The 69,134-nt window shown below is 44.4% G+C and overlaps 4 protein-coding genes across 8 annotated transcripts; 3 read left to right on the forward strand and 1 right to left on the reverse strand.

Moving 5' to 3' along the window:
- Window positions 1-6,516: 6,516 nt before the first annotated feature.
- On the reverse strand, window positions 6,517-33,636 carry LOC118394131 (matrix metalloproteinase-15-like). The gene is made up of 11 exons (XM_052462042.1): window positions 32,491-33,636; window positions 25,336-25,484; window positions 24,604-24,726; window positions 24,203-24,510; window positions 21,110-21,271; window positions 20,592-20,697; window positions 20,409-20,556; window positions 15,530-15,668; window positions 13,055-13,205; window positions 12,720-12,838; window positions 6,517-12,388 (listed from the first exon to the last, which is right to left on the reverse strand). Exons 1-11 carry the CDS (start codon window positions 32,614-32,616, stop codon window positions 11,910-11,912), a joined length of 2,010 nt encoding a protein of 669 aa, XP_052318002.1. The 5' UTR covers window positions 32,617-33,636; the 3' UTR covers window positions 6,517-11,909.
- On the forward strand, window positions 32,881-42,007 carry LOC118393720 (adhesion G-protein coupled receptor G5-like). Of its 4 annotated transcripts, none has more exons than XM_052462039.1 (17): window positions 32,881-33,020; window positions 33,914-34,015; window positions 34,109-34,244; window positions 34,353-36,194; window positions 36,294-36,326; window positions 36,674-36,768; window positions 36,980-37,082; window positions 37,211-37,352; window positions 37,878-38,003; window positions 38,125-38,244; window positions 38,346-38,391; window positions 38,517-38,611; window positions 38,784-38,899; window positions 39,082-39,350; window positions 39,521-39,623; window positions 39,930-40,210; window positions 41,864-42,007. In XM_052462039.1, the coding sequence occupies exons 6-17, from the start codon at window positions 36,675-36,677 to the stop codon at window positions 41,959-41,961; spliced, it is 1,593 nt and encodes a 530-aa protein (XP_052317999.1). In that variant the 5' UTR covers window positions 32,881-33,020; window positions 33,914-34,015; window positions 34,109-34,244; window positions 34,353-36,194; window positions 36,294-36,326; window position 36,674; the 3' UTR covers window positions 41,962-42,007. The 4 variants fall into 4 exon arrangements, with proteins under 4 accessions (XP_052317999.1, XP_052318001.1, XP_035642635.1 ...); XM_052462041.1 differs by having other exon boundaries at window positions 36,715-36,768; XM_035786742.2 differs by lacking the exons at window positions 34,353-36,194; window positions 36,294-36,326.
- A 472-nt stretch (window positions 42,008-42,479) lies between these two features.
- On the forward strand, window positions 42,480-53,494 carry LOC127905959 (adhesion G-protein coupled receptor G2-like). The gene is made up of 14 exons (XM_052462038.1): window positions 42,480-42,611; window positions 43,054-43,122; window positions 45,354-45,587; window positions 45,760-45,934; window positions 46,022-46,172; window positions 46,831-46,953; window positions 47,118-47,237; window positions 49,756-49,795; window positions 49,977-50,092; window positions 50,189-50,307; window positions 50,522-50,790; window positions 50,911-51,016; window positions 51,266-51,555; window positions 51,776-53,494. Exons 1-14 carry the CDS (start codon window positions 42,515-42,517, stop codon window positions 51,961-51,963), a joined length of 2,097 nt encoding a protein of 698 aa, XP_052317998.1. The 5' UTR covers window positions 42,480-42,514; the 3' UTR covers window positions 51,964-53,494.
- Window positions 53,495-53,641: 147 nt separating this feature from the next.
- On the forward strand, window positions 53,642-59,984 carry LOC118393721 (adhesion G-protein coupled receptor G1-like). Of its 2 annotated transcripts, none has more exons than XM_035786745.1 (12): window positions 53,642-53,776; window positions 54,244-54,307; window positions 54,686-54,776; window positions 54,971-55,105; window positions 55,353-55,481; window positions 55,620-55,674; window positions 55,828-55,919; window positions 57,884-58,002; window positions 58,245-58,525; window positions 58,630-58,729; window positions 58,839-59,119; window positions 59,240-59,984. In XM_035786745.1, exons 1-12 carry the CDS (start codon window positions 53,716-53,718, stop codon window positions 59,347-59,349), a joined length of 1,518 nt encoding a protein of 505 aa, XP_035642638.1. In that variant the 5' UTR covers window positions 53,642-53,715; the 3' UTR covers window positions 59,350-59,984. The 2 variants fall into 2 exon arrangements, with proteins under 2 accessions (XP_035642638.1, XP_035642639.1); XM_035786746.1 differs by having other exon boundaries at window positions 53,646-53,776; window positions 54,206-54,307.
- The last annotated feature ends 9,150 nt before the right edge of the window (window positions 59,985-69,134 follow it).

Raw genomic sequence — 69,134 nt, forward strand, 5'->3', positions numbered from 1 at the left:
TGCTTGAACTACAGATTACCCTTTGAACTAAGAGACAGTCTCCTGACGGGATCTCCCGAGCGTTTCCCTGAACTTGTCATAGAAAGCCTTAGTGAGGAATCCATGGCATGTCTCCTGGACTATAAGAGCGGAGAGACAGAGGGGTGCCTGGGAGTGCCCATTCCAAAGGCATGATCCATATCCCTGTTCCAGTGAAAGGGAAGGTCCACCAACACACAGATATAAGGGATGTGGATGGGGGGGTCTCTGTGTGGTCCAGTCCATGGGGCCAGAGCGCCTAACACCTTTAGGTTGTCAGAGGTCAGTACCAGGGATTCTGTCCTATCTGACACTGAACAGGGCACCAGTCATCCTGCCAAAGTAGAGCTCCCGTATCCACAGGTCTGCTCTCACTGTCATGGTGACAGATAGGTTAGATTATTAGGACAGATAGAGACTCAGTGTAGCCTCAGAAAGCCCCCCAACAGGGCACATCCAGTACACACAGCCAAAACAGGTTCGCGTGTCCCTGATATTTAAAAGAAACATGCCTGGCCCAAACTAACCTGTACTTAGCAGGGAATGCAGTGCACGGTGTGTTGTATCCTTGAGTGGGTTTCTATCTCCACCTAGCTCAAAGGGTGCATGACGAGAGTGGATTAAGCAGAGTGGATAGAATAAATAGGTCTATAAATCTGCCCTGGCTGTCTCCTGTGGCGGCGAGGGGGAGGGACGGGGGGAGGTAGCTATCTGTTTGCATTCCAGAGTGGCACACAACAACACAATCAACACATACCAAGCCAGCCCGCAAGGCAGGGGAATCAGACGGGAGAGTGACAGGCAGAGAGGTGCTGAAGATGGCACCGTGCTCTCCCAGGGGAATGTCATTTAACTGTCCTCAAGCACGCATTCTCTCTCTCTCTCTCTCTCTCTCTCTCTCTCTCTCTCTCTCTATCTTCTGCCCTGTTTGTCTTTCATTTCAGTTCTAGCCACACCATGTGTGACACATTATTGTGCAGATTCACTCAGTGTTGCTCTCACTTCCACCACCATTATTCCCCCCTGAGGTTCTCAGTACCGCCGTGCTGAAGTAGACCCAGCAGTTCTATGATCTCCATCAGTCTTCCACTCTTCTCTCCTCCTTTCCAACGCCAGCCTATCGGGGAGATATGGTGCAACTCTGTCATTTGTCTGGCTTATCTGACCTTCCAAAGTCCTTTCGTCCGACCTCTCTCTCTCTCCCTCCCTCTAATCCCCTCCATCTCTCTGCTGATATGGTGCTTTTTGAGGAGTGCTGCTGTGAAAGATACCCGGACTCCTCCTTTCTTGTGGGGAGCAGACTTGGATACTTGTCTATACACACCGAATCCATCCTTCTAATTCCCTTCGATGCCAGTCAATCGAGCTTATGGCCAGTCAATAGTAATTATACACTGCCGCGGTTTATCCACGTTCTGTCCGCAGATGGGATCCCCGCCCACTCAGACAGAGTAACCATCCTACCTTCCAGATACCTTCCAGGACCAGACTCTCTCACCTTGCAACGGCTCCTTTATTCTGGAACGGCCACGTGGGGGGGAGGGGGGGGGGTGCAGTCTGTTTGCTCAAAGTCTAACATACACTCCATATGCATGTGTAGTTTACTCTTCCTCCTTCTCTCCATCTGTGGTACTCCTCCTCCACGATACATTTGACAGTGTCCCATCTGGATCTGATCTGAGGGGACTGGATTCTTCTGAGGGTGTGTGGTGGCCCTCAGCTGCAGACCTTTACTACCTGACGGCTGACTTCAATGGCGCCATTTTAAAAGAGCCAGCTGGGTGAAGGCAGGGGCATGCGTGCCCAATGCTGTCCCGTGGGTCACAGAAGTATCCGGTATCAGATGTGGGGTTCTAAAGGAACAGATGAGATGCAATGTAGAGGGAGGGAGGGAGGGAAGGAGCGTGACAGAAGGGTAAACGGCCTGGAGAGATAGGGAGGAACACTGAGGAGATGAAGAGAGAAGTAGATGCTGACATGAAATGAGAGCGTGGCAGGCATTGAAAAGCCTCTGACAGCACTGAAACCACAATTGCCTTCATTGCTTGGAGCGTGCAGCCATTGTAAACAAAGCCCGGGACGTGAGTCTCTGTTTGGCATGTGCATCTCTCTCTCTCTCTCTCTCTCTCTCTCTCTCTCTCTCTCTCTCTCTCTCTCTCTCTCTCTCTCTCTCTCTCTCTCTCTCTCTCTCTCTCTCTCTCTCTCTCTCTCTCTCTCTCTCTCTCTCTCTCTCTCTCTCTCTCTCTCTCTCTCTCTCTCTCTCTCTCTCTCTGTGTACTTTATACGAGGCCCTCTGCACCTTACCTCATCTGGGTTGGGAAATAATGACACCATCTACAGAGCACCACCTTCTCAGGGTTCCCCCTTCCTGGGAGACCCACAAACGTAGCCTTTCTCTGGGCAGTGTGCGCTTCCCCGCTCAGGGTCCCCGGGGCTGGTGCCCAAGCAGCTGCAGCAGGATCACCAGACATCTCGGACAGGGAACGTCTGACTAATCTCCTCTCCAGGCACCGAACCGACAGTGTGCTGCTACTGCTGAGTCTGTGGAGTGACTCTCTGTAAACACACAGGTCTAGTGCTAACCCTCTCACACACACACACGGAGAGAAGCGAGCACACACCTGTCAAAGTTATCTGCTTAGGATGTAGTCTGTTGTTTTCTGCTTCACCTTGGAGAGAGAGAGAGAGAGAGAGAGAGAGAGAGAGAGAGAGAGAGAGAGAGAGAGAGAGAGAGAGAGAGAGCGAGATAAACAAAGACAGTTGCAGCAGTAAAGGCATTTGTCATGGACATGGTGACTGGCATGTGAGCAAGTGTGGAATCTGTTGCCATGGTCCCATATACTAAGGCATTAAACAACATCAGTTGCCAAGATGGACTACAAAACAAATTGATTACAGAGAGCGAGATAAACAAAGACAGTTGCAGCAGTAAAGGCATTTGTCATGGACATTGTGATAGCCGTGTGTTTGCCACCTTATGACGTGAGCAGTAAGATTCCCTCATGGTGCTCTCCTCTTTAACTCAATCACACCATGTCATTGTATAGCCTTTCCTCCTTAGTACCGTAACAGGTTTGGCATCAGTCAGACCACGGTCTGGGTCTGCTCACTCAATGAGTCAGGGGCCCAATACACACATGTTCTATATACAGGCTTACACGCGTTTGCACAATAACTAAACACACACACCCACCCACATAACTACACAAGCATGCACATAACCCCCCCCCCCCCACACACACACACACACACACACACACACACACACACACACACAGTGTTACAGGTTGCGCTATCAGAGGGTGTGTGTTTAATAAACGCTTGGTCTGTTGCCCTTCGTGTTCCAGACTGATCCCTGAGGCAGGGTTGTGAGGCTTGTGTATAATGTGACATGGGGTTCTGAGGGGGGAAGACTTACCTCCTCTCTCCTAAACATAGACCTCAGATTCAACAGGGATGTATAGGGTTTTACTACACAGAGGAGAAGGAGTCTACATCATAAAACCCACACATCCACCACGTATATTTCCTCAACTGGAGCCCTTTGTACTTTAAACGGTGTAAACACTAAATTACTCTGACAGATGACAACGTTCGTGCAGCCTTCCAGTTCATCTGGGACTTTGTAAAAAATGTGGTATGTCGTGGTAATATTAGGGAAACACAATCTGTGTAATATGAAACATGCTACAGTCGCTAACTGTGAACTTCCAATACAGTTGTGAGGTCCGTGTCTCTCTTGAGTCCAAGGGCAGAACTTTCTCTCAGGAAAAAAAGTGACCCGGATGGATCGTGTGACTGTAACGGAGCCACTTCCTCTGACCCTGGACTGTATACGAACACACAAGCGTGGGGGACAATAAGTCTCCGATGAGGGAAACGCTACAGATGTACTGAGGATCACTGGTGGCCACCATGACTACAATCAACATTCATCAGCCTCCCTTGAACCCTTTGAGTCATGTTTCTCTCCTATGTGTGCAGACCTTCGTGCATGCCTGCATGTTGAGCCAGGGGGACTTGAGTAAGCGTGGTGCTGAGCGTGGTGCTGAGCGTGGTGCTGAGCGTGGTGCTGAGCGTGGTGCTGAGTGTGGTGCTGAGTGTGGTGCGGGCCATGCCAGCAGAAACAGAGCTGGTGCCCCACTGAGACGCAGACGCTGTTTACAAGGTAACAATCACCTCACTGCCCTGAAGCAGGTGGAGTCTAATCATGAGCAAGCATGGGCCAGATGTCACAGCTTGCAAAGTCACGATGCCTAAAAAGCCAAGAGGGACACACATTTCAGCACATTAAACAAAGTGAATTTCCCTCGATTTACCCATATTCATCAAGCAATATAGACATAAGCAAATAGGACTACAGAGAAAGTGCATTGAGCTGTCGTTTAGGCCACAAACGGATCGAAACACATCTAATGTTCCCATTCCATATGTGCAGTCTGTTTGCTCAAAGTCTAACATACACTCCATATGCATGTGTAGTTTATGAGTAATGGGTGGGTCCTGCTATGAATTCAGGCATTTCTCCCTTTACTTTGTTTTTGCCAAGTGCCCAAACATATTATGCTATACCAGATGTTCTGCATATGACACCAATACGTCACTTTTTAACACTAAGAGGGTCGGTCCCAGTCCAGTCACACTCCAAATTCTGACTCGGAGAAATTAGATAGTAAGTCATTATTATGGGATAGTAAGTCTGGATCATGGGATATTGAATAGCCCTGCAGGTCGACACTATTTAAAGGGGTAATCTGGGATTCAAACAATAAAAAAAGTGTCCTCAACGCCACTTAGTTTGGTAAACAGCTGAAGAGTGGGGCAGAAGAAATGTTACCGCTCTCAAATTCATAGACGCAGGAAGTGGATGCAAGGACTGACCATCCATGACATCAAAATGGCAGTTATATGTGTTGAAGCTATACAATGTTTGTCTAAAATTACATTGTTTAAAAACAATGGAGTAAAAAAGCATATATTTTGGGTTCTGATGGATTAAGGCCGTTGCTCATGGGACATGTCTAAGTTGTATTCTTAAAGAATCAATGGCTATATATGAATAATTTAAAAGTAAAAAAAAATGTATGTACCAATCTCAGAATGCCCTTTTAATGAATTGAATTGAATTAATCAATGAATTAAATCGGATGTCAACCAGATGTCATCAAACGGGCACCAACTCACATCAACAAAACTCTCCAATCCATTCATATGGAACAATATCACCACAAACTCTCTCTATCTCTCACACACACACACACACACACACACACACACACACACATGCGCGCGCACACACACACACACACATACACACGCGCGCGCACACACACACACACACACACACACACACACACACACACACACACACACACAATGTGTGATTTATGTGACAACGACTTAATATCTAATAATTATGACTTAGTATCTCATTGTTAGGACTTACTATCTCATAATTATGACTTACTGTCTCGTAACTCGTAGTCAGATTTGATTTTCTCGGCGGCAGGATACGGGCTTCCATACGGTTAGATTAATGACAGACATGAAGAAATATAAAGTGTGGTTAAGGGGACAGGGTAAGGATATACCATTTGCAATTCTTTTCAGAATATTAGGTATGAACTTACTGCTTGTATATATCGTGGGTACAATAGCACAGTAACAGGTGGCATGTAGGCCTAACAGGTGTGTATGTGAGGTTAATAACAGGGTGTGTTTCAAGCTGTGGTTAGGTATTGCTGGTAATAATTAGTCCACTGCTCAGGGGAGCAGCCAGTATAAGTAAAGCTAATTTAACAACGCCAAGGCCAGGTCTCAATTCTAGGTAAAGGTCGGGAAATGATTAGAGCTCAGCAGGTTCAAAGCCCTGACAAGGCTTACGAGGAATGCATTAGCGGAGCTACAAAGAGGTCTGTTGCATTAGGCCACAATATGTAGCCATTTTGCGACGGTACCACTAATGCATTCCTTATAGACCTATGGTTTGTTATCTTGCACTGTCACATGTAATTAAAACTGCCTACTTCAGTCATTTACTCGCTATAAATAGTTAAATATAGATATCAAAGTGAATAGGATTGTGAATCTACAGTATATTTTCTGTGTCATGATTTGGATATAGCTTACTACTTGTACAGAAGGACACTGGCTCTGACCAAACGACTGTACTTGCTTCCTCTCATCGCTGTAGTATTTGGGCTGTTGCTGCCAAATCTCCCTCCCATTTTCCCATGGTCCATGTTTCCTGGGCCCTGGTCACGGACCGCGATCTTAGCTCAGGGACCGTTTGAAGAAGGGGTGGGACCATTGTCAGAATACAGTTTGTTTGTTTACTGAAGTCTTCATTTTGGGAATTTTACATTATGGCGGAGACAATAAATCATGATCCCACAGCTTCTGTATTGGTGGAATTGCCAAGCATCAAAACCCAACATCACATCATGAATAGGCCATTGGGTTAGTTCATAAAAAGCACGATCCCTTTGGACTACTCGACCTCTTTGTTTTCAGAGCGTTTTATTGTGTACATGTCCAGCATGGATCGTTAACACACTCAACAGGAGGTGAACACACACCGCAAATGTATAAAATCTTCACGTTCTACAGCAAAACAAAATAAAAACACACACGGAATGTTATTCAAAGTACAAAAAAAAGAAATCCTACGAAGTTGAAAGGAGAATTCGGAGAAAAAACGGCACATAATTAAGACAAACTGAATGAATATTCAAAATAATCATGATAATCACACAGACAAATTAACTTTTTTTATTTTCATCCCATCAATGTTAATAGGCGTGGTTAAAAAAAAAAACTACTCGCTGAAGCATTACCCGGGTAGTAACTTTCACACAACATTGCTGTAAAGTTTTTAAAACATTTGTGAGATGTAACGCTGTGTTGTCAGAGCCGAGTAGGCTTTTAGTTGCCTGGTTTTCCAAGGACCTGGGAGGAGCAGTCTACCGTAAGTCAGTTGAGAGTTAATAGCGTGTAGTGGTTTCAGTTGTTCAAGCTCAGCTGAGTGAGTAAGGTGAGATGCACTCTGGGATAGGGATGCACACCCACTGAGTGTGTGTCTGGAGTCGAGACGTTGACGACTCTGGATCTTGACAGACATCAAACAGAGGATTGAGACATCGAACGCAGGGATCAAAATGAACCCCTTTCTCTTGACATCGTGTCATCTTTCTAACAGATCTCTCTTTTTCTCCACAAAGAGCAGTCTGGCATCCTGTGTGGTTGTTGATTGCAATGAATAACAAAACCATGTTGGTCAAGCTAGTGGTTAACCGCGAGACACGATATGAAGCAACTGTACAGGATGCCTGTGAAATGCACTGGCCACAAACAACAACTAACGGAATATATAGAACCAACATAGTCTGCTGGGTTCCTCTCTGTCTTGGATATAAAACATCAGACCGCCTTGGCTGCTCTGCTCCCTCCCTGGCCATGACAGAGCTGCGGGGAGGGACAGAGTGGGATTGTGGGAGGAAGGAAGCATCCGGATCCTGGCCTAGGGCTCAGCCTGCCTTCCTGCTGGGCCGGAGCAATGACAGCATGGAGGACAATGCTGCACTTTGTGAGAGAGACCATTGTTACAGTCCCCCTGGGGCCAAGGCAGGGCCTAGACGGGTTGCAGAGTAGACCAGACGAGTGCAGAAGAGTAGAGTGGTGTTGAACAGAGAGAGAGAGAGAGAGAGAGCAAGTAGTGATACTGTAAGGGTGTTGATACCTCAATCGATCCCTGACATAATATTTCATAACGGTATTTTTCATTGCTGTATTTTTCATAACTGTATTTTTCTTAACTGTATTTTTCATTGCTGTATTTTTCGTTGCTGTAATGTTCCAAACAATTCTCATGAAAAACAAAAGAAAAAAGGAAAAAAAACAAAGCAGTCTTGGACTCAATCCCAGAGTTCTCTTATAAAGGCTCTAGTTGCCTTCAAGCAAGCAGTTCCTTTGTGAAATTTCCCACATTTCCGTTGCATCTGCTTGAGCTAGTTCTAAGGCAGGCATCGGTTGGGGACTACAGTGTCTTATTGGGGAGACGTCTCAGACACGCCGAGAAACAGCTGGAAACTAAATCCACACTAAGAGACAGACATACTAGGAACACAAACAGCCACAAAGGTCTGGGACTCGCAGTGATAGTCTACTCCATACAGGCACAAAGACACTAGCTATCCCAGATAAAGAGAGAGCAAGTAAGGCATGGACTGGGTCTCAGACAATGAGTGAGCATTTTTTGAGTTTGTCCAGATACCTTCTAGGCCTGCTGATGGTGATTTTACCATTGATCAGGATGGGTGGGTGGATGGGGACGGGTGGGGTAGTCAGGGGGGAGAAGGGAGAGGGAAGGCTTTTACCTCTGATTAACTCCCCTCTCAACCTCGCAGCACAATGAGATGGCAATGGGCAGAGGCGGTCTCCTAGCAACCCCATCGAGCGGGATCCATCACTGACACACGCAGGACCTCTCATGACAGTGATTCCTCTCCACTGTCAATAATATTTATAATAGTCCTTTAACTGGCCTTCCCCCCATTTCAGTGGTATTATTGAAGCATCTCACGCATCCTCAGTGCACCTACCCCACCCCCGTCGATGCCTCAGACAGACATGTTCATCACAACTACTGTTTGACGGATGGTAAACAGTGAAAGCTGTCAGGTATCCGAGTGTAAAATGACTTATCTCTACCTTACAGCAAATCCTTTCTCAGTATCTTTTGGGCTGCTAGTAAATCTACCAGACGTATGCATACTGTACATGCGCCTTTGTGGTCGAAGACAAGAGCATAGGGAATACATAACAATGTGAGAAATAAAGAAGTTACATACACTGCGTGCTACTATTTCCTTTTGGTATCAGAGAATAGACTCCACAGTTCCTTCTCTGGAGCTAGTGAATGTGGGTCATGGGATACAGTGCCAATAATAATCCTTACAGGAAGAGCCCCGCAGCGAGCTCCTCTCCCTCACTCCCCCTACTGCCCTTACTCAGCTGTAGGAATGGACCTCTGGTCTCTCACTCAGCCTGCCTTGCAGCCTCCCCAACCCCCTCCAACAATCACCAACATCTGGGCAAAACAATCCAGGAACAAACTGTAAGCCTTCCCAAACACTTAACAGATAAGGTTTCTGTCTTTGAACTCCCTATGTAGATCTTTAGCCTCTCATGCCCTCTCTCGTTCCCCTTCTCCCTCTCTGCTAAAGTCTGTCTCTCCGTTTGGACCTCTCAGAAAATGAAAAGAAGCCTGCTTTGGTACAGAGAAGGCCTAAGATTCTAGGCTGGAGGTTAACAATATTTTAAAACACCTGCTATTTTAATTGAGAGGATGTGCTGACATTTTCTGAGTATGTTCAGAGGAAAACTTCTCTAGACCAAGCTCAGAGCGAGCGAGAGAGAGAGAGAGCGAGAGAGATAGAGAGAGAGAAAGCCCTCCAATCTATTTAAATCTAGGGGAGTAGGGTATTACAGAGAGAGGGCTCATTGTGTGGTGCATTACTTGAATTATATTTATTAAAACATTTCAGGAGGCTGATGTATCGCTGGATCCAAGTATTTCTCAGATGAAAAGTGTCAGTCAATCTCTTACCTACTGGGCACAGATGTTATTTCAAACTCTAGTTTGATTTAATTTTGGTTGAGTTGTCAACTAACTTCAATTCAACATGAAATCAACAAAACATTTCAGCATGTCATTCCCAGCTAGCACATAATGTTCTGAGAATCACATTTCTTTGAGCTTGGTGAGAGCGTGGTTGTCCTCTGGTTCTTTTTCATAAAACCTTCCCACAATGTTCTGGGAATGGTGCAGGGTACCCAGCTAGCTCATAAAGTTCTGAGAACCTTATATTTCTTAGGTTGGAATGTCAGTACTGTTTCTTATAGGTTTCATCATGGTTCTATTGAAAGTAATGTTCTCCAATTGTTCAGTGAACGTTAAGAAACAAAGTTCTTCTGTGGGGATTTCGGTACTTCAGAATAACTTTTTCTACAGGTTTTCTCATGGTTCTATTTAAAGCTATGTTTTCAGAACGTCCAGAAAACGTTAAGAAACAACGTTATCTTCCGTGGGAATTTCAGTCTTTCAGCATAAAGTTTTCTGCAGGTTTCCTCATGGTTCTATTTAAAGTAATCTTCTCAGAAACATGAATAAAAGATTCCATAAAATACCACAATAAAACATCAGTAACGTTCAAAGAACGTTCTAAGAATGTTATTTAAAAACATACATTCCGTTCTCAGCATCAATGGACTAATAAGTCCATGGAGAGAGAGCAGAATATCATAAGTTCCTAAGAAGGTGAATTTCCATGTGTCCTATCTGTGCTTGGAGTTCAAAACAGTTAATCTAAGATAGCAGTAGTATTAAAAGTCTTATTCCCAGAACTTTATTTAATTACCTTCAAATAACCTACAATTTCTACCTCAGAACATTAATAAAACCTCACAGGAAAACTTTCAGGGAACCATAGTAAAACGTTCTCACAACCTCCCTGCAACCTACAAATGAACGTTCCCAGAACAGGCAAAATGTTCACTTCCATTCTCAGAACGTTTAAAATACATGTTTGGCTTCTTTCCCAGAACCAATGGATAACCAAAAACGTCTGTTTCCACAACCTCCAAGGAACCAAATGTGCTAGCTGGGTTGGATTTAGGTTAAAAGTTTGGTGGAAAAATGTGATTCCCTTACGTTGTTGACTTTTTGCAAATCCAATCAGTTTTCCACCTTGATTCAACATCCTCACATTGAAATGATGTGAAAACAACATTGATTCAATATGTTTTTGCCCAGTGGATATTCGTTCAATACCCCCTGTCTCTCTCCTACCTCAGCACCTCAACTGTTCCTCCAAGTCCCACACAGAGTCATTTCACAGTGAATTGCCTTTGTCTTAAAAAAATAATAATAATTGGAAAGAAGCACCTTTCTTTTCCAACCTTTCCCTAATCATAACAACTCAAACTCTCATTGCCGCCGTTAAATAGGACCGAAACAAGGTTAGAAATGAAAAAGGCACCACGGGACCATGTTTGGTTGAATAAGCCAAACGTTAGTGAAAGTTGTCTATAAAGTATGGACAAGATTTCCAATATCATCCATGGTGCCCTTGAATTAAAAACAGATGAGAAAACCAAAAGTTCAGTTAGTGGCTGTTCAACATGGAAGGTATCGTGACAAAAGGCATTGGGTGAGTTGCAGTTCAAAAAGTGACACTATTTACACGGATCTCTCCCCTGTTGATACCTGACGTGCAGTAGGCCTGCTTCAGCTGTAGGAGTCCTGAGGGAGGGAGGAGGTGGGAGGGAGGAGTGGGAGAGGGATAGGTGGGGGGGCTCTCTGCTTTTCACAGAATCAAACCTCCTTCACTCCCTTCATTCTGTGCTGCAGTCTCTCTCTCTATCGCTCTGTTAAGTCTCTGTTTTCCTTTCGAAGGCTAATCCAAGAACCAGATGGAAGTTATCTCAGAGAAACCCACTGTAACGGGCAGAGAGAGAGAGAGAGAGAGAATAATGCAGACACTTCCTGGTTTAGAAAAAAAGACTCACACACACACAATATGAACCAAACAAAAACAAAAAAACTATGTGCAAACGTTCTGATATAAATAGACTACAGTCAACTCATTGGGTAGAGCACCATGGGAGGGGAACGAGTTAGGTGTATGTGTTTATGTTTGCTGTGTGTGTGTGCGCGTGTGTGTGCGCGCGCGTGTGTGTGTGTGTGTGTGTGTGTGTGTGTGTGTGTGTGTGCGCGTGCGTCGTGTGTGTATGTATTTGCACGTATGTCTCTACTACCATGTTTTGGATGAGAAGATAGAGGAATGAGGGTAGGGTTCAGGTTGTGGGGGGGTTATTAAGTGGGTCAGAGGTCACACCCAGTCCTGCATGGAGCGTTTGCAGTGGACCAGAAGTTTGGGAGTTCCTTTCCTCTTCAGTGTGTTGATGATGGCGTAGATCAGTCCCAGGATGCACAGCACCAGGACCAGGGGTACTGTCACCATGATGATGTTCATAGTGCGCGTCTCGCTCTCGTCGATCTTCAGCACCACGTCCACCTCGTTGGTCTCCTCTTCTCTCTCGTCCTTATAGTCTACATCGTTGGTACGGTCCTGATCTTTGTCCCGCTCCTTCTCCTTCTCCTTGTCCCGGCCTGCGTCAGGGTTGAAGGGCGGGCGATCCACTTCGGGGACCTTGCGGCCTGCGTCGGTGTCCCTGTCTCTGTCTGGGTCCAGGTCCACACTGCAGCCCATGAAGTCCCTCAGGATGGATTTAGGGTAGCCCGGCTCACTCTTCATCCTGTGGTTGTCAAACTTCCAGTATTTGGATCCCTTGTAGAAATATGTATAAGCTGGGAGGGGAAGACAGGGGCAGAATGTTGAGTACTAAATACACTATTATGATAATCAAATACTTATCCACGGCATTGATTGAGGCAGTAAACACAGTACGGTTCTGGGGAAAAGAAAGACAGCAAAAAAACACCTTATTTTTCTTCATCCTTTCAAATTAATGTCACTTTTTCCACCTACTCAGCTCATCAACCCTACACTAAGCTCTCTTTCTCTCCATCCCTCTCCCCCCCCCTCTCGCTCTCTCTCTGATTGACCAGACCCACCCTTCTCCTTTGTTTAGAGTGTTCAATACTGGCATTCTCTTGGCCCCCCTCTCGCCTCTCTCACCTCCATCATCGCTGAGGAAAGCCCCCTTGGGAGAGGACGGGACCGCAGAGCCCCACACACTGATTGGCTTGGGGTAGTCCTTGTCTACCGCACGGGACTGTTCGTTAAAGCGCCAGTACCTAGAGACGAGAAGGGAGAGAATAACAGTATGTTAAACCCCTACACAGCATGTATGTTAAATCAGGCATGATGTGATCGTAATCGTCCAAAAACATATTCCGTAGCCCAAAAAAATAGAAGACAATTTAGAGTAGTGAACGCAATGTTTGAAACTCCTTCGGTCAACATGGAAAAGGGCAACAATTCACAGACAACTAGGAGAGTCCCTTCCTTACCAGTCTCCTTTGAAGTAGTATGTGAAACCTGCTGGTTCCCACCAGATGGCTGTCTCTATCTTGTCATAGGGGATGTCCCTGCCGTAGTCTGTCAGCTCCTGGGGGTAACCAGGCTCCAGGTTTGCCTCCCTGAACAACCAGTACTTATTCTCTACAGGTGGAGGAGAGGAAGGGGGAGGAGAGGAGAAGTACAGTGGTGTAGGAGGGGTGGGGGGGAGAGGAAGGGGGAGGAGAGGAGAAGTACAGTGGTGTAGGAGGGGTGGGGGAGAGAGGAAGGGGGAGGAGAGGAGAAGTACAGTGGTGTAGGAGGGGTGAGGGGGGAGAGGAAGGGGAGGAGAGGAGAAGTACAGTGGTGTAGGAGGGGTGGGGGAGAGAGGAAGGGGGAGGAGAGGAGAAGTACAGTGGTGTAGGAGGGGTGAGGGGGAGAGGAAGGGGGAGGAGAGGAGAAGTACAGTGGTGTAGGAGGGGTGAGGGGGAGAGGAAGGGGGAGGAGAGGAGAAGTACAGTGGTGTAGGAGGGGTGGGGGGGAGAGGAAGGGGGAGGAGAGGAGAAGTACAGTGGTGTAGGAGGGGTGGGGGGGAGAGGAAGGGGGAGGAGAGGAGAAGTACAGTGGTGTAGGAGGGGTGGGGGGAGAGGAAGGGGAGGAGAGGAGAAGTACAGTGGTGTAGGAGGGGTGGGGGGGAGAGGAAGGGGGAGGAGAGGAGAAGTACAGTGGTGTAGGAGGGGTGGGGGGGAGAGGAAGGGGGAGGAGAGGAGAAGTACAGTGGTGTAGGAGGGGTGGGGGAACAGATACGTCAGGAAAGGGGAGACAGATATTTTGTGGGACATAATAATTCAGGAGGGAGGGATGGATGGAGAGAAAGAGGGAGGGAGGGAGAAAGGCATTCATGGTTAACGGTCCTTTGTGGAGCATAGGGACTTTCCCTTTCCAACAACTACCACTCACGAACCTGGAGATCGCTATGGAAACTGTTAACCCGCCATTACATTACAGTCGTGTTTATTTGCTGGCTAGCATGCACCAATAGTGGACATAATAGAGAGTGAAATTGTGTTTATGCACAGCTTTGGTTCGAGTGGAAATGGCGAGGACGTGGCGAGTCGTTTTCTTTCATTGTTTTACAGTATGTTAGACACAGAGGCACCATCCGTATGCCCTGCTTTCTATTCTCCTGGCCCAGTTCTACATTGAAAACAAAACCTTTGCAGTCAGCATCTGGAGACAAACGGCTGATGCAACTCTCTCCCTCACATTTGCCAGATGTTGCAGGCCAACTTTTGGTCCCTTCGTTTCTTTGCTATGGCTGTCATCCACATTTCAGAAGGCCTTGCCAATGACATCATTTGCCCTGAAGACTTTCTCAGGGAGAGCCAGCTGTCTTAAAAAGCTACAGCTCAAATGTCTCCCCAAAAAGCATTTTCGCTATCTTCATCTGTCTTTCACTGTTTCTGGTTACAAAATTCATGGAACAAAGTGATGCCAGCGGGATCTATAATAACCTCTACAGACAAATCATATTGAGTAGGTTCTCCTAAGGATATTATTACATATGTGGTTTAACAATTGAGGAGGAGGTGGGGGGGAAATCAATAGAAAACCACAATGAAGTCTGGGCGAAAAATCGTACAGCAGCAAAAGCACTTTTTATGTCAACCTATAATGAGGGAAAATGATCTAAATGAAAGTTAAAACCTAAAGTGTTTGGGGGCATGGGACGGTTTCTATGGCAACGGCGCAGGGAGGAACGAGGTAGCTGTGACCGACTGAGGAGTCTGGGGAGGATTACAGCTTGAGCCAATGGGCATTCACTGCCACCAAGGAGATCTCATGTCTAGCCAAATCCGAATTGCATTGCAGAGCAAAACTCTAGGGATCTCCAGTCCTCCTCCCATTTCAACTTGACGATGTCATTATCTTTTCCATTTAGACAGAAACATCATCTCTCCGATCAATCCAAAGACTGTTTGTCCGTAATATACTATTCGAGGTTACAATACATTTGGGGATCCATGCTAAAGTGAATGTGGAGATCAAGGAACACTTACTATCTGCAGAAATAAGTGTTCATGTGGAATTAGCAATGTTTACTCACTGCTCAACTGTAATTAAATTGTAATGTGGAAAACACTAACAGCTTTAGGTTTAATCTCCAAGGCACACTAGCGTAAAAAGAAAATGCACACACTGCACACACCGAGGACTGAAACAATGTGAATCTATTTTAGTACCAGCATCAATGCTTCGTTATAGTGTAACCAAAGCATTCAGTTGTTTTGTCATTGCTGCTACTTCAACACATTAACAACCACTATTCCAGGCCTCTGAGTTGGACTATTTCTCCTCTGTTTAACCCTAATTAAAAAATGTAAAAAATGACTGACTGTGTGTGTGTGCGTGCGTGTTCGTATGTATGTCTCCGCGCCTGCTTGTAGTCTTACGTGTGCGTGCACGTGCGATTAGGAGAGTACAAATACCTTTAAAGAAGACAAATTTCCCATCGTGTCTCTCGTAGGCTGCATCGATGTCCCCAGGCAGTCCCCTCCAGAAGTGACCAATGGGCATTGGGTAGTTGTCCAGGACCCTGTTCCTCCGCACCCTCCAGAACCAGCGACCCTGTCAGAAAAGAGCGGGGAGAGCCGTTAGAGGGCACATCCACTGGAGCTCTACTGCTCAGCCTGACCTCTAACCTCTGACCCTGCCTGCCTGTGACATGGCTCTCTGGAGCTGCAGACCTAGCTGGGAGCTGCTGCCTGCACACCAGAAATGGACGCAACACTGCGTATCAGCAGTTTAGTACCATCACGCAGTCAGTAAACTGCAGAAACATATGGGAGAGAGGAACAGAGAGTGCCAAACATGATGGGCCATGTGCCTGATAGAGAGGAGAGGTTCAGGAACTATCAGAGCCTGTTCTGCACATTGCCTGGAGGAGGAAGTCTTCACAGCCACGTTCAACAGTTTGGATTAATCAATAGGAGAAATACTTCAATAACACATTCACTACATACGCTACATACACATCTGCGCACACATGCTCTCTCTCTCTCTCTCTCTCTCTCTCTCTCTCTCTCTCTCTCTCTCTCAGTGCGTCCTCAGTCACATGGTGCGGTGGGCGTCCGAGCTTGACCTTCACATTCCCTCCATCTCGTTGGCTCAGGCCCAGAGCTTGAGATTACTTCAGATCTGTCTAATATAGAAACCAGACCCAGGAACGCAGCCAAGGGCCTCTAAATTAAAACCGTCTGTTCTAACACCCAGCCCCCACCCCTCCCTCCTCCTCTACATCCACTAACCCCACCCCTCTCCACGCCACACACGCCCCCCTTCCCTTTCACCACCATGGCGTACTCTGCAGTGTCTAAAAGAGAGGGCAGGGTCCCGTCTATAGAAAGAGAAAGAGAGGGCACATTGAGTCCCATTTAAAAAGGTGGGGGAAACAGCTGCTAGCCCGCACTCTCTCTGTCACCTGACTTTAACACAGGCTCTGTTCCAGCAGCGTTTGGGGTTCGGGAGAAGCCTGCTGCCGGGTGGTCGGGCTCCCAAGCGCATCCGAAAGCCTGCACTACATGACAAGCCTGCCAGAACGGACAATGAAATAACTAAAGGCAATGCTAGAAGGCTATTAATACCCACGACCACAGCACTGAGCATATCACGTGTGCCAATTACTGTTGGAACTGGCTTAGGCTTGCTGCATGTTGCACGAGGAGCATTTTACGAGTTGGACTGAAATAAAGTAGTTCAACTGGTTGAACTGCTCTGTTTGCTTTAAGTCATCACAAAACACGTCTGAAACGGTACAAGAGGGGAAATCGCGCTCTCAGTGTGGGACTCGGAGTGCTTTCCAAAAACGACCTCACAGATCTGCAAACTCATTCATTAGCGGTAATTTAATAGCATTGGGCTGTCAGCATTAATGGTAGAAGCTAAGAGTTGCATCCTCCTGGCAGCAGCTCTTGTCTTTGTCCTTCAAGCGGGGAAGCGCAGCCTTTTAGTGAACAGAGCATCGTTCAAAGCAGACCTGCCCTGCATCTAATCTACTCCAACACAGAGAGAGGCAGGAAGAGAAGAGAGATGACAGAAGTGTAATTACGATTCTGAAGAAGAAGAAAAAAACACCCGCACTAGTCAGTGTGGAGCCTCAGGCGCACAAGAGAAAAGAGAACTGACCAGATGCGACTTTCTGTGAACACTACTCAATGTCAGAGACATTCTGGGCTCGATGGTACCTTTCCTAAAAAAAATAGGCAGAGGGCATCCGCAAAGAGACGGCTTTGTGAAGCTGCAGTCTGTCGTAAAGCTGATGTATACTACTTCAGATGAAGCGTGATGACGAAAGAGCGCAGCACAGTCAAAGATGACTATTTTCCCCCCTGCTCTCATATCTACATAACCCTCCAACTCTATGGTGTCTGTCATATACACCTCCTCTGCCCTCTCCCACAGAGACAGTTGGCCAGAGAGACAGATAACTGAAGTCAAGGCAAATGGCAGTTCTTGGAAAAAAAGAGACAACCAACTTATGGAGATACACTCGAACGAAAGAGGACTGCAGTAGAGGGAACATGGCTCTTTTCAGTGCTAGACTTGGACTCAAACAGGTGCTTGCCCTGTTTATATTTATACAGTGCCTTGCGAAAGTATTCGGCCCCCTTGAACTTTGCGACCTTTTGCCACATTTCAGGCTTCAAACAAAGATATAAAACTGTATTTTTTTGTGAAGAATCAACAACAAGTGGGACACAATCATGAAGTGGAACGACATTTATTGGATGTTTCAAACTTTTTTAACAAATCGAAAACTGAAAAATTGGGCGTACAAAATTATTCAGCCCCCTTAAGTTAATACTTTGTAGCGCCACCTTTTGCTGCGATTACAGCTGTAAGTCGCTTGGGGTATGTCTCTATCAGTTTTGCACATCGAGAGACTGACATTTTTTCCCATTCCTCCTTGCAAAACAGCTCGAGCTCAGTGAGGTTGGATGGAGAGCATTTGTGAACAGCAGTTTTCAGTTCTTTCCACAGATTCTCGATTGGATTCAGGTCTGACTTTGACTTGGCCATTCTAACACCTGGATATGTTTATTTTTGAACCATTCCATTGTAGATTTTGCTTTATGTTTTGGATCCTTGTCTTGTTGGAAGACAAATCTCCATCCCAGTCTCAGGTCTTTTGCAGACTCCATCAGGTTTTCTTCCAGAATGGTCCTGTATTTGGCTCCATCCATCTTCCCATCAATTTTAACCATATTCCCTGTCCCTGCGGAAGAAAAGCAGGCCCAAACCATGATGCTGCCACCACCATGTTTGACAGTGGGGATGGTATGTTCAGGGTGATGAGCTGTGTTGCTTTTATGCCAAACATAACGTTTTGTATTGTTGCCAAAAAGTTCAATTTTGGTTTCATCTGACCAGAGCACCTTCTTCCACATGTTTGGTGTGTCTCCCAGGTGGCTTGTGGCAAACTTGTGGCAAACTTTAAACAACACTTTTTATGGATATCTTTAAGAAATGGCTTTCTTCTTGCCACTCTTCCATAAAGGCCAGATTTGTGCAATATATGACTGATTGTTGTCCTATGGACAGAGTCTCCCACCTCAGCTGTAGATCTCTGCAGTTCATCCAGAGTGATCATGGGCCTCTTGGCTGCATCTCTGATCAGTCTTCTCCTTGTATGAGCTGAAAGTTTAGAGGGACGGCCAGGTCTTGCAGATTTGCAGTGGTCTGATACTCCTTCCATTTCAATATTATCGCTTGCACAGTGCTCCTTGGGATGTTTAAAGCTTGGGAAATCTTTTTGTATCCAAATCCGGCTTTAAACTTCTTCACAACAGTATCTCGGACCTGCCTGGTGTGTTCCTTCTTCTTCATGATGCTCTCTGCACTTTTAACGGGCCTCTGAGACTATCACAGTGCAGGTGCATTTATACGGAGACTTGATTACACACAGGTGGATTGTATTTATCATCATTAGTCATTTAGGTCAACATTGGATCATTCAGAGATTCTCACTGAACTTCTGGAGAGAGTTTGCTGCACTGAAAGTAAAGGGGCTGAATATTTTTGCACGCCAATTTTTCAGTTTTTGATTTGTTAAAAAAGTTTGAAATATCCAATAAATGTCGTTCCACTTCATGATTGTGTCCCACTTGTTGTTGATTCTTCACAAAAAATACAGTTTTATATCTTTATGTTTGAAGCCTGAAATGTGGCAAAAGGTCGCAAAGTTCAAGTGGGCCGAATACTTTCGCAAGGCACTGTATGTAGGTGCTAGATACCTTTGAGCTAATATTCTAAATGAAGAGCAGGAGCTTAAGCAGTAAAACATTTTAGCTGCCGGTACTCAGCTCCGGCGAGCTCCCGCCCAAGTCAAGCACAGGCTCTTTTCATACAAAAGACAAGAGTCGACCACATCAACTGAAGCATAAACAGTGAAATCCTCTCCAGCTGTCGGCAAATGGCCTAACAAATGGTTCAAACGAGAGCCATCGACGCAGCCCTGGACTGGTTGGTCCTGCAGTTGTTAAGGCACACCTGAGACCTAGAGAGGGCTGCTCCTCTCCTCTTTACGGGGCTACATGTCATAAAATAGAACGGATCTGAGGTTTTACAGCCTGCTTAGGGCCCAATTGAACCCAGGCCCTGAACCAACTGCCCATAAGGCTCTCCAGATGATCCTAACCTGGGGAGAGCAGATTTACTACTGAGAGACACAGACAGACAGCATCATGTTATCACGCCCACTGGCTGCAATAAGACCAGCCTTTGATCAAATGACCTGCGAGATCAAATCACATTTTATCGGTCACACAGTTAGCAGATGCTATTGCGTCTGCAGCGAAATTTTTGTGTTCCTCGCTCCAACAGTGCAGTAATATCCAACAGTACACAACAATACACACAAATCTAAAAAGTTAAATTATGGAATTAAGAAATACAGAAATATTAGGACGAGCAATGTCGGGAGTCTGGAGTGTAAATATAAATGCATATGTATTTATGTGATGGGTTGTATAGACCATAGACAGTATATGGACAGAATATGTAGTATATCTGGAGAATAGTATATGTTTAGCAATAGTTAAATAGGATAGGCCTTGACTAGAATATAGTATATACATAAGAAGGGGGTAAAACAGTACGTAATCATTATTAAAGTGACCTGTATTCCATGACTATGTACATAGGGCAGCAGCCTCTAAGGTGCACGGTAGAGTAACCGGGTGGTAGCCAGCCAGTGACAGTACTGTAAGTAGGTTATGCAGCCACCCAAGAGCAATCTGTTCTTTGCAGCCACGCTGAGACTGAATCAACTCATCTCATATGTGTAGGAAGGCAGTCTGAGGTCCTCACCTTGAACACAAACATCTCTCCCCTGAGCATGGTGACCGTGTCGAAGTTTCCTTCACAGATGTTTGGGCCGTAGTGGTCTGGGCGGTCAGTCGTGCGGGGCTTGTCTGGCCTCCGGGGTGGGGCATTGGGGGGAGAGTTAGGGGGAGATCTAGGGGGAGGGTTGGGAGGAGAGTTGGGGGTGACTTGGGGGGAGAGTTGGGTGGAGAGTTGGGGGGTTTGGGGTCTGGCTGAGCTGGCTGGCGAGGAGTGACAGTGGGAAGAGCCTGGGTGGGTGTACCGTCTGGCTGACCTAAAGAAGATAAAGTGATAAACGCATGAAATAAAAGCAGTTAGAAGCTACTCTCCACTCCAAAGTCCTAAAAGGAAATCAAGGGCTCAGAGATTTGTCCTCCAACTGATCTCATAATTGGTAGCTGTGTCCTGGTTTTGCCCAAGCTAGATAAGTGGATATGTGAGTCAGCAGGCTGATTTTCCACTTAGAGCTGTGGGGAGGAGGCATGTAAGAGTGGAAACACAGACCTCAGACTATTCCAACTTCAATCAGGGTTCTAAACACAGGGGTGCCCAGGGCTGGAACTCCCCACTCTTATGCAGTTATACTGCAGTGCCAAAAATCAGACTAAAACACTGAAAACCAAAGCTCTTACAGCCAACATTATCAGGTCCAATACCAGTAGTGTTGTCGCAGAGGGCCAACTCACCATAGATCTGTTGTATTCCCCTGAGGTCATCCTCGGGCAGTTGAAAGTCGTCCGTTTCCATCCACTGGTAGAAAGGAGCCATGATGGCCATTGGGTTGTTGGAGTGTTCCAGGCCCAGGGCATGGCCCAGCTCATGTACCGCAACAAGGAACAAATCATTACCTGGAGAGAAGAGGAGAGAGAGAGATATATAGAGAGAGACAGAGAGAGCGAGAGAGAGAGAGAGGAGGATAGTCATTATCATACTCAAGGCACTTAAGAAGTATACACTTCGTCACGACTAAACCTGAAATCGACAGCGAGTGAGTACAGTGAGAAGAGCAATGACCTGAGCTGTGGCCACAAGCAGGAAGTGTTAACAGAGTTACTGGGATCACCCAGGAGGGAATGGCAGACAACGAGCGATACGGACCACTCAGGTAGCATCTCACGCAACGTGTCTTTTTTCATCCTCTCTCTCCACACGCTAACTAACCGTGTGTTGATTCAGAACACTTCATTAATTCATGCTACAGACATGTAAAGCAAAAAGGCACTGAAACCACGACAATCTAGTAGTGTAGCCTTAGGAACCGTAATGAAAGACAGAAATGTACTGTACATCGCTTCCAAAAGAATGGTTCTAAAATGGTTGGAGTGAAATGAAGGACAGCTATATTTGGCAAGTTTAGCAAATAGAGTTGACTTGGAGAGCTCTGGGCTTGGGTTGGGGGTCGAGCTGTGGTTGAACCTGGGACTAGGGTTGGACCTGGGGCTAGGGTTGAACCTGGGAATAGGGTTGAACCTGGGGCTAGGGTTGAACCTGGGACTAGGGTTAGACCTGGGGCAAGGGTTGGACCTGGGGCTAGGGTTGGACCTGGGGCAAGGGTTGGAGCTGAGGCTAGGGTTGAGGCTGGAGCTGTGGTTGGAGCTGGGACTAGGGTTGGACCTGGGGCTAGGGTTGGGGCTGGAGCTGTGGTTGGACCTGGGGCTAGGGTTGGACCTGGGGCTGGAGCTGTGGTTGGAGCTGGGGCTAGGGTTGGGCCTGGGCCTGGAGCTGTGGTTGGACCTGGGCCTGGAGCTTGGGTTGGAACTGGGGCTAGGGTTGGAGCTGGGGGGTAGGGTTGGACCTGGGGCTAGGGTTGGACCTGGGGCTGGGGTTGGACCTAGGGCTGGAGCTTGGGGTAGACCTGGGGTTGGAACTGGGGCTAGGGTTGGGGCTGGGGGTAGACCTAGGGTTGGACCTGGGGCTAGGGTTGGGGTTGGAGCTGGGGATTTGGGTTTTAGTTGGGGGTTGGGTTGGAGGTAGAGGTGGGGGTTGGGGGGGAAGTCAAGGGGTCTTCCCATTTTGACCCTGGTTATTGTTCCCCAGAGCTGGCCAAGTGAGGAACACAGTTACGTCATTCTAACTGAGACTACATGGCGGTGGGACAGTAGTCTGCATGTTCAGATAGTAAGCACCTCCCATTGGGGTTATGAAGTCAAAGCAGAAAAATGTGCTTGTTCCGGGTTTTTAATGGTGTTAATGGTGCTCTCAGTAGATAAAGCGGTCGGTCTAATGTCTTCTGGTAAGCAACATGACACGCAGTCCTCCTCGTACCCTGATCAAAGCCTGCCGTTGTTCCAGGCAGACTGACAGTGACGCATTGTCACGGCAACAGAGAACACATCTGTGACACAGTGACCGCCACTTCAACCGCCCTCCACAAAGAACATCCTGTGGACACCCTCAAAAAAAGTAGATGGAAATGGCCTTGAATTGACCCATCCTATAGGTTCGCCTTTTAAGTTTGTTCCAAGTAAATGGCATGGTACTTTCCCAGCAAATGACACATTATTCCGTTCCAGTATTAATTGACATTTAACCTGATCTGTGGGCCATCCTGTCTGAAATGAAGGCTGAGGGTGGTTTGTGAGATGTCTGTAGGGATCACTCTATTATACTGACAGACAGCATTATGTCATATGGTTTCTGTCATCTGAGGAAGTTGAGATGTTCAGGATTCTTCCTTTTGCCAGCTCCATGCTCTTATCCCCTCCCCTCCCAACTTCTCCTCCAACCACAACCTATGACTTAGCAAGCTATCAGCACATCCAAGTTACTCTAAAAATATCCCACAGGACACACAGAGAGAGAGAGAGAGAGAGAGAGAGAGAGAGAGAGAGAGAGAGAGGGAGGGTCTATGTAAGGTAACCCTGACAACCATGTGGCTTACAGACTTCAAACGTCTCGGGAGAAGAGCCAACTTATCTCTATTCCTCCTCACTAAAATGAACACAGCAGCACATATCCCCATCTAAGAGCCTAATGAATAGACTTGCAGCTTTGTTGGATATCAGTGTGTAATAACCACAACACTTGTCAAGCGCGTTTAAGCTTTGCCAACAATGTCGTTAATGTGCCACGAAAACTTAGTTGACCTTTACTTTTAGAACCTCCGTGGTTTAAAAGACCGTTAAAAGTCCTGTGTCAAGAGAGTTTTAAAGACCCAGGTTGCACGAGGATACAACAATGTTAAAGACAGGGTCAACTCAAAAACCGGTCTCCCACTGTGGAATTACCTCAACACCCTCGCTGTGGCAGTTAGACTTCTCTCCGATCTGTCCAGTAACACCTCCTACTCTCTTGACCTCACAAAGCAGAGCCAGCCACCTGCCTCTGCTCTGACCTGGCTCAGGAAATGACAACGTTCACCTCCACAAAGCAGGGGAAAACCCTCAGTCCCTCACCAAGACCACTCTGGGCAACAGCAGTTCGGTTAATGATTGAAAGGATGAAAAGAGGGGGGAATTTAGAACAAAATCATTCTACCATTCCTTAAAACACGGCGTTGAGAGCCGGTGGAAGTTGCAAGAGCAGTATGATGTCATCCATCTAACTTTGAAGTTTAATGGAGGAGTGAAACTCGACAGATTCTCAACAAAACGAGTGACGATCTGGTTTGTCGTGGCAACTATGGCTGAACAAGTGGAAGGCGGGGGGACAAACCAGCTGAAGTAGGTGAGGAGAGAGGAAAGCAGGGACATTGCATTTTTCTCATAGGTATATACAAGAAGTAGCGGTTCTGGTGTCGCGCTAAAGAGGCCGGTGTCCCATCCACATCCATCACCTACCTTGTAAGTTCCCATTGCCGATGGTCCATGGCTCATCAGAGTCAAAGTGAGTATCACCACCCATACCAGGACCAGGGAAGTAGGCGTGGGCCAGGAACCCGCCCTCGCCATCGAAGGGTGAGCTGTCTCCGTGGAAACCCGAGGCAAAGAAGATCATGATGTCAGGCTCCTTCCTGCGGCCATATTTGATCTCCTGGTAGGGGATCTCATCGAAGGTCAGCGGGGTCACCTTCTGCCACACCTTGAAGGCCCTACGGATGGCCTCATATGAGTTGTACTCCCCGATCTTTGGTGTGTAGTTCTGTATACTGCAAGGGAAGAGGAGGAATCCAAATGAAAACTCATTTGGAATATGGTTATGGATGAAGATTGACCAAGGTGAAGTAAATCCTGTTATTTACCTGTAGGTGAGGTGGCTCTTGTTCCATTTGTGGCCAGTGAGTGCATAACGTTTGCGCCGAACGTTGGTCTTGATCTGACCCCCAAACTTGTCTGGGACTCCACAGCGCGGCCTCCGCATGGCTCTAGGAGAGGACGTCAGGGTTACACTATCCACTCCTCTACACAGTGTCACACTGGGGTTTTATGAGACACACTGCCCGTGACACCAGCCCAGGTGCCATAGCATAGAAAGTGTTAATGCGTTTTATGTGCAGTAACAGATCTGTGGGTTCAAGACGGTGCGGCGGGTCGCCTAGCGATTAGAGCGTTGGGCCAGCAACCGAAAGTGTTGCTAGATCGAATCCCCGAGCTGACAAGGTAAAAATCTGTCCTTCTGCCCCTGAACAAGGCAGTTAACACACTGTTCCTAGGCTGTCAATGTTAAAAAAAATAATTTGTTCTTAACTGACTTGCCTAGTTAAATAAAGGTTAAAAATAAAAAATAAAGATTGCTCCCTGTTGGGGATTTGATATCTACACCCCAGACCGCCTCACACTCCAATTCAACTTATCAGTTATCGTTCAAATCCTTCCGTCTCCCTCACACTGTACAAATCCACTACAAACTAGGGAATGAATCCATTGACATGATTGGACCCATAGGCATGAGAGAGAGAGAGGTCTGGTTCAGGAGAATGGCATTAGGATGGCAGAGATGACAAGAGCACAACAGGGAAGGAAGTGTGACATACGTCACCGTGCCGTGGTCCATGGCCCCGGTGACCGCCAGGCCGTAGAAACGCTGCATGTCGCTGACGGCGTTGGAAAGGATGTGAGCTGACCGCATGGTGGACATCTGTCTGCTGGCCTGAGGTAGGTAGCCATACATCCGCAGCCATGACTGAGAGAGAGAGAGAGAGAGAGAGAGAGAGAGAGAGAGAGAGAGAGAGAGAGAGAGAGAGAGAGAGAGAGAGAGAGAGAGAGAGAGAGAGAGAGAGAGAGAGAGAGAGAGAGAGAGAGAGAGAGAGAGAGAGAGAGAGAGAGAGAGAGAGAGAGAGAGAGAGAGAGAGAGAGAGAGAGAGAGAGAGAGAGAGAGAGAGAAACTTAACACCATACAGAGTGTACACTTCGAAGGCTGCAATTCTGAACTTTTGGCCAATCACATCAAATCTTTTCCAGAGCTGATCTGATTAAGTCAAAAGGCCAATTGGTGAAAAAAAAGATCAGAATTGGGCTGCCTGTGTAAACGCAGCTTAATAGGCATACAGAAGAGCGTAACTAATTTGCTCCTTATAGGACACGTCACTGCACTCTATACTCTTCTGTGAACTGGTCATCTCTGTTTACCCGTGGCAAGACGGTTGATGCATATTTATAAAACCCTCTTAGGCCTCACTCCCCTCTATCTGAGATATCTAGTGCTGCCCTCATTCTTCACATACAACACCCGTTCTGCCAGTCACGTTCTGTTAAAGGTCTTCAAAGCACACATCCCTGGGTCGCTACTCTTTTTCAGCTCGCTGCAACAAACACTCAAACGGGACAGTTTTATCTCAGTCTCTTCATTCAAACACTCGATCATGGACACTCTTACTGACAGCTGTGGCTGCTTTGTGTGATGTATTGTTGTCTCTACCTTCTTGTCCTTTGTGCTGTTGACTGTGCCCAATAATGTTGGTACCATGTTTTTGTGCTGCTGCCTTGTTGTGTTGCTACTATGTTGTTGTCATGTTGTGTTGCTACCATGCTGTGTTGCTGCCTTGTTATGTTGTTGTCTTAGGTCTCTCTTTATGCAGTGTTGTGTGTCTTTTGTTGTGATGTGTGTCTTGTCCTATATTTATATTGTATTTTTTTTTTTAAATGTTTTTTGCCTTTTGCCTTTTGGTAGGCCGTCATTGTAAATAAGTATTTGTTCATAACTGACTTGCCTAGTTAAGTAAAGGTTAAGGTTACATTTCAAAAAAGTTCAAAATACATTTTAAAAAACTGTCGTGTGGGGGAGGAAGAGGAGAAACCTGATTGATCGTTCCACCTGCTAAAGGGATATTTAATACCACCACAGGCTGTGCCAGAGTGTCACGGCCGATAGATCTACAGATGGAGACACTCAACAGGGTGGCCAAGGAACTCTATCAGCTAAACCATCGTGAGAGAGAGAGATCAGGAACTAACCAGCCGCACCAAAATGGCCACCCCTCATCCCTCAGCTGATGGGTAATGCCTGGGAGGCCGAGGATAAGGAGAGGTAGGGGTTGGCTTTTCTCTGAAGCCCATGCTACTGTATAGGAGGCTACTGATCTCTAATTATGTCATTAGCGCTAATTACGTAAGACGTCCCCTACACATATACTGTAAAAAACACAACTAACCCTATACTGTGGTTGCTGAATCATCGCCCTGCCTGCTGTAACCAAGGTGGAGGCGATAACAGGGCTAGTGACTGAGAGCAGGGTTAACACAGCGGGTTAACGTTATGTATCTCCGAGTTCGATGACACACAGCTGCGGCTGAGACACCATTTTGTTGACAGCCGTTTGTGTCCGAGAGATGATAAATCACAGCGTATGAACCAGTGAGGCAAAAGCGATATTTTCACTGAAGAATAAAAAAGACACGGAAAACACGTGGCTTACATTTCCTCATCTCCCGGAGAGCCATTTAACATCCAGTGAGATGTTTGACATCTCTGCCTTGAATCATTCTCAACCACTTCCAACTGTCAGAACATCTTTAGAAGCCTCGTGGAGGGAGACGTGAATGGCCACACTTTTGTTGATGCCACTCCTCTGATATTTGTAAGTCTGACCCGTGTGACTGAGTGTGCGAAGCGGCCACATGATTAACACGAGAATAGTAACAACCTCTGGCCCTGTAACACAAGCAACCATGGACATCTTGAGAAACTCTTAAAGACACACCTCCTCCCAGAGCAGTAAATTTGTGAATTACCAGGGGGGTTGGGTGATTAAAAGTGGACCTATCCTTACCATACTGAGCAGAGAGAGGGGGAGGAGTGCTATAATGGCCACTTCACTTCTAACTAAGGACCAGGCCTGGGTAGCTGTTCCTAGTTGCATGGAGCTCCCTCTGGTTTCTGGCTGGCATGATCTCCCCCTTCCAACCCCCCTGCTCACAGAAGACACAGGCCTTTGTGGTCCCCTCCCTCTGCTGTTATGCAGGGCTGAATAGCCGGCCCTGTTTCTGGGCACAGGCTGAATGTAAACCCCTCTTTCTCCAGGGCACCAACTGGGGCCCCCCAGATCCCATGCTGCTGCTGCTGCTTCTGGAAACATGGCTGACGAGAGAGCCTTACAGAGAGCTGAAACACTGCTCTGTCTCTGCTCTTTCTCCGCCGGCACTCTCTCCAGCCGCTCTTACTCTCTTCCCCTTCCCTCTCTCTCTCTCTGATATCAACTTCCTCTCTCTTTCCTGTCACATTCTCAACCCCCTGCTGGCTGGCTACCTGTTTTCTCTTCCCTCATTCTACATTTTTCTCTCTCTCTTTCATACAAATTCAGGCAGATACTTATCCTATATTTTCATTGGCTATGGGTGGAAGCGGAGAATGGCTGGTTTATAGCTGGTTTAGGTGGGACCCACCTTATCTTCCAGATAAGGGCCCGATCACACAATCTGATTACGGGGTTCTGGGGGGTGTAGGAGATGAAGGGGAGTGTTAATTTAAGATGGAAAATATATGATCCCAGCCTGTAAAATACACAACAACCAGGTTTCTTTTCTCTCTGGCATAGTTCGGGATGGTATATATTGAAGGGCGTTGGAACAAGAGAAATAGGCTGCACCACGTTCTAGATATATGAAAGCACCCTTTTAAAAAGTAAAGTGCTTTAGTCTGTACCCTAGCCTCTAAGAATCCTCTGTACTGAATACAAAGCAAGGCTATGGTTCCAGGGGGGAGTGAAGCATAGGACGTATTTTAGTCCAATCAGCCACCCTGTCAGCAGCTCCTTCAATAAGACCTTGAGCCTACCTGCCAAAACGAAGGCCTCCTGGATCCAGCAATTCACAAAGAATTGCAAAATGAGCCTCACTCGGTGTGTGTGTGTGTGTGCGTGCGTGTGTCCGCGTCCCGCACAATGTCAGCCAAGACACTAACAAATGGAGAATGCTTTTATTCCCTGGACTTGGTAGCCTGCCATCTTTTGGTCCTAACCTCCAGCAGAGAGAGAATAAAAACGAAGGCGAGAGAGACAGGGGGAGGAAATAAAATACACACAGGCACTGTCCTACCCTGTAAAGGGAGTGTCTTGTGAGAGAGAGAGATAGAGAGATGGATGCAGACAGAGAGAGCGCTAGAGACAGAGTGAAAGAGAGAGAGAAGAAAGAGCGAGAAACAGGGATCCAGAGAGATAAAAAACAAAATAGAAAAAGAGAGAGCGATCCGGAGGGAAGACAGTCACCATTTGAGGTTAATGGCATTTCCCGTTCTCATCACTACCTCTCGCCATGGAGATGAAACCTCGCTGTGCCCAAGGCGACGGGCAACCTCAGGGGAACACAAAGGAACTGGTTGGAATACATGCAGTAGGCATGCTGCAGATTCCATGGATAAGCAGAAATAGAGGGAGGCCGGCTCTGCCAACGTTAAGGGTTAAACTGGGGATAAAGATAAGGCTTCAGGAAGCAAACAGTCGGCCTCCTGTGTCCTGCAGACTTAATAAACCCCGGCACCTCCCCCTTCTCTTCTCCATGCTGGTCTCTCTTTCTCCCCCCGTTTCACTCTGAAACAGTCCTCTCCAGACAAGAGCTCTCATTGTTGCTCCTCAGCTGCCTGGGAGTCCTGCAGGCCTAAATGTCTCTCCACTGTTTGTGTCCCATTTGGAGATAAAAAGCTATCACACTTACCCATCACATGCGGCACAGCTGAGCAAGCCGCCTAGTTCACTCGTTCTTTCTCTCTCTCTCTCTCTCTCTCTCATTTCTTGCTCCCTATCACTCCCACTCCATCTCTGTTCATCAGACCGTGTAGGAGTCCAGTCTCTTGTGATAGGTCAAGCTGTAGGCTCAGGGAGGGAGCTGATGACCATATCGTCAGTGAGAAAGTTCAGTAAAAAAAAACGCAAAAGGGAGAATCCATTCAAGACAGATCTCAGGTGAGCTTATATGCACATTGTTCATGCATGCTGATTAATCCCGTTACATTGAACTGAATGGAGAGAGAATATCAGATATAGGCTAAGTGTAACAGTTTAGTGAAGACACACACAAAGCGTGAAATTCTCAAGTGAACACCAACCCACACCTTGAGGACAGACGTTGGCAGATAGGCGTTAACGAACAGGCAGTCTCCACCCCGCCCCGTATTTCTTTTAAACAATCCCTCAGTCAACAGGTCTCCCTGACTACACTTAAAGACCCCATTACCACCTAAACACTACAATGCTAATACTCTGCCAGGATGTGGCATGTCGGGACAAGAAAGTCCCCCCCGGTCTTTTTGTCTGTTAAACAATGGCTGCAGGGTCAGCAGTAACTACCTGTGTTGTGAGCCTCATTCTTCATCGTAATCCTTCAGTCGAGCCAGTCACAAATCTGCCTCACTCAGAGTGCACTCAACCAAAACACAAACATAAACACGACTCCGGTCAGAATGCCTGGGCACGCATCGGCCGACCCATCACTGATGTGATCCGTATTGACTAATTGAATGATGACAATATTGATTTTCCCCAGCACAGTGTTTCAATCTAAGAGTCTATACTACATTCATTAGGGGGATGATTTCTTATGACACAATAATTATAATTATACTCCTTTATGGGTTTGTCTTACATTTACATTGTCTCTCCTAAATATGCCATATTATAGTATTCTAATTGTATTATTAAGTTATAATATTGGTAATATACCTTGGGAGTCCCATAGGACAAACACCATCATCATGGTCACTAGGGCTTTGAGAGTCTAGTGCCACATAAAATCACATTAATATATATATATATTTGGCAGTGGTAAATCCAGGGTGAAAGTTGGGACAATAGAAAGTAGACCTCATCTGGCCGTCTGAAAAAAAGAAAAATGGTCTTTCCCATCCATGACGATGCAGGAGAACAACTCCTGATCTCTCACGGCACCGGAACCTTCCAGCAAGCACAAAGGTGCTACGGTATAGATGTTACATCTGCCACAGGCCCCACAGGTGGGAGAAATGTGTAGACACATGTGTTGGCAAAGGAACCAGGCAGATTGTGGTGGTTCAGACTGCCTCACATGGCTACGTGTTAATACTATGATTTCAAAGTGGCTTAGCAATTTCGATAGTCACAACACAACAACCGACCTCAACTGCAGTGGCCCGTGAGAGAGAAAGAAACAACGTGTGCATAACTGACCCCTTCATTAAGCCTCGACCTGACGGGAGAGGCCAAGCACTAAAGTCAACACAGCATGGTTAAGTGGGTGCAGCTGGGACAAAGTCCACAAAAATACAGACCGATACAATAACAAAGGAGAAAGGGCATTACACACATTCAATACTGCTCTGCTGGATTGAAACTGGCCCTCCACATTCAGTTGGTGTGTTGTAAAGAAAAACTAGAGGTGTATATTCTTCTCTACACATTTGTTGGGACATTTGATTCCCTCGAGCACACGTTTACTGCTAAGCTCGCGAGCCCCAAACATTAGCCTACATCTCAGCTCCCTCTCACCTATCCCCCCCCAAACATTAGCCTACATCTCACCTATCTCGCCCCAAACATTAGCCTACATCTCAGCTCCCTCTCACCTCCCAAACATTAGCCTACATCTCAGCTCCCTCTCACCTATCTCCCCCCAAACATTAGCCTACATCTCACCTATCTCGCCCCAAACATTAGCCTACATCTCAGCTCCCTCTCACCTATCTGGAGCAGGTCGGGAATCAACACTGCCTGCTGCTGAAGACAGAAAGCATGATGGTCTGGAAATGAACTGCGAAAGCATTTGCCTATTCCCCCCCCCCACATTTAATCATTCAGTGGATACATACTGCATGTCCAAAGCAGGGGGCAACTAGTGAGATGAGCATGACTCGGTCAGTGACGCAGATACCTTTATAGGTACCTGTAGGAAGGGTAAAGTGGAGGACCAATACTATGGATATGCACTTACAGAATGTGGTTATAACAGTGGGATGACTTAACCTGACCCAGATCTCCTCTAGGAACAGCAGCTTTCCACATATGGTGCTGCCTGCAAGAGTGTGTCAGTGTGTCAGTGAATTGAGTAAGATGTGTGTAGTTTGGCTAGCAGCATGGCCTTTTCGGGTAGAGGTTCCAGCGGCACACAGGGGATGGTCCTGTTAATATTGGAAGAGCTAGTTATGAGCAGGATATGCAGCTTGGTGTGCTGGATCGGGTTCCTCAGACCGAACGGGCTGGGTCATTAAGTTCAAAGTGTGTGTGTAAAAGTGACCCATTTGAACTCATGAATACCTCATGAATAAGCAACATGTATAATAATGAGCTGACGTTTTGTTTCAAGACTGGAACAGACTTGACCTAACAAATATTTGGGTTTTCTTGCAGGGTATACAAAATGATTAGGGAGACCTGTCCCCAGCACACATACTTGTTATTTTGGCCAATTGTTATTTCGAGTGCAAGGTTGTCAATGGTATATGTTGTCAATGGTATATGTTGTCAATGGTATATGTTGTCAATGGTATATGTTGTCAATAGTATATGTTGTCAATGTTATATCTCTATTGAAATACAGGCCGTCAAAATAGCAATGTCAGCAAAAGTTAACTGGAGTTTTGGTGAGAGTTTAAAAAAAATTATTTGTATGTGTTTTGCAGCATATTATGATCCATTAAAACTAGTGTTTGTATTAACACTACAGCATTGTTGTCACACAGGGATCTTTCTGAACATTGACAGTTTCAGTGAAGATGATCCAATTACCTCTGCATTAAAAGCGTCATCCTCTCCTCCGTGTGTCCCGAGACAGGTGACCCAAAGCACGAGGAGAGAGGGAACTAAAGTCCGTCTCCAGAGTAAGCAAATCCAGTTTACCCATGAGGATGCCATAGCCTACTCTTGGCTTGCCGAAACCCCGGACAAGGAAATGGATACCTTGTCCAAGTGTCCACTGTGCCACTGAGTACAAAGACGTGCTTCAAGTTGTTAAGAATAGTTTATGTTGGTCACCTTCCAAGGAGTTCCTCAGAAATACGATAAATGTTAAGAGGAACTATTTTTACATGTGCTACGGCGAGGACATCAACACAGACAATGGCATTCATCAACTCCGTCGGTATCGCTTCCAGAAAACAAGGTTCACTCGAGTAGCCAGAGGTGTTGCAGCTGTTCGAAAGGTTGTCCTTTTGACTGCCAAACTACAAGTCTGCTCCACAGTTCTGATTGAAATAGACCACAGTCCCAGGAGGGGGATCGGAGAAGTCTTGCACTTCTTGCCAGGATTTCTAAAACGCGTAGGTTGCCTATTATTGCTTGCGGGCGTGTCCCAATTTTACTCACAATTCCGTATCAGGATTAGCCGCTGAAAAGTAATTTCCTAACAACCAGCTTTATGGTAAGTGGCATGTTGGTGTCACTGCACCAGAAGCCAGCTCACAAAGCACGCATAGTGACTTTAATCGTAATGTGTCAGTCATTTACTGGACTGCTTTGTGTAACAGGCTTAAAATTGACAGAATAAACGTGCAATAAACGCGCAAATGAGCCCAGAGAAACGGAAAACGGTTGAAGGTTAAATAACGGGTCCAAGTTTGTTGACAATTATTTACAGAACCCGACAAAATAAGTTGAAGTCGGCTGCAGCTGTCCAACACTCGCGCAAATCTATCGCGGGTGTCCCCGAAGCCTGTTTTGAATCGCGGAGCCTCTTGTGATTATTTAATATGATGGTTCTCTTCCCGTTAAAATCCAGAATTTTCTTCCAGTTTTCATGGACTCTGTCTACTCTGTTCTGTTCCTCTCCCGGGTCGATTTAAGTGCGTTTTATGGAGCGGGGCAACTCGAAGCTGGACTGGCTGCTTCATCAGTGACTCTGTACCTTGTGCGTCGCGGTCAAAGTCGTTTCTCCAGCTATCAAATCAGTAAGGAGAGCGGATGTAGCCCCCCCCCACCCCATTAGCGGATGTAGCCCCCCACCCCCTTGGATGCTATCGAGCTCGTATAGGCTACGAATTAGTATTTTGATGGCATTTACGTTTTCAGTGGTTTCACAAAACAGTCTATTTATATTGTTATTGGCTGAATTCATTCTGCTTCATAGTTGGAAGAAATAACAAATAGTCTAGCCCTGAAAATGATTATACTGTAGGTCTACTATCTTATGTATTGATAGTCTATCCCTCTGTAGAATGCCTCAGGAAAGGACTAGCAGCAGCCAGGCAGAGCACCCATGGTGTCAACAACAAGCCAGTCACAGAGGAAATGTGTGCCAACAGCTGGAAAGAGACAGGTGAGTGTATAGCAGCCCTCTCATTAGTTCTGTCACATTCAGCCAACTCCTTTGTCTAACCTATGTCCTGTCCTGACACCTGCCTAATGGCAGCTGGGGACAGACATATCTGTAGGGTCAATGGAGCAGTCCTCTCCAAAGGAAGGGGATACACACCTCAGCAAGCAGCCTAATACCTCCTCTCGATGAGTAAGGGTGCTTTCCAACAAAAGAGGCACAATCTGATCAGGTAAATGGCTTTTGCATTTCGTTATCAAGTGAGATCAAAGGGGGGTGATTTTGAATCCCTGTACTATCAATCACTTGTCACCTTATGTGTCTATCATCTGTTCTACAGCCTCCGGCTGGCTATATCCTCGCCTGCCTAATAACAGGGAAGTTCACCATTAGTGGATATTGCCTCAGCCTCACCGCAGAGTGTTATCGCATTTGAAGCACGGGATAGCTATAAAACAGCATACTTTTCTCTCTGCCCCATGGCAATGTGTGTAGAATCGTAGGAAGTTAGCAGTTTTCTCCCGAAAAACACTCCTACCGTGCAGGAGCCCCCGTGAATCTGCGGTATGCCACTGGTGCAGCTACGTATGTTACTGCTTTTTTTGGGGGGGGGGGGTGAATGAACTAGTCTTGCAACTATTATTTGGGGAGAGATCTCAAGTAGGCTAGTCATTTTCAACATGAGCAGATCGAGGACCTCTATGTCTTTGGTTTGCATATGCACCACCACCACCTGAGAATGTGGCCTCCTGTCCCATTATTTTTATGTTGTATTTATTTATTTTATTTCACCTTTATTTTTAACCAGGTAGGCCAGTTGAGAACAAGTTCTCATTTACAACTGCGACCATGTATCCAGCCAGCCGCTAAACAGGCTGATTGATAAAGCAGTGTCCAGAGTGGACTAAGTGACAGAAACAAATATGTGGCTGAAATTTATGTAGAATGAATGGGCAGAGCTTTGCCCTGGGTAATGTCTGGCTATTGGGTAGCACTAGGACCTGTGTTTCTGTAGGAGTGCTGATAGAGGTTCAGCTTAGCCCTTTAGATCGTCGTTCGTTTGATTATTATGGACAAGAAGCCACCTGACGCTAGATCAGCACTCCTACTCTGAGGCACTTGGTACATGCGAGCCATGTAACTCTACCTTGAAACGACTTCAGTAGAGTTGAGAGAGATTTGATTATCTCTGGGTGCCCTCTACTGGCATTGATTTTAGTCAGATGTTATGTGTATATATATATATATACACACATATATATTTTGAAACATATATATTTTGAAACATGTTTTCTGTCAGATGTAACCTGCGCCACTGGAAGGTAGTATCCATGAGTGATGGCTCGGCGTCATCGGCGTTGGCTGTCTTGTGTCATAGGTAGACATGTTATGCATTGGAGAGGTTTTTGGTGGTTGGTTAGCAGTGTAAAATGAAGACTCTGTGGCTGTGATGGTGATGATGGTGATGCTCAAATTCAATTCTGTTTTCAATCCCATTCATTACCTGTTGTGTATTTAACCCTCTGTTTCCCCTCATGTCTTTGTCAGAGATTGATTTGTTGTCAGTGTAGTGTGATTGTTTGTATAGGTGCGCGTCGGGTCTTCGTACCCATGTTTTGTTTGTTTGTACATTTATTGTTATGGAGCATACTTGTGGAACTTGATTAAAATACTCCATATTTACACTCCATTTGACTCTCCTGCGCCTGACTTCCCTGCCACCTATTACACCTATGCTTGACAGAGAGCCAAAACGCATTACAGGATTTTGTATTGAGCCTCAATAAAGGGAAAGGGTATTTTTCTTGGAAAACATAATATCTCTCCAGTGGTTTAGTCCTCTAATCACTCTAACTAATTTCCATTTAAAAATAAAAAGTTTGTTTGGTGTTTCCCGTGCCTCGTAGACCACATGACAGTGATGACACAATGTCAATGCACAGGCAAGTGTACAGCAAGGGTATAAGTTGAAACAACAGAGTCAAACTGTGTAACCCAGTATCAGCCATATACTGCATGTACTTCCTCTGTAATTCTATTTGCACACACATTACTTCCTTAGAATGCATGTAACCGCTCTGACCTCCCCTGCACCTCTTCGAGTGCTGTCGTTAGGACCCAAAATCTGTTCTAGTAACATTTCAAATATTTTACCCTGAACCTTGACTTCCCAGGTTGATAGGTGAGTTCAACTTTGTACTTTGAGACATATTGTTATTACTACATCCATATACCTTATTTCTACAATAATCATAATTGTATTCATCTTGATCAATTTCAGCATATCCAACCAGTATTCAGTGGTGACAGGCACGTGAGTGGATGGGTTCTTTGCAAAATTATAGCAGCATTTCCTCTTTACTAGGTCACACAAAATATGCGTAGGCAACGAGATCGAATTTGGTTTTATTGAAATGAGTGTTTCTGATGTTAAAGGTAAAGAAACATTTTGTGACTGAGCATTTACGCTGCAGTATAGGTCCTTAAAACATTGGCTACTCTATTGGTGCAATAAAGAGACAGTGTGAAGTTGGGTTAGAATATTTTGGGGATTGCAGCACCTGGATGATTGATTCAACGATTATGTGATATCAGATAAATAGTCAGAATAAGGGAGTACGGGATGTCTTTCCACCTCGTGTTTGACTTTTACCCCATTAGGATGAAGTCCAGGTTGTTTTACATCATGGTTCTGCTCGCAGGACGTCTCGCTATGAACGAAGGAAACACATATTCGTGCTCCAACGACACTCAAGGTAGATTAAAAAAATTTAAAAAATAAAAAAAATGAGTTAACCTTCTGACTTAAAAAGATACATTGTTATGAACTTGATTATTATCTTGCTGATATTCTGTTGCCTATTTTTTTCACTTTGATTTCCTGAAATCGCATCAAATGTCCCATTTTTATTTTAAACAAACACAAGGACTCAGTTGTTTCATGAATCGTATTGTTTGTTTGTACAGTTCTGTCTTACGTTCCGTCTGTAGTCGATGTGGATCGTGCAAGATGCTGTATGGAAGTTGTCAATGAGCAGTTTAAGACGGAGAACCTCAGCACTATTATTAAGTATGCATCAAATCATTTTGCAAGATGATATATCATACATTTAATACACTCCAAATGTGGTATTGACATTTGTACGTTTGCCAAACCTCAAGGAATATGTACTATGTTTGTCTGTGCTTTCCTTACAGATCTGTGGAGAAACTAGAAATGTTTCTTGAAAACACAGCTTTGAATGAGACAACTTCAATCATTGTTGAGAGGCTTGTGGCTCACATATTCAGGGCCGACGGCCACTTTACAGGGCTTAATATATCTGCCAGCCAAGAACGGGTAAGATGACAGTGACCTACGATGAAATGCTTGAGGAAGTTGATATACAGTATTCTGTAATCCAAGTACAGTTTGGCATTTATTGGGAATGGGGATGAATCTTGTCGTGGAGGCAGCTCTGCAGAGTGGTCACTAGCTGCCCTAGCCACAAAGTCAAAACATCTGATTTGAAACTTAACCCTAATCTTCACTCTAACCTTAACCACACTGCTAACCTTATGCCTAACCTTCATTTAAGCCAACATTTTTTTGTTTGTTATCACGAAACATTTTACGATACAGACAATTTTGATTTTGAAACTGCTCAGCTCCACCTCCAGGACAAGATTCATCCCAGTAAACATCAAACCTGCGTCACATGCAAATAGATCATTTGAATGGAAATGCAAATGGAATATTTGAGGTATGACATTTGGGGTGGGTGATTTGAGATGGGGATGACATCATGACATCATTTTACAGCAATAGTGAACTCTGCCCGATCACTATCCTTGTGTCATTGTCCCTGATGGTACTGTTACCTAGGTAACATCAGACAGTGACCATGTGGCCAACACTACCGTCAAGGTCCACCTGCCCAAAGAGCTCTTGAAAACCAACGAGAACAATACCATTATCTTCTGCATGATTACCTCACCAGAAAAATATGGGGTAGGTGTGTGTGCATGTGTGCATGTGTGTGTGGTGCGTGCGTGCGTGTGTGTTCATGTATGGGTCTTTAATACCTTGCTTAATTATTTCAGTTTAGCCATATTTTGAAATGTTCCTCTAGCAATTGGGGATTCTTGATGGGCGAATAGTAGGTCTGGCTGTAAGCAAGAAGACAGTGTTAGGTCTGCAGGACAAGGTCAACTTCTCCATGCCTCTACAGCGCCCCACGCTGGAAAGTCAGGTGAGTGCAATATCAACTCTCTGCGACCTGCACCAGTTCCATGACTACGACAGTGGCAAGAATATAAACTCAAGACGCCTCGTTTGTGTTGTTGTTCACAGGCTGACAAACAACCATCTTGTCAATTCTTCAATTTTTCAACCAATCGTAAGTGCCAATATGAAATATTATAATACTGAGTATAATACTGTCATGAAACTTTTAATACCCTTGAAGTATCAATTCATGTGACGTCACTTGGCTGTGTTTCCTCTGTACAAATGAACGTTTAGAGTTCTACCAGGATGGCTGCACCACCGAGTGGAAGAGAGACGAGGACCGTGTGGTCTGCTCATGTGACCACCTCACATACTTTGCTGTGCTGATGGTAGACGACTTTACAACTAGCACAGTGCTTCCGTCGTTTCCTTATCACAGCATAGGCACACACTTTAGAAACGATTGAAAGTCAAATGGAAGGGAATAAAAAACTAAGTTAAGTAAAATATACCCATCTACAAAAATACACTTGAGCATTAGTTGTATTTTCCTGCGTTTAGGTGTCTCCCTCCATCTCTGAAAGCGATCGGGAGATCCTAAGCTACATCACTCTGATTGGCTGCAGTCTGTCTCTGTTCTTCCTGGTGGTCACAATCGTTCTGTACGCCACTCAAAGGTATGTCACTCTCTGGGCATCATGGTCAGCTCCTCACAGGAACTGCTGGTTTGTCATAAGTTTGACATCATCAGAAAGTGGCATCAAGGTGTACATGAACTGGAGGGAGCAGATTCAATTAACATTGTATAGCAACTGACCTTGTTTTCACCATACACCTTTCTCTCTATTCCATTGTTCAGAGGTACAGGCACAGACATCTCCCTGAAGGTGCATATCAACCTGTCTGTGGCCCTGATCCTCCTCAACCTGCACTTCCTGCCCAGCCAGCAGGTAGCAGCATTATCCTCCTCTGGGCCATGTATCTATGTTGCTGTCCTTCTGCATTACTCTCTACTGGCCACCTTCACATGGACAGCAATCGAAGGCTTCCACCTTTACCTGTTGCTGGTCCGTGTCTTCAACATCTATGTCAGGAGATACCTGCTCAAACTGAGCCTGGTAGGATGGGGTGAGATTGCACTTTACAACCTGAAACTGTAAGTAAGCAAAACAAAACAAAATGGATCTTTTAAAAGAGGCATGGGTGGTGGGCCAACCTTCTGTCTGTCCTCTGTGAGCTTTGTTGATCCGAGCGGGCATACAGTATAATGGATAGCCTGATGTCTCATTCTGTTTCAGGATTTCCTGCGGTCATTGTCATCGTGATTGCTATCATTGACAAAGACACATACAGCCGTGTGACTCTTCAACCCTCTAAGACCAATGGCACAGCTGTGGAGATGTAAGACTGTTGTACCTCTTAAATGACTGTGGATGCTATGTTTAAACCCCACACACCTCTTGTCACATTTTATTATTAGAGTCTGTATTGAAATATGAGGACCCCCCCTATAGAGGTTAAGATATTCCCCTCTCTCTCTCTCTCTCTCTCTCTCTCTCTCTGTCTCTGTCTGTCTGACTCTCTCTCTCTATATATATATATCTCTTTTTATCTCTCTCGCTCTCTGTCTATCTGACTCTCTCTATATCTCTTTGTATCTCTATCTCTCTCGCTCTCTCTCTCTCACTCCCTAACTCGCCTAACTAGGTGTTACCTCTCTAATGATGTGATGAAGCTGGTGACCACGGTGGGTCTGTTTGCCCTGGTGTTTGTGTTTAACCTCGGTATGCTGGCTGTGACTATGAGGCGCCTCAAGTCTCTGCGCACTGAACAGACGTCAAGGGAGAAGGGTAGGGCCAGGAGGGACACCTGCACTGTGCTGGGCATCACCTGTCTGCTGGGCATCACCTGGGGCATCATCTTCTTCTCCTTCGGCCAGCTTACCACACCTGGCCTCTACCTTTTCTGTGTCCTCAACTCTCTACAAGGTAAGAGTCATTATCATGACTCTCATTTATAGAGGCAGGTCAAACTGACTGTGTTTATTATTTAGTAGTAACCTAATGGGACTTCCAAAAACTAACTTTACTGCCATTGTGTGTATGCAATCAGTGTGCTCTGTTAGTGAAGGGTTAAACATAATGTTGTTTCCTTGTCTTAGGAACATAACAACTGTGCAGTAATGCAAGAATGACCAATAGGTCAACATACAGGATAAACTCCTCTATTTTTATTTAATTTAACCTTTATCTAACTAGGCAAGTCAGTTAAGAACAAATTCTTATTTACAATGACGGCCTACACCGGCCAAACCCGGACTACGCTGGGCCAATTGTGCGCCGCCCTATGGTACTACCAATCACAGCCGGTTGTGACACAGCCTGGATTCAAACCAGGGTGTCTGTAGTGACACCTCTAGCACTGAGATGCAGTGCCTTATAGGCTCTTGAGTGGCGCAGCGGTCTATCTTCACATTGACTTTCTCTATGCACTTTCTGCTCTCAGTGGAGACTTTCTCTTTATTTATTTATTTGACTGAAACAGTGTACACATCGATTAACGTTTCGATAAATGTGCCAAATTTAGCTGGCTAGTTTTTTTTTATCTGTAGTCCCTGGGCAGATAGATCAAATCATTTAGCCTCACAACATTACACATATTTCTTATTTATTTCAGATCCAATCCCTAGATGTGCCTTAAAGAGCGACTGCCTTTAAACAGCAATGAATCCCTTTGAAAACAGTGGCAGCGATATGAGCCAAAAACATTTATTCTAGTCTCAAAATTGACTACGAAGTTGTAAATAGGATCATTTTGGTCATAAAGTCAGTCTAATCTCAAACTGAGTTTGGAACATCTGTAAACGGGTACATGATGGTTGGGTTTTGATTTGATAATGTCCATTTGCCCACTAACATGGGGTGAACAGCTGCAGTGATTGCTCGCTTCAGTAGCATAGACAGTGAGACAGACCTGCCCGGCAGCTCTGACATGTTTTTACTTGAGAAATACTGCACCAAACACCTTAGTTATATATAAAATTGCGCAACTAAAACATCTTCGGCAAAAGCGTCAAAATTAATGACGTATTTCTTGAGTTATCTTAGATTCATTCTGGGGATTTTGAGGAAGTGAAATAGGCTTCTGCGTCTACAGTGTCTCATGGGGGACAAACATCATTAACCAAATGTGGAATCAGTTAGGAAACACCTACAAGACTGAAATCTTGTTTTTTTATGAGCAACAGGACAAACACACGCTCCAATCGGCGTGCTCAGTGGCTCTTTAATATAATAGAAGTGAGAAGTAAAAAAGTAGAATAGGCCTAATTGTGAAAAATAAAAATCACATCGTATAAAATACTAGCATAAAATACAAACATCCAAATTGAACAATCAGCAAAAAAAAAGTTCATACCCTGCTGTTCCAGGGTATGAACTTTTTTTGTGAACTCACCAACACTAGCAACACATTTTAAACCTTCTGGAAGTTGTTTCCAGTGCTGAACAGCTTTTTACAGAAAATGCCAACTTTGAATAGGTATTGACATTTGGAACATATTGTGTGGGTTGTGAGAGGTTGAATGAATACTGTAATGAAATTCTGTCTCGAAGGGTAATATGTCTCATCTTCTTTTGTAGGTTTTTTCATCTTCCTCTGGTTTTGTGTGTTCAAATGGAAGACTGAGGACAGCCAACCTGGCAGTGACACTCACTATACCAATTCCAGATCTGCCTGAGGACAAAGTCTGTTGTCAACCAATCCAGCACTTGTTATCAATGTTAATTTCAAACTTTATTGCGATTTTTTTTCTTTTGAGAATACGAGCCCTAAACTGTAGACCTTCGAAAATGTCTACAAACCACCCACATGTTTTGTACCAATACAATATTGTTATTTTTTTCTCTTTGCGATTGTTTAGTTATGGAATGAAGGAAGGTGTTTTCAGAATTCCTTTCGTATGTGGTTCGTCCAACTCTAAATCATGTGAGCCAACAGGATCTGATGTAATGTGCTGAGATCCTATCCCTCACTAGTTGATTAACCTGCAACAGAAGATAAATACGTTTGATCTAAGCAAAACTGTAGCCTATTCATTGATACTCAGCTCCAGCAAGCTGAAGTCCAGACTAGATTTGCATAAAACAAATGCAATGCCGCCATTTTCCTCCAAAGGTTACATAAAGATATTCAAATGTTGCAGTTATAAAATTTGACTATGAACAGTCATGAGATAAAACAGCTCCAAACATTAGAATAGACGTTTGTTCAAGACACAGTTGGAAATACAAATGGGATGGGAGTTTACTCTGTCCAATGATGTGATTATCTCTACAAAGCACACCGTGGTTTCACAGACCATTTGCTCACCCCACAAGGACATCAAATGTGAGTGAAAATCAACTCCTAGCGTGTAAGTAAGTGTACGTGTTTGTGTGTGAAGGAATATGATTCCATCCTATTTTGTCATTGTCAAGTTCAGCTATTGTGTTGATAATGTTGTGTCATTGTCTTACCTGAGTGATGGCAGAATGATATGTCTGGGAATAAGCAGAGATCACCGTGTTGATTATCAGAACGCATGGCTAGGTTTTGTTAGTGCTGAAGTTTTGTTGAAAACAAGGAGAATGTGTTAGGTATACCTTGTGGTATTAAGTAGTGTTAGCCTTGGTGTCCAGCTGAAATGTAATTCTCTGGCTGTATTGTGTACTTTACTGAGTGTGATGTTGAATGAGTGGCAAGGGCTATGGCAGTATGTTGAAAACAAGGATTACTTTGTAATGTATGTTTTTGGTCATTCATGTTTTCTACTGTTCTACCCTTAAAACAGCCACAATGTTTCCTATGCGTCTACTTCTACTGATATCTGGAACACTGGCTATGAATTGCTCAAATTCAGGTACGAGCACATCTCAACTAACCGGTGCCCCACGCACACGGACTCTGTACCGGTACCCCCTGTATATACAGTGCCTTGCGAAAGTATTCGCCCCCCTTGAACTTTGCGTCCTTATGCCACATTTCAGGCTTTAAACATAAAGATATAAAACTGTATTTTTTTGTGAAGAATCAACAACAAGTGGGACACAATCATGAAGTGGAACGACATTTATTGGATATTTCAAACTTGTTTAACAAATCAAAAACTGAAAAATTGGGCGTGCAAAATTTTTCAGCCCCTTTACTTTCAGTGCAGCAAACTCTCTCCAGAAGTTCAGTGAGGATCTCTGAATGATCCAATGTTGACCTAAATGACTAATGATGATAAATACAATCCACCTGTGTGTAATCAAGTCTCCGTATAAATGCACCTGCACTGTGATAGTCTCAGAGGTCCGTTAAAAGCGCAGAAAGCATCATGAAGAACAAGGAACACACCAGGCAGGTCCGAGATACTGTTGTGAAGAAGTTTAAAGCCGGATTTGGATACAAAAATATTTCCCAAGCTTTAAACATCCCAAGGAGCACTGTGCAAGCGATAATATTGAAATGGAAGGAGTATCAGACCACTGCAAATCTACCAAGACCTGGCCGTCCCTCTAAACTTTCAGCTCATACAAGGAGAAGACTGATCAGAGATGCAGCCAAGAGGCCCATGATCACTCTGGATGAACTGCAGAGATCTACAGCTGAGGTGGGAGACTCTGTCCATGGGACAACAATCAGTCTTATATTGCACAAATCTGGCCTTTATGGAAGAGTGGCAAGAAGAAAGCCATTTCTTAAAGATATCCATAAAAAGTGTTGTTTAAAGTTTGCCACAAGCCACCTGGGAGACACACCAAACATGTGGAAGAAGGTGCTCTGGTCAGATGAAACCAAAATTCAGCTCATCACCCTGAACACACCCATCTCCACTGTCAAACATGGTGGTGGCAGCATCATGGTTTGGGCCTGCTTTTCTTCAGCAGGGACAGGGAAGATGGTTAAAATTGATGGGGAAATGGATGGAGCCAAATACAGGACCATTCTGGAAGAACCTGATGGAGTCTGCAAAAGACCTGAGACTGGGACGGAGATTTGTCTTCCAGCAAGACAATGATCCAAAACATAAAGCAAAATCTACAATGGGATGGTTCAAAAATAAACATATCCAGGTGTTAGAATGGCCAAGTCAAAGTCCAGACCTGAATCCAATCGAGAATCTGTGGAAAGAACTGAAAACTGCTGTTCACAAATGCTCTCCATCCAACCTCACTGAGCTCGAGCTGTTTTGCAAGGAGGAATGGGAAAAAATGTCAGTCTCTCGATGTGCAAAACTGATAGACATACCCCATGCGACTTACAGCTGTAATCGCAGCAAAGGTGGCACTTAACTTAAGGGGGCTGAATAATTTTGCACGCCCAATTTTTCAGTTTTTGATTTGTTAACAAAGTTTGAAATATCCAATAAATGTCGTTCCACTTCATGATTGTGTCCCACTTGTTGTTGATTCTTCACAAAAAAATACAGTTTTATATCTTTATGTTTGAAGCCTGAAATGTGGCAAAAGGTCGCAAAGTCCAAGGGGGCCGAATACTTTCGCAAGGCACTGTAGCCTCGCTATTGTTATTTTACTGCTGCCCTTTACTTATTTGTTACTTTTATTTCTTATTCTTATTTTTTTGTAGCTATTTTTTATTTTTTTTAACTGCATTTTTGGTTTGGGCTTGTAAGTAAGCATTTCACTGTAAGGTCTTACACCTGTTGTGTTCGGGCGCATGTGACAAATACAATTTGATTTGACTAATGAGCTCAAACTGTGTTTCGTTTGAATGCACTGTGGGACCAAATCAGTGGAGGCTGCTGTGGGGAGGACGGCTCATAATAATGGGTGGAACAGAGCAAATGGAATGGCATCAAACACATGGGAACCATGTGGTTGATGTATTTGCTCCCATTCCACTCATTCCGCTCCAGCCACTACCACGATGCCGTCCTCCCCAATTGATATGGAGGGCTTAAGTACACTTGATTTGGGTTGATATTGGTACAATTATTTTATGCTGTTGTAATAATTAGGCAAAAAGCTGTATATAACCCCATTCATGGTTGTTGTAACTCATAAATTGAATTGTGGGGTATCAACCAAATAATAATAACTTTATGCACGGTCGAGATGTTTATCTATTGCTATTTCATTTCCATAGATGATACCTTTTATTTAAACACCACAACCGGGGAGATTTCAATGACAATAAACCTGCCGAACAAGACTATCACCATCAACGATAAAGCCGAGGAGGATCTGAAATGCTTTTGGTTCATTGAAAGCTATGTTGAGTGCACCTCAATGAACTTGACCTCTATTAACCTCACTGAGTGTCAGACGGTGCAGATTTCTGTCGTCGAGAACTCAACCAGCAAGTTGATCTTCAACATATGTGAACCTACCTTTTTTTTTTTTTTTTCGTCTATTCGTAATCTCGAAATTTCTGAATGAAACGTGAAACTGTAGCTGTGATTCCTCTGTGATGTCAGAGGTGTTATATATTCATAACAAAACGACAGTAATAACCCTTACTGAACCGTAACGCTCTTTTTTTTGTCCCTCAGCTTCCTCCATGTGTGAGGTCACCAAGTGTACTGGGACAGCAATCACTGCCCTGATGAGAGAGATACAAGACCATCCCAGTGAGGGTCCAAAGGATCTTAAAAGGGTCCTGAACATGCGAAATATGTGTGCAGACCTGTTCAAAAATGATTGGACCATGAGGATGATGTTTATTGGGTAAGTGACCAGCCAACCTGTTTCCATTGACTTCTGAAAGAGACGTAAACTTTGATGAGCTGCCCTGTCTCTGTGCTGTATTTGCAGCATTGAACGGGGCCTGATACACAACATGATGAACATCTCAATCACCGGAGAGCCTGTGTACTACGACCTCAGGGATCTGGCTCTGACTGTGTTTAACCTAACCAACCTAACCAGTGCGGATGACAAGATGGTGAACATAAAAGCCCCAGAGGTAGGGCTGCTGTTATCTGAGTTTGTGTTTAGGCATCTTGTCTCCGATTGAGGTCAGAGAGGCACCCATCCTATAGAACATGTGTCAGTTCCAAATGCATACACTACCTTTCAAAAGTTTGGGGTCACATTGAATTGTCCTTGTTTTTGAAAGAAAAGCACATTTTGTTGTCCATTGAAATGACATCAAATTGATCAGAAATAAAGTGTAGACATTGTTAATGTTGTAAATGACTATTGTAGCTGGAAACGGCTGATTTTTTATGGAATATCAACATAGGCGTACAGAGGCTCATTATCAGCAACCAACACTCCTGTGTTCCAATGACACGTTGTGTTAGCTAAACCAAGTTTATCATTTTAAAAGACTAATTGATCATTAGCAAACCCTTTTGGAATTATGTGAGCATAGCTGAAAACTGTTGTTCTGATTTAAAAAATAAAAAAAATAAAAAATTAAATGTACTTTTCTTTCAAAAACAAGGACATTTCTAAGTGACACCAAACTTTTGAACGGTAGTGTATGTCCTGAGTAAATATGTGGTCTGTGTATATTTGATTTACATATTGTAATACTCTGACTGCAGAAGGGGACCCTCTAATGATAATGAGTATAGTGTGTCAGCTAGGTATTTTCCTTTCTCGCTGAAATGATTCAGCTCCTCCCTGAGAACAACTCTTACATTCCGGAAACATGGATCCCTATTGATGCACTCCAGAACATCCCGGAGGAAAATAGGAGAGTGGGCGTGGTCACCTATAAATCACCCAATCAGTTCTTGGTAGGACTTCTCATATTGAGCATCTATTCTATAAATTGATTCAATCATTCTTCCAATTCAGTAAATTCAAATAAATCAAACATTTTGTGGTTTGATGGACTGGGCTTTCATGAAATCGCAGACCCTCATAATCCTCCATGTCATTATCACCCTCTTCTATCCAGGTTAAAGAGGAACTCGTGAGAACCATGGCCATACGGATCGAGGTGGATGGCGGCAGACAACTTGAGAACTTGATCACTCCACTCAAGATGAAGTTCAAATTGCTTGACCCTATAATACCAGTAAATTGTCGTCATAAGACTTAGGATGTTTCTGTAATTGCGACATACAAATGTTTTGAGATAGTGACAGATTCTTGGTTGTTTTGGCTCTGTACTCCAGGACTATGAGGTTAAAGTGCAGACAGTCAAGCCCACATTTTCAGGTATTTTCATCCATATCGGGTGAACTGTTTCGAAATTACAGCCCTTTTTGTATATACAGTGCCTTGCGAAAGTATTCGGCCCCCTTGAACTTTGCAACCTTTTGCCACATTTCAGGCTTCAAACATAAAGATATAAAACTGTATTTTTTTGTGAAGAATCAACAACAAGTGGGACACAATCATGAAGTGGAACACCATTTATTGGATATTTCAAACCTTTTTAACAAATCAAAAACTGAAAAATTGGGCGTGCAAAATAATTCAGCCCCTTTACTTTCAGTGCAGCAAACTCTCTCCAGACGTTCAGTGAGGATCACTGAATGATCCAATGTTGACCTAAATGACTAATGATGATAAATACAATCCACCTGTGTGTAATCAAGTCTCCGTATAAATGCACCAGTACTGTGATAGTCTCAGAGGTCCGTTAAAAGCGCAGAGAGCATCATGAAGAACAAGGAACACACCAGGCAGGTCCGAGATACTGTTGTGAAGAAGTTTAAAGCCGGATTTGGATACAAAAAGATTTCCCAAGCTTTAAACATCCCAAGGAGCACAGTGCAAGCGATAATATTGAAATGGAAGGACTATCAGACCACTGCAAATCTACCAAGACCTGGCCGTCCCTCTAAACTTTCAGCTCATACAAGGAGAAGACCGATCAGAGATGCAGCCAAGAGGCCCATGATCACTCTGGATGAACTACAGAGATCTACAGCTGAGGTGGGACAACAATCAGTCGTATATTGCACAAATCTGGCCTTTATGGAAGAGTGGCAAGAAGAAAGCCATTTCTTAAAGATATCCATAAAAAGTGTCATTTAAAGTTTGTCACAAGCCACCTGGGAGACACACCAAACATGTGGAAGAAGGTGCTCTGGTCAGATGAAACCAAAATTGAACTTTTTGGCAACAATGCAAAACGTTATGTTTGGCGTAAAAGCAACACAGCTCATCACCCTGAACACACCATCCCCACTGTCAAACATGGTGGTGGCAGCATCATGGTTTGGGCCTGCTTTTCTTCAGCAGGGACAGGGAAGATGGTTAAAATTGATGGGAAGATGGATGGAGCCAAATACAGGACCATTCTGGAAGAAAACCTGATGGAGTCTGTAAAAGACCTGAGACTGGGACGGAGATTTGTCTTCCAACAAGACAATGATCCAAAACATGAAGCAAAATCTACAATGGAATGGTTCAAAAATAAACATATCCAGGTGTTAGAATGGCCAAGTCAAAGTCTAGACCTGAATCCAATCGAGAATCTGTGGAAAGAACTGAAAACTGCTGTTCACAAATGCTCTCCATCCAACCTCACTGAGCTCGAGCTGTTTTGCAAGGAGGAATGGGAAGAAATGTCAGTCTCCCGATGTGCAAAACTGATAGAGACATACCCCAAGCGACTTACAGCTGTAATCGCAGCAAAAGGTGGCGCTTCAAAGTATTAACTTAAGGGGGCTGAATAATTTTGCACGCCCAATTTTTCAGTTTTTGATTTGTTAAAAAAGTTTGAAATATCCAATAAATGTCGTTCCACTTCATGATTGTGTCCCACTTGTTGTTGATTCTTCACAAAAAAATACAGTTTTATTTCTTTATGTTTGAAGCCTGAAATGTGGCAAAAGGTCGCAAAGTTCAAGGGGGCCGAATACTTTCGCAAGGCACTGTAGTCTCTCCATTTTAGGGGACCAAATGTATTGGGACTCATTCATTTATATGTGTATTGAAGTAATCAAAAGTTTAGTATTTGGTCCCATATTCCCAGCACACAATTATTACATTATTATTAAGCTTGTGAATCTACAAACCTGTTGGATGCATTTGCTGTTTGTTTTGGTTGTGTTTCAGATCATTTTGTGCCCAGTAGAAATGAATGGTAAATCATGTGTTGTTTCATTCTGGAGTCACTTTTATTGTAAATAACAATATAATATGTCTGTTAATACTTTAACACATTAATGTAGATGCTACCGTGATTACGGATAGTCCTGAATGAATCGTGAATAATGTTGAGTGAGAAAGTTGCAGACGAACAAGTATCATCCCCCCCCCAACAAAAATGCGAACCTCCCCTGTTATTGTAATAGTGAGAGTTTAACATGTCTTGGGGGTATGATATTTGTGCATCTGTAAGTTTCTCACTCGTCATTAATTATTGTTCTAAACGGTTCACCCGATATGGATGAAAAAACCCTCAAATGAAAGCGGACAGTCTGCATTTGAACCTCATAGACATCACATCCAAAATACTGGAGTACAGAGCCAAAACAACAAAAAATGTGTTACTGTCCCAATAATTTTGTAGCTCACTGTAGTTCACAGTTTATCCTATTAATGCATTACCGAATCAGTGATTTTTTTTTTCTCTACAGGTGAATTACAGCCTGTCGTGTCAATATTTCAATGAATATGGTGGGTTGATTTCTGTTACAGTATGTAGGCCTACAGTAACTGTGTTTACATAAAACTACAGTCCACTGCATACCACAGTCCTTTGCATAACATTCTGTTGTTGCCTCATATGGCAATAGAAGCTGTACACGTACTGACTGCATTTGTGAATGACTAAAAAAGGGTACTCTCTTCCAAACAGGGAACATAAGCCTCCCAGACACTGTCTTTTGGAAGATGGATGGATGCGTTACTAAGATCAACGGCAGCGTGGTGGAGTGCCTCTGTAACCACGCTACGCCGTTTGCCGTGCTGCTGGTGAGCCATTTATATCCACCAATTCATCTACATCATCCTATCATAAATGTCACCTGGTGATAGTCGTCACGCCGTATCCATTCTTGTCCCTTCCAGATCGCCGACCTATCTATTGACGGTGTGCACTGGCAGGTCTTGTCTTACATCAGCTACATTGGCTGTGGCTTGTCGGCCTTCTTCACCGCCATATCCTTCCTCACCTACGTCATCACCACGTATGTGATCCCCCACCTCACCAAAATGCCGCCTGCCCACTTTTCCCTTCGTTCTCCATTTTGAATTGGATCTCTTCCGCTGTAATGTTTCATCCCGTGTCTATTTCCGCATGGCCCGTGTAGTCCCTGCGCCTGTATAGATGACTGCACCCGTACTAGTCATCTATCCACACTGTTTTATCAGTTGTCTGATACGGTTGTGCCCTTGCTTTAGGAACTCCAGGGCGGACAACGCCAACAGCATCCACGTGTCACTGAGCGGGGCTTTGTTCCTGCTCAACACCTCTTTCCTGCTCAACGAGTGGGGGGCCAGTCTGGGCATCAGGGGCGTGTGTGTCTTCATTGCGGCGGCCATTCACTACAGCCTCCTCAGCTGTTTCACCTGGATGGCCATTGAAGCTGTCCACCTGTATCTCCTCCTGGTCAAGGTGTTCAACACCTACTACCGACACTATATGGCCAAGCTGTCTGCCATTGGCTGGGGTAAGTGAATCAGTTCTAAACATGCTCATTCAGGTGAGAGACACAGTGGAACAAGAGTTTGCGGACACGGAACCGTGGTCGGACATGTGAATACACTCATCCTGTGTGTGCACTGTTCAGGACTCCCTGGTATCGTTGTGGGAGTTTCATTGGCGGTCAAGGATATCAAACCGTTATATGGACCTACAGAAATGACTATGGCAGACACTAACCAGACAAATACAATGTGAGTAAATGTTATCTTTCTCTTTTTGAACGTTCACTTTTTATCAGTACAATTTCAGGGGTGGCCCAATGTACAGCATATTGATGTTCCAAATGAACGTTCTATGTGGAGAATGTTGAGGACAAGGTGAATATGACAAGGTGAATATGATTATGTGTATTGGTAAAGGCCAGATGCAGTTTGCCCAGTAGAATCACAGTTTAATCACTGCGTCACTGCATTTTAACCAGGGCTCTCTCCCCACCCCAGCTGCTGGATCACGGACATCCCCTTCTTCTACAGTATGAACCTGGCCTACTTCACCATCATCTTTGTCCTTAACTCTGGCATTCTGTTAACGGTGACCACCCGGATCTGCCAGCTGCAGCGCTATGGCAGTAAGGGCAAGCCTGGGAAGGCAAGCCTGGCCTGGAAGGACATCGGCACCGTCCTGGGTCTGACCTGCCTGCTGGGCATCACCTGGGGCCTGGCCTTCCTCAGCTACGGCTATGTCAACCTTCCCATCCTCTACCTGTTCAGCATTTTCAACTCCCTCCAAGGTGACCCAGGGAACTTCACGAAAGACAGGGACAGAAAGAGATAGTAAAGCTGATGTTGAGGGGTGGAAGGGAAGAGAGTGGAGATCAAATAAGATTATGTACAAATTGAGAGGAGTGTCAGGTAGAGAAAATGTGGCCCTATGATCTTGAAAGACCCTATTATTGAGCACCTATGTGGGTGGAGTCTGAGTGATGATCTGTCTGTGTTTCTCTCTCGAAGGATTCTTTATATTCCTATGGATCTGTGGCACCGCCAGGAAAGACAGGGAACGGGCGGCGAATACCAAGAGCACATCAGCAGCTCTGAACACCTCTACAGCCAAACCCAAGGAGGAGATGTTCCCTGGGAACAACCCCTTACCAGTAAACAATGTCTGTCCACAATGGAGATCACCCATATCTTCTTAGATGGCAAGGGGAGTTTTGGCTTTTGTGTCTAATGGCATATGCATTGTCTCTTTCTTTCTCTTTCAAATTGAGTTATTGTTTCTACACCGGTTGTGTGCGTGTGAGTTCCTGTGCTGTGTGTTTTGGGCTTTTGTAGCCTTGTGGATGGAGCAGATGACTACGGGTCTCGTCCCGTGTATTAACCATCGTGTGCGTTTGTTATTTATTCAAGGTACTCCTCGCTCTTTTGTTTGGGTTTCAATCCTGTATCTTTGTTACGTGTTTGTTTGGTCTTTGTCCCCGTGCCTCTACACGGCACGCCGTAATTTGAGGCTGAATATAAAAAACTATTACGCATTCCTGCACCTGTCTCCCGAATCCATGTATACCAACGTGACATGCATTGTCTTCTGTATCATTCCAATGTATTTATTGGGAAAGTGCTTTGAGGGAATAATTTTACTTGACGTGTACGTTGTTTATGATTATCAACCTTCATTAAATATCCGACTTCAAGTTGCAGAACTGACTGGTGCATAATTAGTCAGTGGCAAACCAAAGGATTTAGTTTCCTGCATACCATTTAGTTTCCTGCATACCATTTAGTTTCCTGCATACCATTTAGTTTCCTGCATACCATTTAGTTTCCTGCATACCATTTAGTTTCCTGCATACCATTTAGTTTCCTGCATACCATTTAGTTTCCTGCATACCATTTAGTTTCCTGCATACCATTTAGTTTCCTGCATACCATTTAGTTTCCTGCATACCATTTAGTTTCCTGCATACCATTTAGTTTCCTGCATACCATTTAGTTTCCTGCATACCATTTAGTTTCCTGCATACCATTTAGTTTTCTGCATACCATTTAGTTTCCTGCATACCATTTAGTTTCCTGCATACCATTTAGTTTCCTGCATACCATTTAGTTTCCTGCATACCATTTAGTTTCCTGCATACCATTTAGTTTCCTGCATACCATTTAGTTTCCTGCATACCATTTAGTTTCCTGCATACCATTTAGTTTCCTGCATACCATTTAGTTTCCTGCATACCATTTAGTTTCCTGCATACCATTTAGTTTCCTGCATACCATTTAGTTTCCTGCATACCATTTAGTTTCCTGCATACCATTTAGTTTCCTGCATACCATTTAGTTTCCTGCATACCATTTAGTTTCCTGCATAAACTTTTTCACACCGCCTCATCATTATTAGTTTCACAATCAATCACTTGATTTTCTAACTCAACTATGGAAAGTGTGTTGCAATCTGGTAATGTTTTCTACATTTGAACTAATATCACTTCTGCAGAAAGTGTCTCACTGGGAGCACTAGGTTCTCAAATGCACACACGATTGTCCATTTGCATATGATTGTGAAACAGAGACATCCTCTTTTCTAGCAATTTTCTGGTGAGTGTCAGAATGAGTCTTAGAGATGCTGAGAAATGATTATTGATGATTTTTCTTAAATTGTATGTGGAGACGTCTTATGAACAGTATGTTTTTAAAATGTATATTGTCTAATAAATATAAGTGTTGTATTCATTACATGCTGTGTTTACAATAGCCTACTTTTATTCACCCAGTTTTGTAATGCCATAGCCTACAGTATACTCAATTAACTTCCTGCACATACAAATATGTCCAACCCCCTCTCTAATTATAGTAATGATATGAAACCAGGAAACAACAACACACAAGCAAAGATTAACTAACAAAGACAGACCATTAACCCATCAGCAATCACAGACTGAAAGAGAGAGAGAGTGATGAAGACCAGTTATTTCATTCTAATATTTATATGCATCCCTGCAACCCTGAGAACCAATGGTAAGCTCCTGTTTGTTTCTATGTGTCGAGCAAGTGTTTAAATGGATGGCACGTGTGGATGAGTATAGGTCGAGGTTATGTAAAAAAATTTGAACAAACATGGACATTAGTGACAAGGGGTGGACCAGTTAATTGTATATCTGGGGTGGCCAATCCTGGCCTGGAGAACTATCATTTTCAAATAAGATACCTAATCAAGGTCTGTTAAAAAAATATACACGATTAGTTCAACCAGGTGTGTCTCAACAGGGCTGAAAAAAAGCATGCACTCACTGTGGCTCTCGAGGACCAGGGTATGCCACCCCCGGATTGACGTGGTCCCCACTGAGTTTTTGTCATCATCATTGGCTTTAGTGCCGACAGTAGTTTTTCATCTGTTTGTCTTGAGATGAAGCATTGGTACCTTGTATGGATTTTTGTCGTTTCCAGAGTGACATAAGGATTAACCTTGTCAATAACGTTTCCAGACAATCTTCCAAACTGTAAAGATGCTCTTCGAGATTGTCTTCGCCCCGAAGTGGTGTGGACCAGGTACTCCAATAAAAGTCCTTATCCCCTATTGTAATGGGATTTTAATGTGCCACAAAAAAAGCCAGTACCTGTTTATCCTTTTAACTACACAGTTAAACATCTAGCTAGTCCATATGGGAATGTCCATTAAGTTGACGTTTTAGTCATTTAGCGCTTTCATCCAGAGCACCTTATAGTAGTGAGTGGATACATATTTGTACTTTTACATACTTGTCCCCCGAGGGAAACAAACCCACAATCCTGACGTTGGAAGCACCATGCGCTACCAACTGAGCTATATGGGATTTGATAACCATTTAATATCCATTCATTACATTGATTAAGTTGAATATAAGAAAAAGGGTTCAAATCATGTAAGATGATGTGTGTTTTCGGTAGGTGTTACGAGGATAGAATTACAATATGCATTCTAATGACCAGAATGCCCATCCCAAACTTCTACAGATGGTCTTTCAACTCATCCAATAAGGTGAGATCATGAATTCATTGCTGTTGATCTCACAACCTTCTGCTTCAGCCATATATACCGGGGTGCAGCAACAAAGACTTCAGACACAGTCGAGTCTCTTGTTTATTTATTTTTATTGCTGCGTATTGCAATTTTCGGTATTTCCGATAGATATGTTGCACTTAAAACTGTAATGTCCATTAATTCCACCATAGGCAGAAGAGAGCACAAATTCTGGACACAGAGTGCACATTCCTGCAGATGTTCTCCAGAGAAGCAAGAGGAACGACTCTAATAGCATTGACTATGTGCAAATTACAATGGCTGTACTCAACAGCTCTCTATTCAAGGTTGGTAACTGACTCAAACAGTAGGCTATTCTTAGTTTTAGCTGAAACCAACCAATGGTAATGGACAAAATAGTACCACTATCCGGTATACAATTCAGCACTACAGTAAAACAATGAATATATTATTTAGTATCATGAAGTCATTTATTGAGGAAGGGTTTTATGAAAGGCACATAAGACCTCTCTGAATGACGTTTGCTCTTCTGCTGCTGCTTTCTGTTGCACTTCCCTCCAATGTTACCAACAGCTTAGTCCGGTTCGAGGCTCTAGATCAGGGGAAGTCCTGGGGCAGTCTGTGCTGGCTGTGAGGGTGGGGGACCACAGTGTGAGTGACCTTGACCAGCCTGTCAGAATCGCCTTCAGAAACACAGATGTGGTGGGTGAATGGAGTCCACTTGAACGTTCGACACTTACTGGCGGAATGTGACTGTGCACCTACTGTATCTCTGAGACAAATATTAGTCTCGTCTATACTTCAATGAACAGTGTGTGTTTTACATTACCTTTGTTTCAGACTGAGAGAGGGACTTGTGTTTTCTGGAAGGACTCAGAAAATAAGAATGGTGAAGGTAGGGGCTATGGCTTGACTCATCTTTCAGTGGTGGAACCACTGCTGTGGACTGGCATGTTCTTTTCCTGTGTGTGTGTGGGCATTTGTGGGTGTGTGGGTGGGTGTTGAACTATATGTGTGTGTGTGACTTCTGTGGCTTTTCTGTCTGCAGGCGACTGGAGCTCAGAGGGTTGTATTACCACCCTCATTCACGGAGAGTTTGTGTGCAGCTGTAACCATCTCAGCTTCTTTGCAGTGCTCGTGGTAAATACGTGCTACAGTTGTTGTATAGGTCATTGCTTTAGTTATTTGAATAACTCTATACAAATCATAACTGTGTAATACATGCAAAGACTGATATAGAAGTCTTCAAAACACTCACTTTAAAGGGATAGTTCACTCAAATGACAAAATGTCATATTGGTTTCCTTACTCTATAAGCAGTCCATCGACAAGGTATGACAGAAATCCATGCTTTGGTTTGTTTACCTGGCCATTGTTACCAAATGCTAATGTTTTGGCACAAATCCAATGCAAGGCAACGATACAGATATTAGCATATTTTGCGCTTCATGTCCAAATCATCTACAAATAACTTAATTGCGCTACGCAATCAATTGTAGATACTTTAAGATAATTTGGACATGAAGTCCAAACAATGCTAATAGGTACCATTAACTTGCATTGGAAATGTTAACTTCTTAGGGCTGAGATCCCGCTAACGGGATCGATATGACAACAGCCAGTGAAAGTGCAGGGCGCCAAATTCAAAACAACAGAAATCCCATAATTAAAATTCCTCAAACATAGAAGTACTTCACACCATTTTAAAGTTATACTTCTTGTTAATCCCACCACAGTGTCCAAATTTCAAATAGGCTTTATGTTGAAAGCATCACAAACGATTAAGTTTGGTCAGAGCCAAGTCACAGAAAAACACAGCCATTTTTCCAGCCAAAGAAAGGAGTCACAAAAATCAGAAATAGAGATAGAATTAATCACTAACCTTTGATGATCTTCATCAGATGACACTCATAGGACTTCATGTTACACAATACATGTATGTTTTGGTCAATAAAGTTCATTTTTATATCAAAAAATCTCAGTATACATTGGCGCGTTATGTTCAGTAGTTCCAAAAACATCTGGTGATTTTGCAGAGAGCCACATCAATTTACATAAATTCTCATAATAAATGTTGATTACAATACAAGTGTTATGCATGGAACTTTAGGTACACTTCTCCTTCTCCTGCAACCGCTGTGTCAGATTTCAAAAAAGCTTTACGGAAAAAGCAACCCATGTAATAATCTGAGTACGGCGCTCAGAGACCAAACAAGCCAAAAAGATATCCGCCATATTGTGCAGTCGTCAGAAGTCAGAAATAACATTATATTCACTTACCTTTGATGATCTTCATCATAATGCACTCCCAGGAATCCCAATTCCACAATAAATGTTTGTTTTGTTCGATAATGTCCATCATTTATGTCCATATAGCTACTTTTGTTAGCGCATTTTGTAAATAAATCCAAACTCATGAAGCGCATTCACTTGGAGCTGTTCCGTTACAGTCCGTATAAACATGTGAAACGATGTATAGAATAAATCTTTAGGAAGTTTTTAACATAAGTCTTCAATAATGTTCCAACCGGAGAATTCCTTTGTCTTCAGAAATTCAATGGAACGTGAGAGAACTCTCACGTGAACGAGTGTCACGAGCTTGTGTCAGACCACTGACTCAAAGAGCCCTTATGAGCCCCTCATTTACAGTAGAAGCCTGAAACAAGTTTCCAAAGACAAGCGACCTCTAGTGGAAGCCTTAGGAAGAGCAACATGACCAATATCCCACTGTATCTTCAATAGGGAATGAGTTGAAAAATGACCAACCTCAGATTTCCCACTTCCTGGTTGGATTTTGTCTCAGGTTTTTGCCTGCCATATGAGTTCTGTTATACTCACACACATCATTCAAACAGTTCTAGAAACTTCAGAGTGTTTTCTATCCAAATACACTAATAAAATGCATATATTAGCAAATGGGTCTGAGTATCAGGCAGTTTACTCTGGGCACCTCTGGGCACCTTATTCATCCAAGCTACTCAATACTGCCCCCAGACATAAGAAGTTTTAACTATCACTTTAATAATTACAAAAAAATATTTTGGTATGGTAAGTCCTAGCTGGTAAGATACTCTTGATTCCTTATCCTATTTTCTCACTGACAGAACTCAAAGTTGTCGGTAGACCCTGTGAATGCTGCCAACCTCGGCTACATCTCCTACATTGGTTCATCATTCTCTGTGGTTTTCACCACAGTAACCCTTGTCATGTACACTTGTCTTAGGTAAGTATTCTCTCTTCATTGAAAATAAACAGAGTCGGTAAACCATTCACAATGCAGCTACACAATAGTACACATTCACAAATGTATGTGTCAAAAATATTGAGCAATAAAATAGAGGTAAGCAAGTGACCTCACTTCAGCCCTTTAATCTGTACACAGACAAATGCAGAAATATAGCATAAATGGTATACATTATGTAAACATCTCTGTGGGCCTGAGCCTCTTGTTTTCTGTCCCCATAGGAAGGGGCATTCTGAACAGTCAATATCTATTCATGTGCAGCTGACAGGAGCGCTCCTGTTTCTACACCTATCCTACCTCTTGAGCGAGTGGTGGGTGTGGCATGAGGCTGATGGGGCTGAGGGACATGTCTGTCTGGCCTTTGGGTTGATACTGCACTGGGCTCTCCTGTCCACCTTCACCTGGCTGGCCATTGAAGGCTTCCATCTCTACATGTTGTTAGTCCGCGTCTTCAACATCTATGTCAGGAAATACCTGCTCAAACTGAGCCTGGTTGGATGGGGTGAGATCACAAGTTCCACTCATAAGTCTGTTTTTCTTTCTTTGACAGTTGAGCGATATTCTACACCATACAATGTATAGTCTAAATTCAGCCCTTGATTCCAGGCATACCCACTGCAACTGTGACGGCCTGTCGTTTCTCAGGAGTCTACGGCATACATAGCTTCTACATGACAGGGGCCAATAGCAGCTCATCGACAGACATGTGAGGTTCAATTCACAGTATTTTGTCATAGGAAGCTAATATTTAAATATACTGTATATGTAGCCATGAAAACAAGCAAAGGTTCAAATGGACTCTTGTCTAACTGCAGATGTTGGATAAGCAGTGCAACAGACAGCCCTGGAGTGGTGGTCAGCTACATCACAGTGAGTGGATACCTGGGCCTGGTTTTCCTCTTCAACACAGCCATTCTAGGTGTGGTGGTGGTGAAGCTGTGGGGGCAGAGAGGGATGGGTAGGATGTGGAAGGACTGGGCCACGGTACTGGGGCTCAGCTGTGTGCTAGGAGTACCATGGGGGTTGGCATTCTGCACCTACGGCCCCCTTTCTCTCCCTGGACTGTACCTCTTCAGTATATTCAACTGCTTCCAGGGTCAGTATCCTATCACACACAACCTCTCTAAGGAAAGATATATGATTGACTGCTTTAAACCTGAGTGATCGCTGAGTGATTTGTTGCTTTTCAATCCCTCCAAAATGATTACTACTACAGGTGTCTTCTTGTTCCTGTGGTTTCTTGCCCTTTCACGTAAGGGCCGCCCAGAGCACTCCTCTGTGAAAGACTCTTCCAGTCAAAAGATGATGGAGACAAACTTCAACTGATACTGTGGGACTTGCAACACATTCCAGCATACCTTTTAATAGTGTTTGCAGACCAAGTCCTGAGTATAAAACAGCGGGGAAAGTATGATTCATTTCTTCCTGGTACGGACCTCTTTACCGAAAATAAATGTATGGGCCTAAATATAGAATTGCATATAGAATCCCTATCAATTCAATAGCATTTCTCTGGGCCGAGTGGTAAAGATTTGACATGAAACGTTTCAAATGTATGACCTTTTATTATGGCATCAACAAAACCAGTCATGATGTTTTAATCAGCTTGTCAAACATCGGCCCCTTTACTAGGCTACCCGAGCACGTTTATCCACTCACAACATACTTCCAGCCCCCAAACAATGGTGAATTGAATTAGACAGCTGTTACACAAAACACCAAAAAGTGTCATGACATTTGGCGTTTGTATTTAGGCCAGAATATATGCGTCCACTGCTGTCTGCGTGCGTCTTGGTGTCGGCCACTCATCTATGCCGTGGCATAATTTCAGTGTTTTTACATGACATTTTGGAGCATAGGCCTACCACCTGTTTTCATGTCCATTTGCAAAATGTTCATGCCTCTGACAAGCGGTAATAATAAAATAAAAGTGGTGTAAAAGCCTACAGTTTTTCTTAACATTTCAATTTCAATTATTGTGATATATTGTATTTTACCGGTACAGCAAACCCTCGCTATTGATTTTGTGGGGACACCGTACCAGACCATACCAACTTACTTTCACCCCTGGTGTAAACATGACATTTATGATATGGCACATAAAGTGTGACACATGAGGCAAATAGCCATTAGCACACAGACTATCTACTGAATAAAATGGTGCTTGGTGTTGTGGTGTTAATCAGATAATTGAATTATTTAATGCTTTCTTATTGTTTCATAAAAATAATCTACCAATGCTATTAGACCCATGAGTCAGCCTTTTCCACAACGCGTTAATGATACATAATAGAATGTCACTTTGAACTTTAATATGATGTCATTTATTGGAAACAGGAGACAAAGGGCTGTGAGACTAAGGCTTAAGGGGCGGCAGGTAGCTGCAGGTAAACAAAGGGGCGGCAGGTAGCTGCAGGTAAACAAAGGGGCGGCAGGTAGCGGCAGGTAAACAAAGGGGTGGCAGGTAGCGGCAGGTAAACAAAGGGGCGGCAGGTAGCTGCAGGTAAACAAAGGGGCGGCAGGTAGCGGCAGGTAAACAAAGGGGAGGCAGGTAGCGGCAGGTAAACAAAGGGGCGGCAGGTAGCGGCAGGTAAACAAAGGGGCGGCAGGTAGCTGCAGGTAAACAAATGGGCGGCAGGTAGCGGCAGGTAAACAAAGGGGAGGCAGGTAGCGGCAGGTAAACAAAGGGGAGGCAGGTAGTGGCAGGTAAACAAAGGGGCGGCAGGTAGCGGCAGGTAAACAAAGGGGCGGCAGGTAGCGGCAGGTAAACAAAGGGGCGGCAGGTAGCGGCAGGTAAACAAAGGGGCGGCAGGTAGCGGCAGGTAAACAAAGGGGCGGCAGGTAGCTGCAGGTAAACAAAGGGGCGGCAGGTAGCGGCAGGTAAACAAAGGGGCGGCAGGTAGCGGCAGGTAAACAAAGGGGTGGCAGGTAGCGGCAGGTAAAGAAAGGGGCGGCAGGTAGCTGCAGGTAAACAAAGGGGAGGCAGGTAGCGGCAGGTAAACAAAGGGGCGGCAGGTAGCGGCAGGTAAACAAAGGGGCGGCAGGTAGCGGCAGGTAAACAAAGGGGCGGCAGGTAGCTGCAGGTAAACAAAGGGGAGGCAGGTAGCAAAGTGGTTAAATCGTTGGGCCAGGAACTTAAAGGTTGCTAGATTGAGTCCCTGAGCTGACAAGGTAGAAATCTGTCATTCTGCCCCTGAACAAGGCAAGATGGCTTGTTCCTAGGCCCTCATTGTAAATAAGAATTAGTTCTTAACTGACTTGCCTAGTTAAATACAAATATCCTAGACGCATGAAAAGGGGAATGTATGTGGAGGGTATGGGTCAACAGAAGATGAACAGCAGAATATAGATGTTGTGGTGGCAGTTAGAGGACGTCCTCCGGATGTTGTCACAATTACTGTGTAAGTCTATGGAAGGGGGTGAGAACCATGAGCCTCCCAGGTTTTGTATTGAAGTCAGTGTACCCAGAGGACGACTGAAGCTAGCTTTCCTCCGGCTACACCATGGTGCTACCGTATAGAGTGCTGTTGAGGCTACTGTAGATCTTCATTGCAAAACAATGTGTTTTAATCAATTATTTGGTGACGTATATTTAGTATAGTTTTATTGAAATAAGATCACTTTTTAAATGGGGGGAGGGGAGTGTTGCGACTGAGCCTTGAAGCAGGCAGTGGAGTCACTTAAGTGAGGGGAGACAGAACAGCATGCTTGCACGTTGTGACAACTTTTGACCAGTTGTTGGTAGGCTATGTAAATTGTCATTATGGAGACACATATTTCCAACCCTTTTTCCATAAAACATAGGCTAACATGCTAGAACTGACACGCATCAAGAAATAACAGGAGACAACAGGGAAACGACTTTAGGCGCTCTAGAGTGCATGAGATAAATTTGCTCTGAGGTAGTATAAACTGCATTCTGATGTGGACTACTTATAGAAAAAAAGGGTCTTAGGCATGCTCAGGTCTTGGGTCTCGAGCGCAGCACGAGTGAAAACTTGAAATGGAAGTTATAGAACTCCCGAGCATGCATCCATTCTAGGAAAAGGTCCACAATGAAACTGACATTAAGTGTAGAGAATGATACATTTGCATCTTCAGGCTACTGAAGCCTACCATGTTATACAATAAATATGTTGAAATGACGATATCACTGTAGTCATTGCAAATCAATTTGTGCCACTTGTGTAGCCTACCTGGAGCTGACAAATGGATTTAATCAGTGGTGGAAAAAGTAGGTTCCCCAATTGCCATACTTGAGTAAAAGTAAAGATACCTTAATAGAAAATGACTCAAGTAAAAGTGAAAGTTATGCAGTAAAATACTACTACAGTAAAAGTCTGAAAGTATTTGATTTTAAATTATAATATTTGTATTTAATTAACTAGGCAAGTCAGTTAAGAACAAATTCTTATTTACAATGAAGTCCTACCCCGGCAAAGCCCGGACGAAGCTCGGCCAAATGAACGCTGCCCTATGGGACTCCCAATCACAGCCGGATGTGATACAGCCTGGATCCGAACCAGGGACTGTAGTGACACCTCTTGAACTGAGATGCAGTGCCTTAAACCGCTGCGCTACTCGGGAGTCCTAAATCATAAATCATAAATATACTTAAGTGTCAAAAGTAAATGTAATTGCTAAAATATACTTAAGTGTCACGCCCTGATCTGTTTCACCTGTCCTTGTGCTTGTCTCCACCCTCTCCAAGTGTCGCTTATTTTCCCTGGTGTATTTATTCCTGTGTTTCCTGTCTCTCTGTGCCAGTTCGTCTTGTTTGTCAAGTCAACCAGCGTTATGTTTCTCAGCTCCTGCTTTCCCAGTCTCTCTTTTCTCGCCCTCCTGGTTTTGACCCTTGCCTGTTCTGACTTTGAGCACGCCTGCCTGACCACTCTGCCTGCCCCTGACCTCAAGTCTGCCTATCGTCTTGTACCATTTGGACTCTGACCTGGTTTTCTGAACCCCTGCCTGTCCTGACCTCGAGCCTGCCGAACAAATCAAGCATTTATTGTGGAACTAGGATTCCTGGGAGTGCATTCTGATGAAGATCGTCAAAGGTAAGGGAATATTTATAATTTGATTTCTGATTTTTGTTGACTCCAACATGGCGGATAATTGTATTTATTTTCTGAGCGCCGTACTCAGATTATTGTATGGTTTGCATTTTTTTAAAAATCTGACACAGCTGTTGCATTAAGAAGAGGTATATCTATATTTACATGTCTAACAATTGTATTTATCAACATTTATAATGAGTATTTCTGTAAAATGATGTGGCTCTCTGCAATATCACCGGATGTTTTTGGAACTAGTGAACGTAACGCGCCAATGTATACTGAGATTTTTTTAATATAAATATGAACTTTATCAAACAAAACATACATGTATTGTGTAACATGAAGTCCTATGAGTGTCATCTGATGAAGATCATCAAAGTTTAGTGATTAATTCTATCTCTATTTGTGCTTTTTGTGACTCCTTACTTTGGCTGGAAAAATGGCTGGGTTTTTCTGTGAGTTGGTGGTCACCTAACATAATCGTTTGTGGTGCTTTCGCTGTAAAGCCTATTTGAAAACGGACATGGTGGTGGGATTAACAACAAGATTACCTTTAAAACGGTATAAAATACATGTATGTTTGACAAATTTTATATTATGAGATTTCTGTTGTTTTGAATTCGGCACCCTGCACCTTCACTGGCTGTTGTCATATCATCCCATTAAAGGGATTGCAGCCCTAAAAGTATAAATAATTTCAAATTCCTTGTATTAAGGAAATCAGACCGCACTACTTACTTTAAATTGTTTTTATTTATGGATAGCCAGGGGCACACTCCAACACTGAGACATCACTTACAAACAAAGCATTTATGTTTAGTGAGTCCGCCAGATCAGAGGCAATAGGGATGACCAGGGATGTTCTCTTGATTAGTGCGTGAATTGGACCATTTTCCTGTCCTGCTAAGCTTTTAAAATGTGTAATGAGTACTTTAGGGTGTCAGGGAAAATTTATGGAGTAAAAAGTACATTATTTTCTTTAGGAATGAAGTAAAAGTTGTCAAAAATATAAATAGTAAAGTACAGATCCCCCCCCCCCCCAAAAAAAACTACTTAAGTAGTACTTGAAAGTATTTTACTTAAGAACTTTACACCGCCTTATCCATGTTATTAATATTTGAGTGAGTGATTGAAATTAATGACCCATCCTCAGTAGCCTATTCCAGCAGCCTATTGGGCAATGGAAGCACTTCTTACCTCGAAATCGCCTCGCTATTCATGATTAATAAATGAGTCAGTCAATTTGAACAGTCAAATTGAGTCAGTCAATTTGCCTAGGCAAAACTACATTTTGCCTAGGCTACTGAAGGATATCTGAAATTAGATGTAGGCCTACCAGGGGCTATAGGCTACCTGTATCTCGCTAACCAAACCATGGCAAAATATGATTACAATCATAAACTCAGATTTTAGTCAGTAAGACTAGCCTATGCCCATTGAAATGATAAGGCAATCTCGCAAATAGGCCATTTGTAATGGTTTGTAGTCTTAACGTCTGGCACATAACGGCACAATTGCCAGAAAATAGTCTAACATTCGTTTAATAAGGGCAAATTACATTTTCTCTTGCGACATTTTCAAATTCCTTTATTATTCACATTTAGGTCATAATTATTATTTTGATGGAAAACCTAATTTTGCTTCTTATGTCGTTAGAAGTTAAGTCGATATTCCTTTTAAATTCGATTGATAATGTTATTGAAAAAGTTTATTTGGCTAAATGTGGCAACTCCTCTCTTGCTGTGAAAAACTATTTGGGGCTAGTTTTCAGGCCTTGTGTGTGGGTTTTGAGTAGTCATTGAGGCTAGAAATGTAGCTTGACCAGGCAACCCTGCAAGCTGTTAGAATTGTAAGTATATGCATGTCCCTTAAGGTCCTTGTGTAATTGTAATGTGATATTGTACCCCCTAGCTCGATTGTCTATTGTTTGTAATATATGTATGCTTGTGTTCCCTCATGTGCTTTATGTATTGATTTGATATTAATAAAAAAATAAAAAAAATAAAAAAAATAATACAAATTTCAAAAAACAGGCAACCCTGCCTCCTGGAAGATCTTCTGACGTCCTTTCCCGAGAAGGAAGGAAAGATGGCGGAAGTGTTCAAATCAAAGAGCGCGTTGCGCAATGTTGAATGTTCTGAATGGACAGCAGTAGTATCGAAAACTGGAACAAAAAGGAAATGGTCTAAAATTGTAGTGGAGTATATGTGTATGAATGATAATGAATCGCTCCTTGTTGGGATGCTTTTGTTGAGTAAGGATGCATATGTGGGAGACCTGTTTGAGGTGTTTAAAACGGTGAAATATGAGCTGGGAAAAGTGGAGTCTGTCAGCGTGACCAGGAGTGGTCTTATTTTTTGATGAATTGTATTTCTGAAGAACAGAGGAAGGTTGCAGTGAGCCACAAAAGAATCCGGACAACATAAGTTTTGTGTGTTGAACTTTGGAGTAGAGCGCCCGTCAAAGGAGTTATCTCAGCGGTGACGACGAATGTTCAGGTTGAATACCTGATGAGAATTCCTGGTGTGGTTGGTGCCCGGCGTCTGACCCTTTATTTTTTCGAAAAATAGAAAATACCTATGCATGTGAAGCTTGGTTATGTAAGATACGTCGTAAGAGCTTTCATCCCCAAACCATTGCAGTGTAATAATTGTAAAGTATTTGGCCATGTTTCAAGTGTGTGCAGATAGACAGAGTATACGAACGGTGTGTAGAAGAACGACGGTGTTGCACTTGTGGTAGGGATCATGATCCCGAGTTCCTGGAGTGCCCTGTAAGGTTGAATGAGATTGAGGTGGCAAAAGTTAGAGCGGTCAATCGAATCTCCTATGCGAAGGTGATTAAAAGAATTGAGAAAACAAGTGATGCTAGTAAAGATATGGTAGTGGACGCACGACAGCCTGTAGTTCTATACTATATGGCACAAGTCTCAAAGAAGTCTAAGAAACTGGACATTATTGTGGCAGAAAAGTTTTTGGGACTTAAAGGATTTTACATCTGAAGACCTGCAAGGGGTACTGGTGCCGAAAGACCTGCCCTCCCAGGTTCCCCTTGAGTCTGTGTAGGGATCAGATTATATATTTTTTGGTAGTTTGTTCAGTTTTCGGGGAACCCTGTTTCCATCCCACACAGTGGGTGGCGGGATGCACATTCAATTGTGCTTTCGCCAATTTACCATAGAAGCGAGGATACTTGAGGAAAGATCTGTGAGAGGCTGTAAGGGAGAGGAAGCGTCTGTGGTTGATGAATGGAACAGTGCGCTTGTTTGAAATGGAAAATCTTCTCGGTAGCTACTGACAAAGAAGAACATCAAGACAAAGCAGCTGCTTTACATTTACATTTAAGTCATTTAGCAGACGCTCTTATCCAGAGCGACTTACAAATTGGTGCATACACCTTATGACAACCAGTGGAACAGCCACTTGCATCTAAATCTTGTTGGGGGGTGAGAAGGATTACTTACCCTTACTTACCCTATCCTAGGTATTCCTTGAAGAGGTGGGGTTTCATTTACATTTACATTTACATTTAAGTCATTTAGCAGACGCTCTTATCCAGAGCGACTTACAAATTGGTGCATACACCTTATGACAACCAGTGGAACAGCCACTTGCATCTAAATCTTGTTGGGGGAGAAGGATTACCTACCCTTACTTACCCTATCCTAGGTATTCCTTGAAGAGGTGGGGTTTCAGGTGTCTCCGGAAGGTGGTGATTGACTCCGCTGTCCTGGCGTCGTGAGGGAGTTTGTTCCACCATTGGGGGCCAGAGCAGCGAACAGTTTTGACTGGGCTGAGCGGGAACTGTACTTCCTCAGTGGTAGGGAGGCGAGCAGGCCAGAGGTGGATGAACGCAGTGCCCTTGTTTGGGTGTAGGGCCTGATCAGAGCCTGGAGGTACTGAGGTGCCGTTCCCCTCACAGCTCCGTAGGCGAGCACCATGGTCTTGTAGCGGATGCGAGCTTCAACTGGAAGCCAGTGGAGAGAGCGGAGGAGCGGGGTGACGTGAGAGAACTTGGGAAGGTTGAACACCAGACGGGCTGCGGCGTTCTGGATGAGTTGTAGGGGTTTAATGGCACAGGCAGGGAGCCCAGCCAACAGCGAGTTGCAGTAATCAAGACGGGAGATGACAAGTGCCTGGATTAGGACCTGCGCCGCTTCCTGTGTGAGGCAGGGTCGTACTCTGCGGATGTTGTAGAGCATGAACCTACAGGAACGGGACACCGCCTTGATGTTAGTTGAGAACGTCAGGGTGTTGTCCAGGATCACGCCAAGGTTCTTAGCGCTCTGGGAGGAGGACACAATGGAGTTGTCAACCGTGATGGCGAGATCATGGAACGGGCAGTCCTTCCCCGGGAGGAAGAGGAGCTCCGTCTTGCTGAGGTTCAGCTTGAGGTGGTGATCCGTCATCCACACTGATATGTCTGCCAGACATGCAGAGATGCGATTCGCCACCTGGTCATCAGAAGGGGGAAAGGAGAAGATTAATTGTGTGTCGTCTGCATAGCAATGATAGGAGAGACCATGTGAGGTTATGACAGAGCCAAGTGACTTGGTGTATAGCGAGAATAAGAGAGGGCCTAGAACAGAGCCCTGGGGGACACCAGTGGTGAGAGCGCGTGGTGAGGAGACAGATTCTCGCCACGCCACCTGGTAGGAGCGACCTGTCAGGTAGGACGCAATCCAAGCGTGGGCCGCGCCGGAGATGCCCAACTCGGAGAGGGTGGAGAGGAGGATCTGATGGTTCACAGTATCGAAGGCAGCCGATAGGTCTAGAAGGATGAGAGCAGAGGAGAGAGAGTTAGCTTTAGCAGTGCGGAGCGCCTCCGTGATACAGAGAAGAGCAGTCTCAGTTGAATGACTAGTCTTGAAACCTGACTGATTTGGATCAAGAAGGTCATTCTGAGAGAGATAGCGGTAGAGCTGGCCAAGGACGGCACGCTCAAGAGTTTTGGAGAGAAAAGAGAGAAGGGATACTGGTCTGTAGTTGTTGACATCGGAGGGATCGAGTGTAGGTTTTTTCAGAAGGGGTGCAACTCTCGCTCTCTTGAAGACGGGAGGGACGTAGCCAGCGGTCAGGGATGAGTTGATGAGCGAGGTGAGGTAAGGGAGAAGGTCTCCGGAAATGGTCTGGAGAAGAGAGGAGGGGATAGGGTCAAGCGGGCAGGTTGTTGGGCGGCCGGCCGTCACAAGACGCAAGATTTCATCTGAGAGAGAGGGGAGAAAGAGGTCAGAGCATAGGGTAGGGCAGTGTGAGCAGAACCAGCGGTGTCGTTTGACTTAGCAAACGAGGATCGGATGTCATCGACCTTCTTTTCAAAATGGTTGACGAAGTCATCTGCAGAGAGGGAGGAGGGAGGGGGGAAGGATTCAGGAGGGAGGAGAAGGTGGCAAAGAGCTTCCTAGGGTTAGAGGCAGATGCTTGGAACTTAGAATGGTAGAAAGTGGCTTTAGCAGCAGAGACAGAGGAGGAAAATGTAGAGAGGAGGGAGTGAAAGGATGCCAGGTCCGCAGGGAGGCGAGTTTTCCTCCATTTCCCCGGCTGCCCGGAGCCCTGTTCTGTGAGCTCGCAATGAGTCGTCGAGCCACGGAGCGGGAGGGGAGGACCGAGCCGGCCTGGAGGATAGGGGACATAGGGAGTCAAAGGATGCAGTAAGGGAGGAGAGGAGGGTTGAGGAGGCAGAATCAGGAGATAGGTTGGAGAAAGTTTGAGCAGAGGGAAGAGAAGATAGGATGGAAGAGGAGAGAGTAGCGGGGGAGAGAGAGCGAAGGTTGGGACGGCGCGATACCATCCGAGTAGGGGCAGTGTGGGAAGTGTTGGATGAGAGCGAGAGGGAAAAGGATACAAGGTAGTGGTCGGAGACTTGGAGGGGAGTTGCAATGAGGTTAGTGGAAGAACAGCATCTAGTAAAGATGAGGTCAAGCGTATTGCCTGCCTTGTGAGTAGGGGGAAGGTGAGAGGGTGAGGTCAAAAGAGGAGAGGAGTGGAAAGAAGGAGGCAGAGAGGAATGAGTCAAAGGTAGACGTGGGGAGGTTAAAGTCGCCCAGAACTGTGA

This window comes from Oncorhynchus keta, chromosome 14, assembly GCF_023373465.1.
Source record: "Oncorhynchus keta strain PuntledgeMale-10-30-2019 chromosome 14, Oket_V2, whole genome shotgun sequence".
Taxonomy (NCBI): domain Eukaryota; kingdom Metazoa; phylum Chordata; class Actinopteri; order Salmoniformes; family Salmonidae; genus Oncorhynchus; species Oncorhynchus keta.

Coding starts and splice junctions, on each gene's coding strand:
- LOC118394131 (XM_052462042.1), bottom strand. CDS start 32,616: ATGGCATCCTCATGGGTAAACTGGATTTGCTTACTCTGGAGACGGACT. Junction 24,727..25,335: donor ATGGACCACGGCACGGTGAC/GTATGTCACACT, acceptor GTCCTCTCCTAG/AGCCATGCGGAGGCCGCGCT. Junction 13,206..15,529: donor GAAATTTGTCTTCTTTAAAG/GTATTTGTACTC, acceptor CTCCACCTGTAG/AGAATAAGTACTGGTTGTTC.
- LOC118393720 (XM_035786742.2), top strand. CDS start 34,201: ATGAGTAAGGGTGCTTTCCAACAAAAGAGGCACAATCTGATCAG. Junction 38,245..38,345: donor GCCCCACGCTGGAAAGTCAG/GTGAGTGCAATA, acceptor TGTTGTTCACAG/GCTGACAAACAACCATCTTG. Junction 39,624..39,929: donor AATGGCACAGCTGTGGAGAT/GTAAGACTGTTG, acceptor TCGCCTAACTAG/GTGTTACCTCTCTAATGATG.
- LOC127905959 (XM_052462038.1), top strand. CDS start 42,515: ATGGGATGGGAGTTTACTCTGTCCAATGATGTGATTATCTCTACAAAG. Junction 43,123..45,353: donor TATGAATTGCTCAAATTCAG/GTACGAGCACAT, acceptor TCATTTCCATAG/ATGATACCTTTTATTTAAAC. Junction 46,954..47,117: donor AATCACCCAATCAGTTCTTG/GTAGGACTTCTC, acceptor TCTTCTATCCAG/GTTAAAGAGGAACTCGTGAG.
- LOC118393721 (XM_035786745.1), top strand. CDS start 53,716: ATGAAGACCAGTTATTTCATTCTAATATTTATATGCATCCCTGCAACC. Junction 55,675..55,827: donor AGAAAATAAGAATGGTGAAG/GTAGGGGCTATG, acceptor TTCTGTCTGCAG/GCGACTGGAGCTCAGAGGGT. Junction 55,920..57,883: donor GCTTCTTTGCAGTGCTCGTG/GTAAATACGTGC, acceptor TCTCACTGACAG/AACTCAAAGTTGTCGGTAGA.